At 41.9% G+C, this 72,089-nt stretch overlaps 1 protein-coding gene and 2 long non-coding RNA genes across 3 annotated transcripts; 1 reads left to right on the top strand and 2 right to left on the bottom strand.

Annotated features, from left to right (window-relative positions):
• Nucleotides 1–8,228: 8,228 nt before the first annotated feature.
• Nucleotides 8,229–9,809, bottom strand: LOC144586106 (uncharacterized). Its single transcript, XR_013540843.1, has 2 exons — nucleotides 9,227–9,809; nucleotides 8,229–8,395 (listed from the first exon to the last, which is right to left on the bottom strand). It is a non-coding gene; the product is annotated as an uncharacterized LOC144586106 (long non-coding RNA).
• Nucleotides 9,810–33,505: 23,696 nt separating this feature from the next.
• TNFAIP2 (TNF alpha induced protein 2) lies at nucleotides 33,506–64,585 on the bottom strand. The gene is made up of 12 exons (XM_072986703.2): nucleotides 64,460–64,585; nucleotides 54,350–54,737; nucleotides 52,110–52,749; nucleotides 49,076–49,190; nucleotides 46,563–46,685; nucleotides 45,131–45,231; nucleotides 44,932–45,030; nucleotides 44,263–44,389; nucleotides 43,069–43,191; nucleotides 39,362–39,517; nucleotides 37,299–37,420; nucleotides 33,506–35,895 (listed from the first exon to the last, which is right to left on the bottom strand). Exons 2-12 carry the CDS (start codon nucleotides 54,720–54,722, stop codon nucleotides 35,754–35,756), a joined length of 2,121 nt encoding a protein of 706 aa, XP_072842804.2. The 5' UTR covers nucleotides 54,723–54,737; nucleotides 64,460–64,585; the 3' UTR covers nucleotides 33,506–35,753.
• LOC140703257 (uncharacterized) lies at nucleotides 63,716–71,514 on the top strand. The gene is made up of 3 exons (XR_012082683.2): nucleotides 63,716–63,831; nucleotides 68,722–68,885; nucleotides 70,937–71,514. It is a non-coding gene; the product is annotated as an uncharacterized LOC140703257 (long non-coding RNA).
• The last annotated feature ends 575 nt before the right edge of the window (nucleotides 71,515–72,089 follow it).

Below are 72,089 nucleotides of genomic sequence, written 5' to 3'. Positions count from 1 at the left end.
CACATCATTGTCTATTTCAGAGAATCTTATCATGTGCCCAAAGTAGGACGGTCTCCGTTTCAACATTGTTGCCTCCAGAAATATTCTCTGCCTTCGTTTTGCAATGAGCATACTTGTAGCCCACGGTGGGTTTGGTGGCACTGCATCTCCCCCAACTGCCTTAAAAGGTTAAAAGGTAAGCAGTGCTAGATTCAGAGCAACATCTGTCCAAACCTTTGTAAAACCAATACCAACACAGCCGATTATCTTTCTCTGCTGCCAGACACGGTGACAAAAACCACAGTCTACCTTCCAGGCTTAGTTCCAAACTGAGGTAATAGTTGCTTATATAGACTGTCTGCTGCTATTTGTATTCCTAAGTGTTGTTACTTTATTTAGGTATTTTGTTCTGTAAATTTTAATTTCAGATTAAAAAAAAAAAAGATTTCCAGTCCTTTAGATTCTATTTGTTTTTTAAAAAGAAACCTGATATATGAATATGTCGAATTCTAAAACAAAACCATTTTACATCTGTACCAGCCAAATGAAGTACCGCATTTTTCCGTGTATAAGATTATACTTTTGTCTAAAATATTTAGACTAAAAATTGAGGATCGTCTTATACACGGAAGTAGGCTGAGGAGAGAACAAAAACAAGTGGAGGGGAAAGCAGGGATCAATGCGATCCTGCAGGGCTTTGATCCCTTTCCCCCTACACTTGCTAAGCCCCACTTATTTATTTATTTTATTTATTTACAATATTTTTTAGCCGCACCATTGCCAGTGGCTTCTGGGCGGCGTACAACATTAAAACCTAAAAACATTAAAAACATTTTAAAAAACAGTATAAAATACCATATATTAAAATATTTCTTAAAACAATTAAAACATTAAAAGTAATTAATTAAAATGCTGGGTGAACAGAAAGGTCTTTGCCTGGCGCCGAAAGGCCAAGAGTGTCGGAGCCAGGCGGATCTCTCTAGGGAGGGTGTTCCAAAGTTGGGGGGCAACAACCGAGAAGGCCCTATTCCGACATGCCATCCCCTTTACCTCTTTCAGGGATGGCACCTTCAGAAGGGCCTCCTGGCCTGATCTTAGAGGACAGGCAGGCACATATGGAAGAAGGCGGTCCTTTAGATTTCTTAAGTTTGGATTAGAAAAGTGGGCGGCATCTTATACATGGGGGCGTCTTATACATGGAAAAATAGGTAGGTTCCATTGAATTCTTATCATAGACAGCCATATATATGTTTAAAATGAAGAGCACTTCCATTTTAAAAGGTGGCAACCTTAATTTAGCACTAACAAAGTGCTAACTCAGGGACTGAAATGCATAGATTTGAAAGAAAAGCATTCAAATTCCTGGGCCTGGATGCACTTACTATATATATTCATTTGTTTCATATTTCAGTGTTTGAAATATCCCCATCATAAATAAAGAGAAATGTACAAATTCTGGTAAATTCTTATCAAAAACAGGCTAAAATAAATTTCACAGTTCATAATAAATTATATAAAGTAATATTATTTATATTATTATATTTATTTATCCACTTCCCAGAGTGCTTTAGTTTGTACTACCCAGAAATAGACCTGCATTTAATACATTTTTTATTCTGAAATTTCAAAACTTATGGCCAATAAAATGTGTGTACAGTATTTCAAAAGCTTGCACAGGAAGTGTTAACATTTCAAACGTCTGCATGGATGTGATTTCATCATTGAATGGATGCAAATAAGCATGTTTGCAACTATGTAAAATGTACGTAGAAATTTATGCATTTAAAAATGCTTCCAACAAAGCACAAATGGATCCCCCCCAACCAAACAATGCCACATGAAGAAACACCACAAATTGGACATAAAAGAGGAAGCCTGTCTAAATGGACTTGCTAGATGCCCCTATGATTCGTAGTAAACTGGAGGAAAGTGTGCATTGATTTTTCAAGGGTTGGTTTCTAGATTTTATAAGACCTACTAATGGATCCAATGTATTCGTATCGCCCATGATTGCGTGGGTGTGAGAGGCATCACAGCGGTATGTTCTTCATCCAACCTCTTCACATTCATTGGATAAGATGAGCATAACACACACACACACACACACACACACACACACACACACACACACACACACACACACACACACACTCATTTCAGCAGCTCACACACACACACACACACACACACACACACACACACACACACACACACACACACACACACACACACACACACACACACACACTCATTTCAGCAGCTCCCCTGCTGCTGATCTGATCTGTTTCTGGGCTGAATTTAACATGTTGCTTTTAACCTATAAAGCGCTAAGCTTGGGCACAAGCTATCTCAGGGACCACGTCTCCATTTGCCTGTTCCAGTGTTAAGATGATCAGGAGAGGCCTTTCCCTTGGTCCCATCACCACAAGTGTATTTGGTGGGCACACAGGAGAGGGACGCCTCTGTTGCTGCTTTCTAGACTGTGGAACTCCCTGCCACTGGAGGCCAGGCTGGCCCCATCTTTGCTGTCCTTCCGCAAGCAGGCAAAGACCTTTCTCTTCACACAGGCTTTTCCTGAATGACTGGCTGCCTGAGTGGGGTTTGAAATGGATGGCTGTTGTAGCGTTCACCCCTTGTCATGCAAAATAAGTCATGTATTATTCATGTCTAGGCAAATATGGTGGAGAGGCGGAGCCAAGAGAGAGGTTAAAAGGCGGAGCCTGAGAGTCAGTCAGGAGAGAGAGTGTGAGTTAGTCAGAGGCAGAAGAGATCGAGATTGAGTTAGAGACTGGTTAAGATAAATAGATAGAGAAGGTGGTAATTAATTATATGGCATGAAGAAAGTATGTATAGAGAGACCTGTGAATGATTTGCTTGTGTACAATGAACATCTGAAGAACATCTGTGATTATTATTAACTTTGCTACACTTCAATAAATAAGAGTGGTATAGATTTACCAGATGAGCGGGATATAAATCAAATAAATAAATAAATAAAATAAATAAGTTCTGTTTGCATTTACCAGACAAGTGTTTGGACAAACTTTTTTTTATATTGTGGATAGAGGTAATCCACTGGTGGCAGTGAGGGAAACAAGGACTGGAACTTTTGTGAGGGCACAAAAAGCAGATGCTTCATAGAGGTGATCGTCACAGTTGTATCTTACTGCTTTGAATGTGTTTTGGTATTGCCTTTGTTTTTTTAGTACTGTATACTAATTGTTTGACCATTTTTAGCATATATATACTCACTCTTGCTTGCTTTCATACTATATTTTGATGATGTAAGCCACTTTGGTTCCTTATTAAGGAAAAAAGTGGGGTAAAAATATTTGAAAGCCAAGCAAGCAAGCAAGCTGTACAATTTGTGGAGGCTCTGAACAGGCAGACATGTTTTCAGAAAGAAAGAAAAAGCAACGTCCTGCTTGGGGCACAGACAATCCTATGTGTGTATATTCTGTATTTCTCTGAAGCCTGTTTTGGGACCTTACAGAACAAACATAAGATGGGCATTACTGTCACAGTCCTGCTTCCTCTCTCGTGCAGCTTCAATGCACGCACATGGGGTTTTACAAGAATTTGGACTTCAAGGAAAATAAATACCGTAGCCATTGAAAGCACATAGGCGACATCTAGCGGGGACCAAAAGTCAAAGAAACTGCACAAGGAGAACTTTCACCTCTTCATTCTTAAGGCCAAGTTGAATTTCAGACACATTCTTAGAGGCTGCCTTTTGTCGGCGGGAAGTGTGGTAATTGGTGAATCTGCAGTATGCTATCTCGGCCCAAAGAGTACAAGGGTAGTTATAGTGCTTCATGCAGAGTACAATATCTGAGTCACCGTGCAGCCCTGTACAATATTCACTTGAAAGTCAATGCCTCTGAGTTTAACTGGGCTTATGTCCAGATGTGTGGATATAACTCAGGTGTTCCTGGACTGCAACTCCCAGAAACCCTGGCCAGCACAGCTGCTGGTAAAGGTTTCTGGGAATTGCAGTCCTAGAACACCCAAGTCACCCAAGTTTGGAACTACTGATATAAAGAATTAATGCTTTTAATTGCAGCTGTAACATTTGGAAATGCTTGTTTGTTTCTCAATATGGCCTGTATTTTGCTTCTGTTTTCTCAGAATGGGATCTGGGGTTGCAACTTAGGGATGGTACATGTTTTACTTTTCCTCTTTTGGGTCTCTGAAACATTTATATTTCTTGCCAACTTTCCAGCTTTGCCCAATGGGTAATCTTATTTCCCAAACGCATAAACTATCAGTTTAAAGGAAGTTATAAGCTCTATCTCCAAAAGCAATGGCATTCAGAGTACAGCCTTGCTCTCCATCCTTATTCAAAATACATATGTACCCTTATTGTACAGTACCTTAACTCCCACACCAAGTAAACACTACAGCTTAATATCATTAGTCATTCCACTTCCTGTAGGGGGCATCACTCATGGTGTACAAGTGCTAAAATGAAATGTAGATTTTATAATGCCAATATCAATGAGCAAGAGGTATGTTCCTCATCCTTTTATGTCCAGACCAATTGCTCTGGAGAAGGCATTTTCATTTTGTTTAAGGCAATGTTTCCCAAACTTTTTACAAGTCATGAGCCCCTTTTATAATAGCCAAGTAGCTCGCGTCCCTCCACCACATTTTCATAAAAAATATTTTAATTGGGTAAAGAAAATACATTCAAATAGATATTTCAGGATATAATTTTAACCAGGAGGTGGAGGTAATGAAGATCCGAAACTCCATAGGCCTAGGGAGCAGGCAAGACCGGGGTGGCTGTGCTGTTGTCCCTTGTGTCACAAAGAAACAAAACAAAACAGTTGACAGAGCATAACCACTAGGGCTCACTATACAAAATGAACCAACTTGTACTAATTACCTCTACCTGCACTTCTACCTAACCACATGCACAAAGCAAAGGAAATTACTATTTTAGCCTGTTTCTTAAAGAGATTGGCCCTGCATGTTCACTCGTAAATCTACCTCCACAGGATGTTGTGTTGTTGTTGTTTTGACTCATATACTGTCTCATAGGGCTAAAGCATTCTCTGAGCAGCTTGCAACACGATTATGCAAACAACACTTTGCTCCCAGGTACTTATTTTACTGACCTCGGAAGGATGGAAAGCTGAGTCAGCCTTGAGCCGGCTACCTCAGTCCTTCTGGATCGAACTCAGTCATGAGCAGAGACTTGACCTCAGTATTGCACTTTAACCATTGTGCCACGGGGCTAATAAAAAAAATTGGAGTGCTAGCCTACATTCTATCCAAATCAGACCTATTCCATAAAATTTTCCACTCCTTATCAAAGCACAACTACAATTTGTTACCCCATAATGACTACTCTACATTGCCCGCTTGATAAAAAGTGCAGTAACTTCAAGCTTTCAGAAGATGGCAGCATGAAGAGGTAGAGCTGTCACCCTAGAGATGGGCACGGACCTTGGTTTGGAGGTTTGTGCCAGATTGTACGTGCAGCATGTTCTCTTCCTCTGCCTCCTCGGCTGGATCCCCCACTGGTGCGTGCTCCTCTCCTCCTTCTCTTCAGCTGTTCAGCCAGTCTCTGGCAGGAGCATGGGCTTCCCTGTCCCATCTCCTTGGGTTGATTGCCCACTCAGACGAGGAGGCAGGACGGGCAAAGTCACGCTTCTGCTGGGGACCGGCTGAACAGCCAACGTGGAGGGGAAGAGGACTGCTGGTGAGTGGGCCATTGGCCAGGGACGCAAGGAAGGGAATGTCCAGCACCTGTGGTGCCATGCGTATGAACTGGCACAAAGCTCCAAACCAAAGTTTGTGCCCATCTCTATTCAACACCAGTAAACAGTAGCCATTACAAAAGGATTCCCAAAAGGAAACAAACAAACAAACAAACAAAAACACAGCACAGACTCAGCCATTTATTTCCATGGGAGAGACAACATGGAATCCTGTCAGCAGAAAGAACTATACATTGAACAGAGGCACTGTACAAATAAACAGAAATAATAAGCAAGACTTAAACATCCCTCTGTTCTAAAGAGCATACAAAAGGCACGACTCCATTTGTTTTACAAAAAAGCTATTAAGGTATGCTGATGATCTCTCTAAATCTATACAGGTATTACAAGGCTTGTTTTATGCTGCTTTGAAAAGTAAACACACCAAGTGCTTTTAAAATGCACAGATTTTATTTGTGTGTAATTGAAACTTAGATGTAATAAGGAATATGGAAATATGAGGGCCAGAATCCTAGGGATTAGTGACACCAGCGCAAGTGCAATGACCTAAACTGCTGCAGTGAATTGCTGCTAGTTAATTAGTACCCTTGTACCCTTCATCATGCACAAACCCATGTGGCCAACAGATAAGCAGCCGCTTGTTAACTAGCAGCCAGTCATTGATGTCTACGTTGGCTCAGGCATGTTGTGAGAATGACTGACGGCTGGATTCCAAAAGATCTCCCGTATGGAGAATTAGAGCAGGGAAATCGCCCCAGAGGGAGACCACAGCTGCGATACAAAGATATTTGTAAGCTGGATCTGAAGGTCTTAGGAATGGGCCTCAACAGATGGGAAACCTTGACATCTGAGCGTTCAGCCTGGAGGCAGGCGGTGCATCACGGCCTCTCCCAATTTGAAGAGACCCTTGTCCAGCAGGCCGAGGCAAAGATGCAGTCCCCAAACCAACAAAACCAGGGAGCTGGACAGAGGACAGATTGTATTTCTCTTCCGTGTCGAAGGGATTGTCACTCTTGAATTCTCAGCCACACTAGATGCTGTTCCAAGTCCTCTATTCAGAGCACATGACCATAGTCTCCCAAGACTGAAGGATGCCTACAATGCAGTCATTGCTGTGGTTTATGCTATTGTGTTTAGGTGGAATAAATGGCTAATAGGATTCTGACTCATCTCCTCCAAGTTAAAAATATATCAGTACAGCTCTATATTGCCTTATTGCCTATAGTGACAGGTAGCAATGTTCACCACAGTGTTGAGCGGAACTGCTTAACCAGAGCAGTGCTAAGTCTGGACATCCAGGTGCTCACCATGATAGTCACCATAGCCAGCACCCTCCAAGAAAAGTCCAACCATCATCAATCCATATTAACAGATGAGGAGCAGATCATTTGTATACCAAATGGCTCTTAATTATTCATTGAAGGCTATATTAAATATTTTGCATGACACCAGGGAAAGCGAGTAGCAATATTCTGTTAAGGGAATCCATTTCTCTCCCACCTTAGCTGAGGGTTGCAGCTAAGCTTGGAGGGAACAAGGAAGCGTGGCAGGTCACGGATGATGGCATAGTTCCTGTTTCTCAAAAAGTGTCTGGACTTCCACCCTTTGAATCTTGGCCCCACTGTACTATTCTGTTTAACCAACCATTTACCTGGATCTTTTGAGAATCAGACTATAAGTTCTGTTGCAGACCAAAAAAAAAAAATCTTCAGTTATGTTAAACTACAGTCTCACTTAAGAACTGTAAATGGAGTGTCACATTCAAGAACAAACCAGAAAATCAAGATGGACAACCTCTGCTCTTGTGATACAAGTAGTCCTTAGCCTCATTTCAAAAGACCTGACTGCAGATGATAATTCTGGACTTCCGTCAGAGTTTGGAAAAGTTAAGTTTCTCTTAAGGAAAGACACTTCCATTCAATTTGTTCACTAAAGTAAACTCTTAGTAAAGTGTTGTTCGTAGAATTCCAGCCATTCCTGATTAGTTAGACTACAACTTTCATTCTGTCTCCAACAGAAATGTGTACGGGGGGGGGGGGGAGTTGCATTTCAAAGCATCTAGGAAGAAAATGCCAAGGGAAGCTGTGCTTTGTGTTTATTACACTGGTTTCAATGTGCAACAAATAGAATTGGCCACTTGAGGGAACCAGTGAGCTTTTTAAATACATGTACTGTATATTTTTCAGAAGCCTCATAACTAAGGTGAGGATTTCTATGACCTAAAAAGGTCAGAACAATGCAAGCATTTATGACCTTAACATTCGTTGTTGTTGTTTAGTTGTTTAGTCGTGTCCTACTCTTTGTGACCCCATGGACCAGAGCACGCCAGGCCCTCCTATCTTCCACTGCCTGCCGGAGTTGTGTCAAATTCATGTTGGTTGGTTCGATGACACTGTCCATCGTTCTCATCCTCTGTCATCTCCTTCTCCTCTTGCCTTCACACCTTCCCAACATCAAGGTCTTTTCCAAGGAGTCATCTCTTCTCATGAGATGGCCAAAGTACTGGAGCCTCAGCTTCAGGATCTGTCCTTCCAGTGAACACTCCAGGTTGATTTGCTTTAGAATTGATAGGTTTGTTCTCCTTGCAGTCCAGGGGACTCTCAAGAGTCTCCTCCAGCACCACAATTCAAAGGCATCAATTCTTTGGCGGTCAGCCTTCTTTATGGTCCAGCTCTCACTTCCATATGTCACTACAGGAAAAAACCCATAGCTTTGACTATTTGGACTTAACATTAAAGATGACCAATTAAACAAAAAAAAATTGACTTCACAATATTTCTGAAATTAGCACCCATTTTTTTAAAAAAATCTGTGCTTATATACACATATAAAAATTAAAAGATTAATTCTTCTTCACTTCCAGTCCAAGAAGTGCTAGTATAGAAGGAATAAAACAAACATTTCGAGAGTAAATGGGTCGTACCTGGATTAGTTTTCATCTACAGCCAGGATTGGATTGGACGATCACGTGCATCTTGAGGTTATCAAACTCAGCACTCCTTAAATTGTCCGTCAGTATGTTTTGTATTTGGAAAAACTCTTTTTGACATCACAAGAGGTTGTAGGAACATAGCCAACTCGTCTGGGGAAAATCCTGGCTTGAAATAATCAAATTTTGCTTCAAGTCTATTTATAATGTTACCTATTTTGCAGTGCTGAATAACCCAGATTAGTTTGCAGTTTATCACTTTTTTTCCAGCCACTTTCACCTTTGCTCACTTTAAATCGCCCTTAGTTTGTTTCAGTTTTCACTAAATTCCATTTGTACAGTTTCAAGGCAGGTGATTGTTCAGTGATAATTCACTGTACAGTAGTGTGACAAGGTCCGTCTTCGGCCGGGGGGGGGGTTGGGTAGTGAAGGCGGGAAAAAGGCACGGAGGAGAGTCCATTTCTTCCAAAGTAACAACTTTATTTGAATGTACACTTAACTCTACAGGATCAAACGGATCCTTCAACACTTCATCAGATAACAAGGTATATCTTTTTGCTTTTACAACGGCTGGGTTCAACTCTTCCCTTACCAGGGGGCCGGGCCGAATCGTTCGCGATCCGTTAGCGGTCGTAGTGGGGCACTCCGCACGGCACATATGGTCCCACAACAGGGATGTCGGGCCCAATCCCCCTCTGGGGGCTTCTGTTGGAACTCTGGGCCCGGGCAGATAACTCTCCGGCCCTCACCAGGGTAGCTCACCGGGAAAACTGAGACCCTCCATTCTAAGGGCTCGTATGCACGACCGCGTCCGCTGGGTAGAGAAGGCTCTGGTAACAGTCCTCCCTCTTTCTTTATATTCGGGAAGCCTTGGGCCAAGTCTGCTTGGCTCCTCACGTCCGTTAACCAGTCAGTCTGCACCCCCCCTGTTCGTGCATCTTCCCAGCTCGCCTTCCCCCAACCAACTAAACTCCCGTGCATTTGTTCCTTCCCCTTTCACCTCCTCCCACATGATCAAGTCCAGTTCAGCTCCTCCCTCATCAACCAAGCACACTTCCGTCGGTCTCCTTTGTAATTCTTCCTCGCGTTCTATCTCCACTAAAATCCCTTCTGCACAATCACTCTCTTCCTTCGGGTCTTTCTCTTCTGAGGACGGCACACCCTGACCTACACCTTCACAAGTAGTTCAATTTTATATATGCCAAGTTTCCAGCCAAGGTTTCAGAAAAGGAATCTTGTACAACCTTGATGGAGGAAGATTAACAATAGTCAAGTTTTCAACTATCTGTTGTAAGGAATCATACAGAGCTACATCCTGCCAAGTCTCCCTACTCATCACAACAGGTTGGGGAAGCAGAGCCAAATTTTATTTGAAATTTTGTACTCCAAGTAGAGCTTTAATGATTTTTTCCAATTTCCAATTATCTTATTTACATTAGGATAGTTATTTTGAATCTCTTTGGGCACTCTGTGTAAACATGCTGCAAGACATGCGATATGGATCATTTTTGGATAAAGAAGTTTAAGCCTCATGGCTGCCTTAATAATGTATGGAGTGGTGTCTGTTACAAAGAGGAGGATGTTGTGGGTGGTGGTTGGAGTTTTTGTGTAGGTACCGGTCTGTGTGGGTGGGTTTTCTGTAAACCTTGTGTCCCAATAGGAGGTCAGGTTTGCATATGACCATGACATCTAAGAAAGGGAATTGGCCCTCTATTGATATGGTTTAGAAATTCTTCCAGTTTTTCTTCACCATGGTCCCAAATTGCGAAGGTCTCATCCACATATCGGAACCAGACTGTGGGCGCAAAGGGTGCCGAAGCCAGGACCTGTTTTTCGAAATGTCCCATGTAGACGTTCGGTATAACCAGGCTGAGGGGCTCCCCATGGCCACTCCATCTGTCTGTTCATAGAAATCATTATCCCATTGAAAGTAGCCGGTTGTTAGGCATTGTTGGAAAAGAGCCTTGATGTCTTCTGGAACGATTGGCTGGTTGAGTGTCAGGGTGTCCTTTATCGGTACCTTGGTGAATAGGGATACAATGTCAAAGCTGATCAGTCTGTCCCTGGGGTTGAGTTTTAGGGTGCTGATCTTGCTTATGAAATGTCCTGAGTCTTTGATGTAGGATGACATTTGTCCAATGTGGGTCTGTGGAAGGGTGGCTAGGTTTTAGATGAACCTACAGTTGAAGAAGAAGCTTTCTCTAAAAGGAGACACTGCCTGTTCTGAACAAAGGTAAAATTTGCTAAACAACTCTTCTGTTTAGTGATATCTCAATGTTGTTGAATATTAAAACACTTATGGGCCAACACCTTAACTTAATGCAATTTATAAAACAAAATATCACCATCACAACTGAAAATCCACTCCCCAAACTCTTGAACAAAATGCCGTAATTTTACACTTGCCAAACATCCATTTTTAGGTACATATGTTTATTACAAAATTAAGCAGACATATGATGTGACATTTTTGTTTTTGTTGTTGTTTAGTCGTTAAGTCATGTCCGACTCTTCGTGACCCCATGGACCGGAGCATGCAGGCCTTCCTGTCTTTCGCTGCCTCCCGGAGATACGACAAATTCACGTTGGTAGCTTCAATGACACTGTCCAACCATCTCGTCCTCTGTCATCCCCTTCTCCTCCTGCCTTCACACTTTCCCAACATCAGCATCTTTTCCAGGGAGTCTTCTCTTTTCATGAGATGGCCAAAGTACTAGAGCCTCAGCTTCAGGATCTGTCCTTCCAGTGAGCACTCACAGTTGATTTCCTTCAGAATGGATAGGTTTGATCTCCTTGCAGTCCAGGGGATTCTCAAGAGTCTCCTCCAGAACCACAATTCAAAAGGATCAATTCTTTGGTGGTCAGCCTTCTTTATGGTCCAGCTCTCACTTCCATACATCACTACTGGAAAAACCATTGCTTTGTGACATTTTAACAAGGTCAAAATATGACTTCCTAGACAATGTTTTAACTTACTTGTAAGTTCAAATAAAAGGTGCAGAAAAAATATGATATGTCATGGAAATTCTCATCCTATTCATAAGTAATGATAACAACCATCCATTAGTAATTAATCATGATGGATGGTTAGCAAAATGTCTTTCCTGCTAGAGTGCATGTATCCCAGGCAGCCTCATCTATAGCACACAAGCCATATAGGGGATTTCCCAGGCCCTGCAATGGTGCCAGAGATTTTGTGGAACAAGAAGCATCATCAGTCATGATCCTGGTGCTCCACTTGCATTTTCCTCCCAAACAGCACATGCACCGGCTCTCTCTCCATAGCCCTGATCCCTCACACATGGCTTTTTGGTGTGATGACACTCACAAGCACAATGCACCATTGCGTACCTTTGCAATGACCCCTGATGTCATTTGAAAAATGAGTGTCCAGGATTAAAAACTACCTCATGTACAACAATGATCTTCCCTTCCTGTCCACTGTTCACTTTGAGATTGTTCTTTCTGCTTGGGGACCCCGTCAAACCTAACAGTGCCCTGGGACTTCAGCCAGTGACCCTGAGAACTCCAAATCCTTTTCTCATTGACTCCAAAACAACCAGATGCAGGTGTGCCTCCTACATTCGGTCAAAGCAGACTTTTTCAAAACATCCTGTTCAGTGTCATCTGCCAGGCACATCTGAAACCAAAACCATGGAAAAAGCTTGGCCAAGTCCATGAGCAATTGTAAAATCTCATCACTATTGCTGGCGCCAGAAATAGAAGGGCTTCAGGACAGCACTTGACAGATTTATATGTGTTTATACAGTATTGATGTTGCAACATGGTTTACACAGACGTGCAAGGAGACAGGACTGCGGTTCAGGGTCCTTTCCTGCTGCTGCACACAGAGCTTCTTTGTGGTTCTGGTATGCAAGACAAGCATCTGTTCCGTCTCTATTTTTCCAAATTAGGAGGGAGTGATGTCAGTGCGTTTTGTAGCCAACTTAGTTTCAGTTTCGGTTTCCCAGAAATGAGGTGGTGTATATGAAACGGGGCTTAGTTTGGCGGTTTTAGAAAGGCATGGTAATTCCACATTCTTGGAGCAATCATCATAATAAATGCTTATCCCAGTTTGCCTGAATCACAGTCCTTATGCTGCTGAAACATCACCATACACAAAAGGGAGGCATTAATACACTTGGGGGGTCGGAAAATCCAAAGTTTTGCAGAAGAAAGCGTTGTTACCAGCCCCATCCCAAAATGGTGTTGGAAAGGGAAGAAGTAGAAACTGTAAAAAAAAAAGAGTCAGTACTGTATACAAATCTCTGGCCATGACTGAAAAAGAACCAGTACTGTAGTTACATGTCTTAACTCCTAAAGCTGGAGGGTTCAGGAGCACAGGATGATGAGTTTAGCAGTATAGACAGGATCTTGCATAAGATGTCTGCCAGATTTTCAGATGGTTCTATGCAGGAGGGCTTTCTAGATCAAAGCAAAACTTTCTGGAGGAAATTCTCAGTTGGGTAACGCTTACAAGAAGCTTTAGGAAAAACATTCAGCTTGAAGACCAGGTGTGTCCACCTCATCTACCTTGTTCTAAAAATGCACTTTAGTGTTTTTGGCTTCTGCAGCATCATCAGAAACTTTTAGGGGATGGCTAGTTTCTTGGTATTGTACCTATGTTAGAATCAGCCCAAGTGTCATGAAACAGCAAGCAGATCTTCAAGTTGATCAGCACTCCGCATCAGACAAAATGGAACAAAAATCAAGAAATGGTGGGAAAATACATTTGCCTTAATTTTTGGGCTTCCATATAATTTTTGGACTTCCCTGTTTCTCTCCCCTAATTGGCGGATCTTTGTACAACCTAGCCTGATGAGATGTTCGGAGCAACCATAAATGTGTAAATTTTTCATTTACACATGTCACCTTATTGGGGATTATGGACTTCTTACTTTCCTCTCCCTGTGTTGATTATTTAGGCCAAAATCCCATTGATAGTCCTAACCACAAAATACCATTAAATCAGTGGACTTTACATACTGTGTTACCACTGACATTAATACTAATCAATTGGAACGGCGAACCATCCACCAGGTGGCACTCCATGACACCTATAAAATTTTGGCTTCACTTTTAGCATCATCATCTAGCTTTGCAGCTTCGGACCCCACCCCACCCCATTTATAAGAAGGTGGCTAAATTCCTGGCAACACTCCTAGAATTATCTTTCTACAGCTGACAATGTTCATGCTAGTTAGAAAAACGTTAATACTTCCCACCACCCCAACGTCAATGCATATCATGCATGGCATCAACAGAAATTACTAACTTTCTTAACTAGAAATCTCAAAATCTGACATCCTTCCCCCATCAAAAAAGCAAAATAAAGTTTGTTCATTCATTACTACAGCTGTATAACTCACATATCAAATCAAAGTCCTAGAGTGTGTGTGTTGATTATCATTCTATGCGCGGACTACAAAATAGGTAGTGGATACCTATTTTGGATACCAAATTTTGGGGTTTGGAGTAAACACAGCTGTTGTGAGTGATGTCAGTGTTTTATGGCAGATATGTAGGACCTGATTTTTAAATGTTTTCTCTGAAACCCTAATCCCTAAGCTACATTTTGGGATGTAGAAAAAGCGAGGCGAAGGCAAAAGGCCACCAGTTAAGAACCATGCAGAGATGGGAACATTTACCAGTATTTGAAATGTAGCTTCCAGCGTCCTCTTGATCATGGGTCTCCAAACTATGGCCTGCGGGCCACATCCAGCCTGCCTTGCTGTTTTATCTGGCCTGTTCCCTTCAGCCTGTGCATGTGTGGGGGTGTAACAGCCTCCTTATACCTCACAAAGGGGCCGTTACGTCACACTCAATCACTCTTCGTTTCCACTGCCACCAACCATTCCCTCAAATGAAGCTTCAGGCCAATGGATGATTATAAAATAAAAATAAGGTTTATTGTGTACAAACAAAAGGAATGGTAAATGACTTGTATGTAAATAATACTTTAATCACTATAATATTATAACTATCACACACACACTATCACAGACTCTCACAATATAGCACAGTTCTTATCTCTCAGTATCTCCAAGCCCTAACCATCCCTAACTCTAATCCCTAACCATCCCTATCTGAATCTCTCACACCATTCACTCCCCTTATATACAACAGCTCCACCCCTTATGTCCCACCCTCCGTCACGCCATTGGTAGATGACTCACAGCTTCAGCAGTGACGGGCAGGTGATGTCATAGCTGTATGTAACAGGGGGTGGGCAGATGTGGGGGGTGCATGTGTGTGGACGTTCATCTGTGCAGGCGGGCAGACATCCTTGTGAGGTGTGTGTGGCCACACGTGTGTGCACTTTCCTTTGGCCCTCAGAAATGTTGAAAATATACAATGTGTCCCTCACACTCAAAAGTTTGGAGACCCCTGCTCTAGACCAATGGTTCTCAAACCTGGGACTTCAAATGTTCTCAGATTACTACTCCCAGAAATCCTGGCCAGCACTGCAAGTGGTGAAGGCTTCTGGGAATTGAAGTCCAAGAACATCTGGGGACCCCAGTTTGAGAACCACTACTGTAGACAGCATAGCCAGGGTCTCACCAAACCTTTGGAGAGCCCAGAGCTGAATAAAGGACCAAGGAATGGAACACCTAGTTCTTGTGCATTTTTGAGTATGCTGGTCAATTGGAAATCTATAATGTAGGGCACGTCCAGCTGGGCATACAGCTCACTATTTGGATCACCTTTGGTGCAGTTGGGTTGGAATCATATTGTGATGTCTACACGTTTGGGGATGCTCCTAGATTCTCCCCTGAACTCGGATGCCCAGGTTTAGTACTACTTGTGTTTTCCATTTTTTGTGTTTTCCATTTCTCAGAGTGGCTTTTTTAAAAAAATGGTATAATTATTGATCTTTGCCTTAATATTGCCTGCTAATGATGTAAGATGCCACCTTATTCGTTGTAGTTTTAATTCTTGTCTTTAATCTTTTAATCTTGTTAGCCATCATTGGTTATTAATTATTTTCAAATATTATATTATATTTCATAGCAGCTTAGCCGCCTTGAGTCCTTTTCAAGGAGAAAGGCGGGATAAAAAAATATTTTAAACAAATAAAAATAATGTGACTGAAAGCAACAGTCATTTTAGTGTTCAAGGGATGGGACAGAATAAATCTTTCGTATCTGATAGGCCAGACTTAACCGCAGATGTGAACTATACAGTTACAGCAATCTGTTACTTCTTTTAAGTTTTATGGCTCCATCTGACAGGAATTTAGTTTTCCTTCTGGGCTAATTCAGGGGAGTGTACTGGGACTCTCTAGTAGAAAATTTTATCTCAGCAAACTATGTATTCCAGGATTTCCTGCGACTGAACCATGACAAACGAAGTAGCCTTGAATGGCTACAGCTTTGCAGTTGAGACATATTCTTACGAAGGGGCCAATGAAAACCAAACACAAAATAAAGCAATTTAACTTTCAAATTGCAGGCAGTGAGGGAAATGTCCTGCTCAGAGAATTAACACAATGAGCGCTTAAAGAACTGTATTTTGTAGTGATGGGTGGCCTGTACTGTATGATCGATCGGGTGCTGAGTGTTTCAAGGAGAGGACGAGAGTGCTTGAGGGGCAGGGAGAGCGAAAGGTTTGGGGTTACCAAGGGGATAGAAAAATGAGTCACATTTCACATCACATTTAAGAAAACATGCTGGGAAGTCATGTGCTTTCTTGAAATCTGTTGACCTTCTTAGTCTTGAGGCAAACTACAAATTAGTGCTTACAAACACACACTCAAACACAGACAGTAAAGGACTTTCATGTGGTTTTTTTTCTTTCCCCTTTGAGAATATTTGCACTTTTATTGCTGTCCCTTGTTCTTCAGGCTTTTCAACATAAGCTAAATTCTTATACGTATTATGATGAGCTGCCAGTGGGGGGAAAACAGTTTCTTATTCATACTTTGACCTGGGATCAGCGGATAAAGTGGGGATTGGGAATATTTTAGTAAGTAAGTAAGTAAGTAAGTAAGTAAGTAAGTAAGTAAGTAAGTAAGTAAGTAAGTAAGTAAGTAAGTAAGTGTGGGTTCCCGTGCTTGTGTGTTTAATATCTGCACTTGTCACTATATTTATTTTATTTGTCTCATTCTTGTGCTTTTTAATAGAATCCTGAAGTTTGCCTGTCAGTAAAGTTTATGGAGTTAAATGACCCATAACATTTTTATATGCCTGGAACTTGGAAAAATTGCTTTCTGGACATAATTTGGAGGATTCACAAAAGTTAAAAATGTAATTTCCTAAGTTGTGCTTTAATAAATTAGATCACAATAAATCAGTGTACCTTGAATAGGAATTTTAGAATTCCATTGCGTGCAGCCTGTGTAATTTGAAGAGAAATCTGAGTTCTGCCTTTGTCTCCTAAAGCTCTCTGCAGCCCATGTCATAAGCTTCATGGTTATTTGAGACTGGTCTGCATAATAAACTTTCCTCCCAACTGAACCCCTCATAATAATAAAAAAAACAAATTATGCACCATGAAGTCCATTCTGATTTATAGTGTCTCTTTGTAAGTTTAAAAAACTTAGAAATGTTGGTAAATCACTTTTGAGTACTTTATACCTTTCTAAGTTTAAAAAAACTTAGAAAGGTATAAAGTACTCAGAAGTGATTTACCAACCCCTCCTTCTGGTGGTACTCTAGGAACATGCAGCTTGCCCAAGGCTGCTCAGGCTGCGTCTTCTGATGGGAGGCAGAGTCAGCACCCGTCTCCTTTCTCCTTAGCCACATGCTCCAACCCACTGAGCTATCCAACCAGCTCTCTTTCACTTGCTCCTTTCTGTTTTGTGTTCTGATGTTCTGTAGGTGCTACATCTATACAAACACTTCTGCAGTGAGGCACTGAGCCTTAATCCCACCTTGGAGTGAGGAAAGATGGCCACCCAGGCTTTAAATTCAGATGCCCCACCCTCCCCAAATCTTTCTCCACCTGGCAACCTAAGGAGGCATATGCAATTCCATGAGATTACAGGTAGAGCGACACATTTTATTTCATTCTGCTCAGGGTTGTGGCTTCTCATGGCAACCCACGCAATGCATCCTTCTTCCTAGCCCGGCTGTGTATTGCCCTTTCAGCCTGCATTTAGTGTTCCTGGTCAAATTTGGCATCTTCACAGAAAATAAAGCCTGGATTTCCAAAGTGTGCTGTTTTTCCATTTTCACTGCTCTGTTTTGATCTGCTGATAAAAATACAACCCTAACCCAGACCTAGTCCACTTCCTGTTTCTCCTCCCTGCCCTATCATTTCCCCATAGCCTTCCTCTAAATTGCCCAGAAATACTTCCTGTTTATGTGGGGTGGGTCTCCCTGCTGTCATTTTCTTTGTGTCAGCATTGCAGTCTTCTCACGCTTGCATCTTTAAGAAAAGAAACGGAAGCCCTGTGTTTATCCTCCATGCCAAGGCAAGTGTGGGATGATCCAGAATGGATGGTGATGATGACTAATACAAGGAGTGTGCTTTATTCCACCCATCTAATGGAATCGGATGCCTGTAAGTACGGTAAGTTAGGTGGACATCAGCAATCTGGATTTTAAAAAAAGGGAAATCCCGAGATTACACATCATGTTTGTAAGTGAGGTTGTCAATGCAGGAAGAACATAACACTCCTTTAATTGGAAATAAAGCAAACTGTAAATCCATCCTTTAACTTGTGTTCTGAGACCTGTCAACCCTAAACATGCTTGCGACATCCAATAGAACCGACTTATTTCTCCTCCTTTGTCATTCATCAAGAATTAGCTGCATTTATCTGCGTTGATTAGTCCCTTCTGGATTTGGCACGGACCATTTGTGATTTCGGGGGCATGAATAACCTGCAAACACATCTAGCTTTCCAACTCGCTGTTGTTGGAACAAGTACCCTGTTTCCCCCAAAATAAGACCTAACCTGAAAATAAGCCCTAGTATGATATTTCAAGATGCTCGTAATATAAGCCCTACCTCAAAAATAAACCCCACTTAAGTGAAACCCCACCCTCCACCATTGTGTAGCAACCAGAATATGACATGTCTGTAAAATAAAACATCCCCTGAAAATAAGCCCTAATGTGTTTTTTAGAGCAAAAATTTATATAAGACCCTGTCTTATTTTCAGGGAAACATGGTAGATAGGAATAAGTAAAATAATTGCTATAAGAAGTGATGCAGGTTGCAAACAAAACAAAACAAACCTATTTGCTTTCAATGACTAGTCGGCAAACGTTTCCTACCACTGCTGCATAGGTAGGTCCTGTTCTTTTTCGCTTAGAGCCCTTAAACTTACTATCTTAATTCCATTAGACTTTCTAGTTTGAAATCTGGATTTTATTTTGCATGAATCTTAGTGGACATGATGGGGGGGGGGGTATCTGGGAGATGTAGTCCCCAAATCCTAGCATTTCTAAGCTCTGAGAGGGAATTCTGGTACACGGATCATTTTGATTCATGACACATCAGAACATTCTTCCAAACATTCCAGTAACGTTCAAGAGTCTGCATCTCAAGCAAAAGCTTCTTGTGGTGCCTGGTAGCCTCTTAGTTTGAGCTCTCTAAACCTGTTAGGGTGCTGGCTGTCTTTCAGTTTAGATGTGGAAGGAAAGGACTTTTAGATTCTGGAGAATGGAGTGGAAAAATGAAACTTTCCCCAAACCAGTGCCTAAGAGTAGAATGGCTCCCCAGTCCACCTGCAGATGAACCAGGAAAGAAACAGGAACAATGAATGCCACAGATCTGCATAATAATAGCATATCCTAATGTAAAGAGGAGCACAATGTATTACACAAAGGTTGGGCGGACACCGCCCAGCAATCTGGGAGTGTTACTTAATGTGCTTCTCAAGCAGAGCTAGCCCAAGCCATTTTGCTGGCCAAAGGGGAGGGTAAGGCAGTGTCTTGACTTCCTAGCAGAAGAAGATCATCAGCTTGGCAGCTGAATCATACATCAACAATCATGAGGCAACAGCATGCTGCATCACACCCACTGATGTAGTGGGAGGTGGGATCCTCAGAGTCAAAGCCCTGAGACTTTCTAAATAGCAAGGATTATGTTATCATCCCCCATTCAGCTTCTCTTGTCTCTCTGACCCTAACAACAACCTTCCTAGTAACGTGGAGACAAATGCATTTCTCCAGAGACAGAATGTTGCTGCAAGCTTACCTTATCGTAATGCAAGCCGTTTGGGGGTAGGTTGGCCAGGAGTGGGCAATCTAGACACATTGACTTTACAAAAGACCTGCCCTTCACTTACTGATATTGACTGTTCCAGCTGCCCATGTATCTAGACTCTTTTGCCAGGAGGACAGCATCTAAAGGGCCTATCTTAATGATAGCCTATTTGCTGATTTACCAATAACCACTCCTGAAGGCATCAAACTAGTTTGGATGGACCATCAGGAACAGGTCGGTCCTCCAACATTGTACAGCATCTTCTGTGTGAAGTACTTGCTTCACTCTGATTAACGGTAGGGCCGGCCCTGTGACTAGGTACTAACTACTGATGTGCAACTTCAGGCCACCAGTTCTCCTTTCTTATTGTTACTGTCTTTTGATGAGACTTGTACTGGGAAAGCCCTTCCAGTAGAGGACTGTCCTGTGTAATGTAGGTCAGATGGAGACAACCCCCCCCCCCAGGAACACTTCAGATGGCCTTGGAATGATGAACCAAATAAGAATGAAAGGAGAAATCATATATTACAGATTGCTGTGTTAAATTTCAAGAGAGCTGAGTCCTTCACATCCAAGAAAGCAGACATGAAGATGGATAATATGTTTTTATTCTGAAGCCAAATAATAAAACACAGTAAGCCAATTCTCAAATCACACGAGGTGAGAAAAACTTCTGCTGTGACAATCACATACAAACAGCACTCTTCTGATGATGGGTTGGTTATAATGGATTGTTCAGCTCCTAAAGCAGGCTTGTCCAACCCACGGCCCGAGGGCCGCATGCGGCCCAGTTCAGCTCGTAATGCGGCTCAGTGCAATTTTTTTATTTTTAAAGAAATTCCCAAGTTTCAAGTTACACTGCCAGCACTTGCGGCAGGAATGTGGCCGGGGCATCCCACAACAGTAAAGGGGGCGAGAGGGTAGGAAGGAAGGAGTGGGAGGGGAGGGGACAGGGGAGCTGCGTGACTGCATTGCACCATCCCTGTCAATAGGTGGACCCCCTCCCGGCTTTATGCTGCCGGAGTCGAAGTTGGCAGCCTCTGCTGTCTGAGATCACAGCTGCCGGTAAGCGCGCTTGGAGCGGGGCTGCGGAGGACAGCTAGGGCTGCCCCCCCATGTGGCCCAAACCAAATGTATGTGCGGCCCAAACCAAATTTTCATCTTCTAATGTGGTGAAAGGTTGGACACCCCTGCCCTAAAGCATTGTACAGTATGGTGTTTCCACCTGTTGTTCTATGTGCTGGCTCTTGGAGGCACTGTCTGCTGAAAAGCATAATATTGATATTCAAAATCCAAAGAAACTAATCAGCTACAGTACTTTTCTCAAGTGTTAAACCCAAGGGCATCCTGGGCATATTCTGAGTATATGAACAAAGCATCTTGGGTTAACAAGGATCTGCCCCACAACTTCTGTCACACAACAATTCAATCCACTTTGGAGTGAAACAACTTCATTTCTCTCTCTCTCTCGTTCTCTCTCTCTCTCTCTCTTTTTCTCTCCTTGTTTGCTGTAAGGTAACCTTTCCCTTGCTGGTGAATAAGGACCCTGGGCTTTTATTGTTTCCCCTCTATTTCCCCTCCTTCTCTTGGCAGAGGGGAGAAAGGATCTTCGTCATTCAATGGCATTCAAAAGCCTGAACGCATTAGAGGCTCTTGACCTCCATAAAAAGATGTTCCAAAGAAATGTCGCTGCTGGCAGAATCCCATTCTGCCTCCTCTTACGGGAACAAGTGAATAAATCTGAGTTTTTCATACTGTATTCTGAAAAAAAGCTATCCGAAGGATGAACAGGGGCTTAGACACATGCATCGCTCTGTGAGGGCAGCTTTTGCTCTCACTGGTGGCTGTAGCATGGGTGTGATTACCACAGCGATAATAAACACATGTATGGCTTTCTGCCCTTGCTTTCTCTCTCTCTCTTTCGTCCTGTGAGAGGAAAGGGGAAAGTTCATTTTTGAATGTTGCTCCAGTGAAGTGAAAGTAACTTTCCTGTGCTCTGGGGGAAAAAAAAAGCTTTGTGTTTCGTCCCAACTAGACAGGGGGGCTTCGTGTATGGAGACAGGGCGGCCGGGTGAAGCAGGGAGATGGGGGGCTGCAGTCGCCAGGCTGCTGCTGCGATTGGTGCGCTGGCAATGACGACAGTCAGATGCACCATGCAGCATGCTGTAAGTGGACTGGTGGGATCAAGGGGCGGGAGGTCATCGGGCCGGCCACCTGTGCTGGGGGCCTTCCTATTCATCTATGGATAGGAAGCCCCAACTCTAACCCACCAGTTGCCACACTAGGTGTGAATATGTACGTGGTTAGTCCATACTGCTTCTATAGAAACACAGAAACTGATGAGTCAGCCAACAAGAGCTCAGAATGTTTAGGATAATAATCCTAGAACTGTCAAACTGGAAAGGACCATCGAGTTCAGCCCCTATCAAGGAGGCACAGTGAGAAATCGAACTCCTAACCTCCGGATTTGCAGCTAGAGACCTAAACCACAGAGTTATATTTTAACAGAAAACCATTGTGTTACCCATTAGGTCTCAATTCCCATTATTGTTATATTAGCTCTGGCTGATGTTTTCTCTGTTGTTTTTACATTTGTCTAATATTTTTCCTCTAGTGGCAAATTCTGATATTGCAACTTAGAAATATCTGAAATATTCTTGCTGTGTGCCATTAAGTCATACCTTGTGATGGCCCTATGAATAAGGGGCTTCCAGAAGGTTCTATAATTAATAGCCCTGTTTAGCTCTTGCAGAACTAAAAGGCTGTGGCTTACTTTGGTAAATCCATATCTTGTTAACTCCTCTTTTCCTGCAGTCTTCAGTTTGCCTACCATTATTGTCTTTTCTAGTGAGTTTTGTTTAAGGGTTGGACTTTTGTATTCTAAGGACTTCTACTCTCATAATTCAGTGAGAAACACACATACACAGAGCCAAATTATGGAGTGGACATCTTCAAACTGGCTGGAGGAACAGCAGCCCTCCAACCTTCCTGCCATTCCTGCATGGCTTCTCTGGAAAGTGGGAAGAGAATGGCCCCGGTGCTCCACGTCACTTCCATTGGAACTCATTCTGTCAGGCACCATTGTGAGTTGCAGGGAATCCTAACACATCTCACAGTGCAGTGGGGCACTCACACACCCCTGCTTGGCGGAAAAGCAGCATGAGAACGTCAGGGAGGTGAGACAGCTGCTCTGCTTCCTGCAGGTTTAAGAGCTTTAGCCACGGGACTCTTCAAATGGTAGTGCAGGGGGGTAATGTTTCCATGCTGTGGGCCCAGTACATACTTGTGACTAGTTACTTTTTGAGTAAGGAGGATATAATGAAGTTACAACTAAACAGTAGTGTAGGACTCGAGGCACAGTTACCTTGTTTGTCTAACAAATAATATATTCTAGTCATTTTCAACAGTGATTTTTAAAGGCATTTTAAAAAAATTAACATTAATTTTAAAAGATTTTATGCATTTCCCTTACCTACCCAAACTTCCCCCCAAAATAGTGCGACTAAATTAAAAGGTAAGAAGCACCACAACAGGTAATGTAATTACTTACATTTCTCAAAATTGTAACAAGTGATGAAATAAGTTGTTTTTCCAACATCATAGCAAGGAACAGGAACAAATTACATTTAAAAATCAGATAATCATAGAATAATTGAGTTGGAAGGGGCCTATAAGGCCATTGAGTCCAACCCCCTGCTCAAGACAGGAATCCCAATCAAAGCAGATCTGACAAATGGTTCCCCAATGTTCTCTTGAATGCCTCCAGCACTGGCGCGCTCACCACCTGCTGAAGTAAATTCCATTGTTGTACCGCTCTAACAGTTAAGAAATTATTCCTGATATTCAGTCTAAATCTGGCTTCCTGTATCTTGAGCCCATTATTATATGTCCTGCACTCTGGGCCGGTCAAGAACAGTTCCTGCCCCTCCTCTGTATGACTACCTTTCAAGTATTTGAAAAGCGCTATCATATCTCTCCTCATTCTTCTTTCCTCAAGGCTTAAAACCCCTAGTTCTTTCAGTATTTCCACAGAGGGCTTGGTTTCCAGTCCTCTGATCATCCTTGTTGCTCTCCTCTGCTCTTGCTCTAGTTGGAAGCCCTCTGCGGAAATACTGGAGTCCTTCTGAACGTGCGGGGTCCAGAACTGGACACTGTACTCTAGAGGAGGCTTAACCAGTGCTGAATAGAGGGGGACTAGCACCTCATGGGATTTGGAGACTATACTTCTGTTAATGCAAAGTACTCACTCCAGAGCCTGCAAAAATTGATTTTCATTGGATTACAAGTAGAGATGGGGGTATTCGTATACGAATACGAATATCCCCACACAGGTAGCAATAACGAGGGTCCAGCCTCATGGGGCTGGATGGTCCACTCTCCGACCCGCTGCTGCCACGGATGCCATGCTTCTTCCAATGGCTCCGCAGATCGCGATCTGCAAGCCACTCTTCAACCTTGCAATGAGGTTTGTCCTTCCGCCTCCTGCCATTGGAAGAATCATGGCATCCGCAGCAGCGGAGGATCAGTGAGTAGACCATCCGGCCCAATGGGGCTGGACCCTTGTTATAGCCACCTGTGCGGGGATATTCGTATACGAATACCCCCCATCACTAATTACAAGTTCTAAAACGTTCTCATTCAAGAAATCAACTTTTCCGTGTTCCATCCTTTCCTGGACAGGAGGACGATGAGAAGTTAGCCAGTATAAAGATGCTCAGAATTTTTCCCCATAGGTTCTTCTCTCTGTAATGTGCCACCTCCCCCCTCCTACAGAGGACTCACATGAAAGTAAGACTATTTGATTACCTCTGTCCCCCTCTCCAGTATGTGTCGCTCCTCATGTTTTTTCAAACGGTGGCCTCTGCGTGTTTACTGAAATGTGTGCAATCTGCTTCTGTTATTGCTAAGCTGTGCCATTTCGTGCCAAGCTGAATCATTTATCAGGGTCCACTGGGTCTTGATAGAAAAGACTTCTCAAAACATGGATTTTACTCTAGGGAAAAAAACATTTTGTCTGGTTTCGTAATTCTTGACTGTTGACCTTTTAACTACGTCTTAAGGAATCCTTAGCCCTCCAGGTATTTGACATGGTCAAAGTTGAGACATTACCAAGAGTTGAATTCCAACACATCTGGAGGCTTCACAGTCATCTGCCCTGTTCAAGCAGCAATGGAAAAATCTCTTTTAGACATAAAATCTTTCAGTGTTAAGGGTATGTGATTCTCTCCAAATGTCCTGTGGGGAAAAACCTCGAAATTCCAAAACATCAGAGAAGAGTGGACTGGCCAAATGGTCATTGGGTTTTAAGCGTTGTGCTAAATAAACAACGTGAGCTGACTCTGTCCAAGAGAGTGTGTGAGGAATTCTTGCTTTCTTAAGTAGGTGGCTTTATTTCACCTCTGTTAGAGAGCATGGAATTTTCATTGCTATTCACGTTTTTGCTGTCAACGTCTCAACAAGAACCTGTCATTTTGGAGGGTTATCAAAAGCTCACTTCAATGCACCAAGTACTTTTCTTGCCCAAAGTTTCCAAGCCAGAAGCCCCAGGCAATCCTTCCAACCTGAAAGGCCCCTTCAGCAAAATAAAGATTTAACGTTCTTGGCAGAGAAAAAAATAATGGTTTCAAATTCCTGTTGCGACACACAAAAGTTGTTGTGCATCTGGTCTCTTGCTAAGAGACTGGCCTCTTGCTTTTGAGACATTTTCTCCAGGCCAAAAGGCAAGACACAGTGGTGCCTCAACTTACGAACTTAATTGGCTCCGGAACTCCGGTCGTACCTCGAAATGGTAATACAGTGGACCCTCTACTTACGGAATTAATCCGTATTGGAATGGTGGCTGCAGGTCAAAAAGTCTGTAGGTCGAGTCTCCATTGACCTACAATGCATTGAAAAACGATTAATCCCGTAACCGGCCGTTTTTGTTCCATTTTTGTTCCATTTTGGTTTTTTTCTGGTCTGTAGGTCGATTCTCTGGCTGCAAGTTGAACCTAAATTCTGCGGCCAGAGAAGTCTGTAACTCGAAATGTCTGTAAATCGAGCCGTCTGTAAGTCGAAGGTCCACTGTAAGTCGAAGCACCATTTCTCATGGGAATGCATTAAAATGCAATTAATCCGTTCCGGCCAATGAAAAAATTTTTAAACACACACAAAAACCACAACAACAAAACCACTGCAAGACCCATTAGACACGCAATTAATCCACTCCAGCCGAAGGAAAGGAAGGAAAAATAAAGCAAACAAACCGTGCAAGACCCTTTGGAAATGGAAAAAATGCAAAGCAAAAAGCAAACAAACAATTGGAAACTTGATTAATCCATCCCAGCCGAAGAAAAAAAGAAAAGAAAAGCTAACAAACCATGCAAGACCCTTCGGAAATGAAAAAAAAAGCAGAAAGCAAAAAAACTGCGCAAGACCCTTTGGAAATGGGGAAAAAAAACAAAGCAGAAAGCAAGTGAACTGTGCAAGACCCTTCGGAAGTGCAAAAAACAAACAAACCAAAAAGCAAAGCAGAAAGCAAACAAACTGTGCAAGTCCCTTCAGAAATGCAAAGAAAGCAAAGCAGAAAGCAAACAAACCCTGCAAGACCTTGGAAATGGAAAAGCAAAAAACCCTGCAAGACCCATTGGAAATGGGGAGAAAACACCCCCCCAAAAAACCTGCAAGACCCATAGGAAATGGAGGGGAAAACCCAAAAAACAAACAAACCCTGCAAGACCCATCACAGCATAGAAACATAATCCCACCACCTAGCCCAAAACCACGCTGCCAAACCCACCCAGAACAGTTTTTAGAAAGCAGAAAGCAGCACCTTACCTTACCAGCCAGCCCGAAACCTCCTCTGATCGCACACTCTCTAACCGCAGGGGCGAAAGAGCTACAAAGAAGCAGCCTCTTCGCCACCAGAGGTTAACAGTTTGAATTCCCCGCCTTTCCCCCCTGCCTTTTTCTGATTGTAACTCGAAGCTCCGGCCGCAAGTCGAAGCAAAATTGTGCAGCCAGAGCTGGTCGTAACTCGAAATGGTCATATGTCGGGATGTTCCTAAGTCGAGGCACCACTGTAGTTGTGACCTCTATGGTTTATGGGGTGGAAGGCACAGTAACTAATGAGGGGCAGAGCTAGGATGTAGGTGAGTATAGAAATAAACATATGTACCCACAGAGAAGAGCAAGTGTTCGCCTCCCCAAACCCAGATCAGTGATCAGATTATATATACAGTAATTGCTAGAGTGAACCAGATCATTCCAGAGTGTTCATACCTGCACCTTTCTGGATCCCTTACAAAAGCTACTCTTTTTTAGATACAGGTAAGATCATTCAATTTTTGTTCATATCCAGCATGCGTTACCATTGGGATCAAACAAAAACAGGGCTTTCTGGTTTGAATTTTCCAGCTGGTTTTAATTATAGCATTCTAATATAAATCTCCATTTTGATCACAGCTGTTCTAGGATTAATTTTTTTATTTAAGATGTTGCAAATACAGCTAACTCAAGAGGAGATTAAAGATTGGCAAAATATGATCAATACCTTTTGTAATGGTGATAAAAACACAAGGATTAAAAGATGGCATAAAGCTCAAAAGGTAGGAGGGTTCACACTCTTTAATTTGAGAAAATATTACATTGGCAACCAATTAAGATATATAGGGGATGTTATTTCACACTCTAATAAATATGGAAGGATATGGAATCCTTAGAATTAGACTTAAATTTTGAGAATATTCTTTTCAAACCATTTAACAAGACTAGAAGTAAAAGAATTGGAAACCCTATTGAACTTAGCTGTAACCCCAGAACAGGTGTCTTCTTGCTGGTTGACTTGGCAGTTGTCAGTATGTGAGAGAACACTTCTCTCAACAGAACACGTAGGTCTTCACCATTGTAAGAAATGATCTTTTATTAAAACTGAAATAAAAATACATGTGTAGATTACTGTATGTTACCAGTTTCTCTATACGGTAAAAACCACAGAGAATGCCTTCCCCAAGAGTCACCTTAAATGTAGAACGCACTGGGAAGTGCATCTACCTAAGATAGAAATTCTCAAAATATCAAAGTAAAGAAAATATCATGATTGTATCTACCCAGATAGCTTAAGCTGTTTATACAACACTTGCCACCATGCAACACCATCTATTGTTGGATATTTTTTTAATGGAATATGCTGGTGTGGAGAAGTGAACTGCCTATATGAATGCAATCTGAGCTCCTTGAAAGAATTTCCAAGGGTTACAGAAGGAAGCAAAAATCTTAAATTCTTCATCATGGCCTCTGTGAATGCACACAATAGGGTTTTGACAGCGCCTGCGCTGGTCCTCTCGAAATCTTCCAGAGCTTTTGTAGAAAAGTATCACAGTTTAGAGTTACCCCTATCGCGCATGCTCCACCCGCCTCAGCCTTCAGTTCCATTTTACCGCCTTTAGGCTTGGAACCTCTCAGTCTTAGAGCTTTCTAATTTGACACATTTTTCTGGATTACGGCTTTTGACGCGGATTCCCTTTGACTATTCAATCTCTCTGTTGCCCCTTGATAGCGGACTGCTTGACTATTCTTCGCTTCGCAATGTGGATTTGTTTTTTTCGGTTTGTTTCACTTTCCCGCTCTTTTTCTGATTTACTGCTACCACTGCTTCTTCATACCATCTCTCTGACATTCCTCAGAGGACTGAATAATTCTGGACTGTCACCACCATCTTAATCGTTGAACTGCCTATATAAATGCAATCTGAGCTCCTTGAAAGAATTTCCAGGGGTTGCAGAAGGAAGCAAAAAATCTTAAGATCAGCATCTGAAGGGGGTGGGGAACCCACTGAGTCTGCATGTTCCTTACATTCCCTAACATTAATTTAGTCCTAGTGCTGATTTAACTTAAATGGAGGACTAAATGGTTGTTCATAGGGCAGCTGAACAAAGTCCTGCAAAATATTTGAACATTAAACAAAAAAGTCACATTTCGAAGGCATTTGTTCCAGAGATGTTGTATCTTTTTACAGAGGTCTGTTTCTGTAGGCGGATTGCTATGTTTTCCATTCTGGCTTAGAGTTCACACCAAGTGCTGGCTGCTTCATGGTTATTGCCAGTTGTGTGTTTCGCCATGGTTTCCTTTAAACTTAAAGGTACTGTTATTGAAGGGGAAGCATTTATGCCACCTCTGATCAAGAATTGTTTCTGGTCTTAGACACACCGATTGACATATGAACCCTTGATATTCTCATGCCATTGCCTCACCTCTGCTTTTATCTCTGGTTTGGTATAATAAAGGTAAAGGTAAAGGTTCCCCTTGACATTTTTAATCCAGTCATGTCCGACTCTAGGGGGTGGTGCTCATCCCCTTTTTCAAGCCGTAGAGCCAGCGCTTGTCCGAAGACAGTTTCCATTGCCACGGGGCCAGTGTGACTAGGGAACGCCGTTTTGCCTTCCCACCGAGGTGGTACCTATTTATTTACTCGCATTTGCATGCTTTCGAACTGCTAGGTTGGCGAGGAGCTGGGACAAAGCGACGGGAGCTCACTCCGTCGCGTGGATTCGATCTTACAACTGCTGGTCTTCTGACCCTGCAGCACAGGCTTCTGCGGTTTAGATCCTTCAAATAATGTTGGACTTCACCTCCAAGAAGGTTCAACCAATGTGGCCAATGTTAAAAGATTTTGGGAAACTGAAGGTCTCCAATTCACATTGAAGATGCCCACTTTTTGTCTTAATTGGTGCCCTGAATAATTATATAAAATCATAGAATTGTTGTAGGGTTGGAAGGGACCTTGGAGGTATTCTCGTCCAACCACCTGCCAAAGGCCGGAGATCTCAGCAACTGAGAGTTTAAATGATGGGCCTAACACTTATGGGATGTACCGAGGTGGCACTGCACTGCAGGATTTTCTGAAGGCAACAGGTTTGCCAAGTAGAGATGTGCAGAATTTGTGTTATTGGACTACAATTCCCACAATTCCCCAAGCATAGAATTTCACCCCCTTTATTGCTGTATATTTATTGTCTGTCCACCTGGGTTTTTGCTTCCTGGAAATTTATTTATTTAAAATATTTTTACCTCACCTTTCTCTTTAAAAAGGACCCAAGGTGGCTTGCATCATTAAAAGACAACATTAAAGCTAACAACAGTGAGCATACAAATACTAAAAAAATCAAATAAATACCATTCTAAAAAAAGTAAAAACAACACCAAAACACATTGAAAGCAATAAGCTACAACAATCCATTTAAAAACTCCTCTTAGGCAACCAATCATTGAGGGAAAGCTTGCCTGAAGAGAAATGTCTTGGCCTGCTTGTGGAAAGATAGCAAAGATGTGTGGGAGGGAGTTCCAAAGTCTGAGAGCAGCAGCGAAGATCCTCTGCCATGTCCCCAGTAAATACACCTGTGAAGGTGGTGGGACTGAGAGAAAGGCCTCTTCTGGTGATCTTAACACCTGAGCAGGCTCATAAAGGGAGATGTAGTCCTTGAGATAACTTGGACCCAAGCCATTTAGGGCTTTATAGGTTAGAACCAGCACTTTAAATTGTGCGCAGAAATGGGCTGGCAGCCAATGGAGCTGTTGTAAATCCTCTTGGAAATATGGTGTGGGTGGGTGGACGGACGGTGGAGGCCACCAACGATGTGTGTATTTGTTAAAATATGACTTGCATTGGTAGACTGTATTGGCAGATGAATCAGTGGACCTTTTGAATCTGTGAGACAAACTACCGTAGCCCTGCCTTCTCTAACCTGATTGCCTGGCTTGGGTTACAGTTCTCTTCATCACCAGCCATTAGCCATGCTGGAAGGAGATGATGGGGGTTTGTGACCCAAGATATATAGGGTGGCCAACATGGTGAGGAAAGTTGGACTAATGAGATAGTACAGCAACCATCCTGGCAAAATGTCATTTTGACATCCAAAATGACAACATCTTTTCCTTCTTAGAAACATCTCCTTATCTCACCTCAAGCCAGACGTGGCTGTCCACTGTAGCTGCTTTCACCAGCAGCAAGAGATAGCTGGTATTCTTCTCTGTAGAACCTTTCCAATTACAGTGGCCTTAATAAAGTCTGGATTGAACTTTCCTGACCTCGTCTTCTGAAAGGCCTGTGGCTTCTCTGTATTCCTGGGGTTTGCACACAGTATTCGAAACTGGGCCAAGGCATCTAGAGACTGTCCAGAATCAATATTTTTCCACCTTTTGTTTTGGATTCATTAGGTGTCCCCCTCCCTTTGTCACCAAACACTGCAGACAGGCACATAAGCTGTATTTTTTGAAAGCTCAGCTCTTCTACAGGAAGTTGGATTTCTTCTCACAGAAGGCTGGTTGCCATGTTTGACTCTGGAAAGACATCTACCTCTGCCTCTGTTACACAAATATTATCTGACCTAGAAGTATGTGTTCTCCTTACAGCTCTGTTATTCAGTCCTTGATGCGACTACGTTATTTCCATCAGAACCGCAACGGATAATTGTAAGGGGGCAGTAGGAAAGCCAGAAGAGAGGAAAGGACAGGACTTTTTCACAAAGGGGTGTCCATTTTAAACATTTGGTGTCAAGACAAGGCAGACTTTATGACCTTCTAAATTCAAAAAAGTTGATGCCATGACACTGAACACTGGCAGGGCCCATTGACATGATCTGTCACAGATAATGGTGGACAAACAAGTAAGGGTGGCACAGAGTTATGTCAAGTTTGGTAGTATTGGATAATTGGTCATGACCCCACCTCAGCTGGAAACCTGCTTCTTAAAATTCTATCCCATGACCACCTGCCCCTCCTACTGCTCTTCCTCCTCACTCTGGCTGCATCTCTTCATCTGGACCCTCCACGCAAGTGATGAGTGATAGGAACAAGGAGAAGACATGACAGTCTTACACAGTGGCATAGAGGCAAATGTGGAACTGCATGTGCTCATTGTGAGAGTCCCCATTGCCATCCTTCCCCATAGGGAAAGTCCAAAACTACAAGCAGCTGGATCTGTCTCTAACAACCCATTCAAGACCAAACTGCTCTCAAAGCTTGCATTAGAATAGAATCAGAAAATAATTGAGTTGCAAGGGGCCTAAAAGGCCATTGAATCCAACCCCCTGTTCAATGCAGGAATACAAATCAAAGGATACCTGCCAGATGGTTATTCTAATTTTTTTCTTGAATGCCTCCAGTGTTGGAGCACTCACCACCTCTTGAGGTCATTGGTTCCATTGTCCTATGGCTCTAACCGCTGAGAGGTTTTTTCCTGATATTCAGCCTAAATCTGGCTTTCTGTAGCTGGAGCCCATTATCTCAAAAGGAGTAGCTTGCAACAATATGGTGTTCCTGGGGAAATTGATTTCCCTCCCAGATACTGCAGGATTGTACCTATGGTTAGAAGGAACAGGAAACCTGAGGGTGTGGCAGATGTTGTCGTAGCCCCTGCTACTAAGAAAGTCCTGAGGTATTGACTTTGCAAGGCCAAGATCCACGTCACCACTAGTCTTAGGTCCCCTTGCCTCAGCCTCTAGGTGGCTGTATGGAGTGAGCCCAACAGAAGAGCACAAGTGTCTGGGTGAAGACAAGAGATGGACATTTGGAGGAGCTGACTGTAGAATGACTTTAGTGGCAAAAATAGGCAGGGAAATAATGGAAGGACGTAGCTCAGGGTGGAAAGACCTTATCCATACACCAGGCCTACCTACTGATACACAACAGGTCTATCTTTTGGGAAGCCATGGAGGGATACAGCAGTTGTGTATGTTTGTTTGTTGGGGTAGTGTTGACCGAGACCGACCTGGTGCTCCAGCCTTTCAGTTCCTCTGTCACCAGCTCTGCCGGTAGTGGTGGAGGTACAACAGTCTACCCCTTAAGAAGCAATGTCCATGAAACAGCTATTCCTCCTGAGCCATTGGCCAGTCTTCTTTTTTAGACAGGGGGCATTGGAGCACATCTAACATTACTCCATTGATCTCCTCACAGCAACTCTGTGAGGTAAGTTAGGTTCGGAGTACAATTCCAATTCCTTTATTACAATCAACAGATCAGACAAAAACCAGTAACAGAACTACGCAACATTGGGAATTACTAAAAATAAATTCAATATGCATTGCATGTGATTAACTCTTAAAAATAGAGATTTCATAAAATAGTCATTATCGATTTTTAATGGCAACAGGGAGAATGTTGCCGATCAGGAATTTGAACCCAGGTCCAAGTCCAGCACCTTAACCACTATACCATTTCTAGCTGTCCTTTTATTTGCACAGCCTATCAGGAAGTTACTAAGTAAAACACAGGATTTTACTCTAGATCAGAGTGGGAAAAACACGCCCCTCTGCTTTCTGTTGGATTTCCACTCCCAGATTGGCAATGCTGAGGAACCAGCTGGGGGTTGCAGTCCGAACAACATTTTCAGGGCTACTCAGAACAGATTGAACAAAAAATACAAAACCGTTTTAAATTTGTTTTTAACATAGTTCCTCTAGAATCCAAGAGGACTTAGAAGTTGCAGGACCTGCGGGTCTGTGATGGTCCACTTCTTTTCTTTTTCCAACTCAAAGGATTCTTTTTTATTATTATTATTAACCGTCCAAAGAAAATTATATGCAAAGTGTAACACATCCTCTGGTAAGTGCTTTAATGAACAATAGGAAGTGAAGCAGTCTTTCATCATCCTACCAGTGCTTCTGCTACCCACAGGAAGCAGTTGGTGGGAATTTTTTTCCCCAGCTTCTAGATGGGAAGACCAAGAAATCAAAGGATATTTTTTAAAAAATAAAAATTTATTTACAAATATACATAGTATACATAGTAATACACAGACAAGCCAAATCACAATACTGTATTGCCATATATTTATCGGGGGGGGGGGGGAGAGATGGGACGACTCCACTCACACACAAGTTTGACTTAAAAACTTTTAAAACTTTAAAAGTTTAACTCTGAAACTTCACCTCATTAGTATTATTATTTAAATTCTAATATCAATTTTTATTTCATCAGCCTTAATCTTTCACCTTTGTGTTGGTACTCCTATCTACAAACAGAATAAAAGCAATCAACTTATTTATAAACTCTTAAGTGTCTGCTGGATTACTCTTACTTCATGTGTTAACTTCTCAGCAAGAGCTAACCTCCATACACTTTCGTACCAAGTGTTGTTAGATCAGGTTGCATTAACCTTCTATCTTTTAATTATTTCCATTCTAGTAACTATTAATAAGAGAAAAAAAATCAAATCCTTATATGGAACAGTCTTGTTTTCATTTGTAAAAATATTTAAAAGTGCTAATTCTGGTGTCAAAATTAATTAAATGTTATTATTTGAAATTCTCATATAACTGCTTCCCAAGATTTTGCTATTTAAGAGCAAAACCCCCATGCATGTATATATGAGTCTCTTTCTCCACATCCTTTCCAATATTCTATATTAGTTGTTTTTTTCAATGCAAGTCAATTTTATAGGAATTAAATACCACTGTTGGGTTTCTTCCTACTGGAAACAGTAATATCTGGATATTTAATATGCTTACAATAAATCCAAAGTCCATTGCTAATTTTTGTTGTATCTTTTCATCGAGAAACATGTTTCAGATTATTTGGTGCTCATTTTTAGACCTGCCATTGGTCCATATTTCTAAAGTTCAGACTGCAACTCTAGAATTGTCTCTTTAGGGTTCAGAAGAAATGGAGCCAAGTCATCTCCAAATAAACTAATTATATAGTCTGTTGGTCCTTTTTAAATTCCCTTGATCACTGGATTTAAATATATCGCAGTTGCTAAGGCAATGGCAAATAAAAGGAGTGGCAATGGGTATCCCTGCCTCATTTTTCCCTCCAGTTATCTTTGTTTTATATTTCTTTATTCTAATAGAGGCAAGTGAGTCTCTGTATAATTGGCTAATTACTTGGTGAAACACAGCACCAATGTTCATATTAATCAATAATTATTCTGAGTAAGACCATTCTAACCTGTCGAAAGCTTTACATGCATTTAAAGAAAGCATGGTCAAGAATATTTTCTTAGTTTTACACTAGCGGACAACATGTAGCATGCATCAAATTGCATCTGCTATTTGTCTGTTGAGCGTAACTTTGAATTAACTTTGAATCTTGATTGACTACAGTTATAGGATGGTACCGTTGGCATCTTTTATATCCTGGGATTAAATATTATATATGTTATTCCCAGAGACATAAATCATATTCAAGATTGGATCACAGTTTGGTTATACTTATGAGTGCTCAAAATACTGTAGGGGCTAAGATGGAGAGGATCTTAATTTCAGTGCAAATAATGCTGCAGGTTCATCAGTCCCATTCATTAATTATTCTGTGGGGTCTAAATGAATGACTGCTGCAATCACAACTATGTATAAGGAAAATTGAATATGAAACTGAACTTTTCTACTAAACAATACATTGACAGGATTATCTCTAGCATTTCTTTGGAACACTTTCAAAGCAATATTGAGAGCGGTGTGCATTAGTCTAACAGCTGATGCTAGCAAACTAAGCAAATTAACACAAAATGCCTTATTGAAAGATATCACTAAGTCAGAAAAAGAACAAAAAAATCAAGTGAGGCTAAGAATTATAGGATCTTACTTCAGAAAAGAGAAGAGCGGGATGCGTTGGAAACATACAAAATTTCAGTTAATTTACTTTCTGTACAGCAAAAATGTTATGAGATTGGAAATAAAGCCTCACGTTTTTAACCTCTAGATGGGAAAAAAATAAAAAGATAACAAAGCAAAGGAAATGTTGAAGAACTCATAGGATCCCATACTGGATGGAATCTCTACTGTGTGTTTTGTAAATAACTACCATTTCACACCCAATGTTCTTGTAGTGGCATAAAAAATAAGCCACTTTCCCCACTGCACGTTGGAAAACTACATATTTTGGGGTTAGTTTTTGAAATGAATGATGCCACCTAAGAGTATGGTTTTTGTGAAACACTGTTCCTCGAGGATGGCAGTAGTTTTCTTCAACTGAACTGCAGTCAAAGTCTATGATGCCCTGATTTTTGAAAACAATGGTGTAGAGGAAAGAGTGTCATTTACGCCAATGTCCAGCACACTCAAGATGCTTCTCAATTCGCTGCTGGATAAGGTGCCCTTGATGTACAAGAGAGCAGACAGATGTTTCTTGCTGTAAAAGAGGAAAACACCTCATGTCAGGAATATTACAAAAACACGAAGAAAGAGATGACGAAATAAGATGACAGAAAGCAAATTTGGTCATCACAAGCCTTAAATTATTCCCTTTGATTTTGCTTGAATGGAGGATCAACACAGTCAGCAAGTATACAAAAGCAGTAGAGGGGACTAGTAGGATGAAGGGATTCCCTCTGTTCTGTTTCTAAACCTACACATACATTGTTCTCTTAGGCTTTTTTCCTCCAACCCTCTCCCAAAGTTACTTCCTGTCAGCAAACAGACAAACAAGCAGGGAAACCCACTCCAGGAGCTTAGGTAAATAAGTTTAGTGATTCTTTTCTTTCCATGCTATCCTAAAAGGAATTTCCTAAATAACAAGCAGGAGGTTTTCCTTTTGCCTTCCATTTCCCATAGTACAGTGGTGCCTCGCATTACAACAAAACCGCTTAACGACGATCTTTTTGCGATCGCAAAATGATGGTCTGAATGGGAACCAATTCTCCATCAAAATGGCCACCGGGTAATTAAAATGCCTCCCTGCTGTGTTTAGGGACGGATTCCTCACTATACAGGCAGCGAAAATCGCCGCCGTATGGGGGATCTTCGTTGGACGGTGAGTTTTTACCCCATTGGAATGCATTGAACGGGTTTCAATGCATTTCAATGGGGTTTTTATTTTCGCTTTACGATGTTTTTGCTTAATGGCGATTTTCCTGGAACGGATTATCGTCGTTAAGCAAGGCACCACTGTAGTTATGGCTACAGAGATGTGCAAGAAATGCCCAAAGCAAGTACAGATGTACATTGAAAAGTGTTGTTACACGGCTCTCTGACTGCAATACTTGCAGAGAGCTCAAGGATAAAGGAAACAGGTACTTCTTGTTGAGGGAGTTTAGATCTAGCACCGCAATGTCGTCATGAAAGCACTTTTATTTCCCGTGACTAATGTTGCCAGTAATAACCTAGAGGACTCGCAGCAATCAGTACCTCTTAATGTCAGTTAAGGATGACTGGAATTGTAACTTACAATAGCAATTCTTGCAAAATGCTATGTGTGGCATGTTCTTTCCCATAAACAGAATCAGGTGATTAGAACTTCAGTCATGGCTGGGTTGTACCTCCACTTCCCACTCCAATGAAAGAACACAGTGTGTGCACAGAAAAGCTGGAAGTCTACAGTGGAGCACTACTCTTAATCAGACATTGTGTCAAACCCTATATAACAATTTTGTCTGCCTGGTGCCTTGATCTGCCAGCTGAGTTGCAGTGTTAGAGTGCGCCGTACTCTGTGTATCACATGGTATAGATAGTGGCACATTGACTTAAGGCTAGTGCACCACCAGCAGTAGCTTCATACTTTCTAGTCACCTGATGCTGATGGGTTTTTCCTCTTACCTAATGTCGGGATAGTTGTTAACAAGTACACCAACTTCAAACATAATTGCGCTCATATCTTGGAGCTTGATAATTTCGGCTAGGCTTGGGAGTGCAGAATTCAGCCAGGTAGCACTGGACCCCTACCAAGACAAAAACAATGACATTAAACCATTCAGCAGGCAAATCCATGAAAATTCTCCATCCCTCCACAAATCCACATGCTTTGTGTGTGCAGATGGTATTTCTAGGTAAAAGGCGCATATAGCAGATGGCAAGCAAGAACTTTGCCGTACATCACTGTAGATACCCTAGATGGACTACCATATTTTTCTGTGTATAAGACGCCCCCCTTTTCTAATCCGAAATTAAGAAATCTAAGTGGGGCTTAGCAAGTGTTGGGGGAAAGGGATAAAAGCGCTGCAGAATCGCTTTGATCCCTGCTTTCCCCTCTATTTGTTTTTGTTCTCTCCTCAGGTTATTCCGTGTATAAGATGACCCTCAATTTTTAGTCTAAAGATTTTAGACAAAAGTATAGTCTTATACACAGAAAAATATGGTAAATCATCTGATTCATTGCAAGGCAGATTTTGTAAACATTAATTTTCTGGACTGTATTCCAGGAATCTTCCTGCCTACTATGGCCATGTTCAGGAATTTTTGGGAGTTATAATTTAAATGTTTGTTATAAGCAGACTCAAAGTCAGATCACACAGGTAGGGAAAAATGTGTCGGTCTGTGCTAGCATGTCAGGCAAAAACAAAACAAAGCAAAAAAAAAATACAGAAGACAAAAACGTTGTGGCATCTGGAAGACTAACTGCTGTATTTAAATGTGAGCTTTCGTGAACAAGTCCACCCCTTCAGACTTGTCCACAAAAGCTCACATTAAAATATAAAGGTTAAATCCTTGAGGTGGCACAACATTTTTGATTTTTAATTATTTTTTATTTTTTTTATTTGGTTTTGCCTGATAAATTAGGGGAAAATGTATTTCTTCCTATTACAGTGTTATCCCTTCTGCCACACAAATGTTCTAGAGCTGCATGCCTCAGAAGTCAGGCATGAAAATAAAGCCTTGCTAACCTTCCAATGGCCAATTGCAAAACAAAAAAAGCAGGCTAACTCACCAAATAGAAATTGAGGCACATTCTAGTTGGAAGAAACAGGCATGCTTTTCCTCTTAAGGGAGTTCTGCTTCTAATGATATGTGGACTGTCTATTGTGGCCCTCACACCTCAGTGTCCCTCAATTAATTTTTAATTGCAAATGGTTTACAAAGCAGTGATTTGCATGCTATGTTTCAGAGCTTACTTAAGCTCTGCTAGAAGATTATAAAAACTTACACAATAGGAAAAATGAGTCATCATGACTGTTTGCCCAATTCACCCCTGAACTTGCCTCGAGGAATCTACGAAAGTTCCTTCTCATTTCAAGCAAGCAATGACAAAGCAACATAAACTTGACCAGCAGCCTTTTTGTGACAAATGTGCTTGCTAGGACAGGCCCCAGAATTGTCACGAACGTGTAAAGAGACACCCTTGTGGAAAGAGTTCTGTACAATAATTTTTTTAAAAAAAGTTGGGAAAGTACCATGTGAAAACAATTGTTCTTCTGAGAAAAATGTCATATGTAAGTGGGTTCCATAATATATGTAACGAAATGTTAGGGCCTAGCATGGTATTGGTGAAGATTTCAGCCGAGTCTTTAAAAACTATGGGTTTCTGCGCAGCTCGCTAGTATCTTCCTCTTGGGTGTAGGCAACACAGTTTAATCAGCAAGCTGTCAGTCTCTTTTGGGGAACTATTCAGAGTTCTGGCTATAACCTATGAAGGTCCATGAGACTTGGGATCTGGCTGTTTGAGAGAATGTGTTCCCCGACACGAGACTGCCCAGGTTTTGATATCTTAAAAGAAGGCCCCTCGCTCCGTCCTACCAGCCTCAGAAACACATTGGTTGGGAATGTGAGAGGGCCATCTATCCACGTATGAACTTCTCCCTGAGTAGGAACCCTTGGACTATATGCTACCCTTGCTACAGAATATTGCTTTGCAAGGCAGAAGCCATGTGAGCAAAGAGACTTACGTTCTGCATGCAGAAAGTCTGCAGAGTGGAGGCATTCTTCTGGATGAGCTCAGCCAAACTGTTCTGCAGTTTGGCAGCCTTCAAACTGACCTTCTTCTTCAGGAGCCTGGTGATATGTTCTTGGACCAAATGGAGGTGAATTTTCTCCATGATAGCCTGTAACAGAAGAAGCAAGCTCTTAATCCTCTGAGATCGGATGTGTGGCAGAAAACAAACTAACCACCTATATTGTCAAGAGCTGTAAAAATACCACATCCATTACTTTCTAAACACACTCTACAGGTTTCTCTTATGGCCAAGTGGTTTCTATAGCCTTTAGCGAGATAATCCAGACGAATGGGAGGAGACAGGAAGAGCATTTCTTTCTGTCCAGGGCTACAGATTCTCAGGAATAATCTGTGTGGAGCTTCATACTGGTTGTGAGAAGGGTCAGAATGCATGGCAGATGGAAAGAAGGGCAACTAAATAAGAATAGCTACAGCCCAAAGTGGCAGGATTTGGAAAACTCCTGGATCAGACAAATTTAAAAATAAATGAAAAAATAAATGTTGCAAATTTTAAAATTGGCCACTTTCAGTTTAAAAAAATCCATTCAGATGGAGTAATGGGACTCAGGAGTTGTTGGGGCACCCCAGGGTTCAGGAGGGGGCATGTACCACCCAAGGTATCTGGAAATTGCCCATCCATGATCTAGGCTTATTGGCAGTGGCTTTCTGGTATTTACTGGAAATGCCAAAGAGTGAATCTGGGACCTCTGCATGCAAAGGATGTGCTCTACTACAGAAATTATGTTTGCAGGTTATTCTTAATTAATAGAACATTCCAAATCTTCTACCTGGAGTGACTCATGTAGTTACGATGGCTTAGGTGTTTTGGGAATTTTCATACACAAAACTAATTTTCCACATATGTCTATAAGCAGGAATGAAATGAAACCAGTCTCAGCCTAGCTGTCTCAAATTAGGATAAAGTTGGGAAATTCAAATAACTACTGTAATTGGATTGTAAAACAGCTTATTGTAAGGTTGTTTGGGAAGTGACAGAAATAATATACATTAAGAAGATTAGGATGACTGTAATCGTAAATGGGAATAAATATTCAGTAGCAACAATAACTCGCCCTATGAGCAAGTTCCGGCTGCTCCACAGTTAGCTGAGACAAATAACTTCACGGATTATTTTAAGAACACAAAAGTAGGAAATCCAGAGCAATGGCTTTCTCTTGTGAGTTTACATTGGCTTTTTGGAACAGATATTAAATGTCAGAATACCAACAGGATGGGAAATTACTCCAGTGATGAAACTGGAAGGGGACTCAAGGAGGTTCAGCCTCATCCCTTGCTTAGATTTTTGAATATGAAAATGTCAAGAACACAAGATGGAATACAAATGAAATACAAATACAAATGAAAGGCAAACAGCTGACTGGGCTGAACCAAGGACACCTGGTTCATCCTCAATCAAAAAAGCTCATTCAGTCTTCTGATCCCTGCAATAGGACACATTACGTTTTGTTTCTATCTGTCTCAAGAGAGAATTTGCGCACTTGCAAACTGATCTTTGCAATGCACAAAATTTAAAACTTAGAAAACTGTTTCTTTATCGCATGGACTGTTAAAAAGCAGAAGCACGACAGATGGGTTGCCCACATCTTTGTGAGCCCGTCGTTTTGCACTTGCTCTGTGTGTGAACGTGCACACATGTGTGTGCTCTTCAGAAAGGGAAAAGATGCTAGAGGCATTTTGCACAAAACCACAAGAGAAGGGGGAAAAAGGGGGAGTTGGCTTTTTGATCTCACGTTGGAGGAGATATCTCTTATGGGAGCTTGAAAAGGCTTGACAGCTGACCACCCCTGGCTGAGACAATCTGCTTTGTCCCTAAAGCAGATATTGGTGTCAGTTCATCACATTCCTAGCTCAGGAAGGGACGGCTGAGGAGCTCTCTTTGAGCCACACAAAATTATCAGTAAAAATATCTATATCTGAGAATGGTGACTGCTGCTAACATAAAAAACAGATGATTGGAAGGTTGATTCAAAGTGGAGAAGCCGGATGATTGGAGGGGTGGTTTCCGTTCCCCTTTCCCAGCCTGCCAGCTTTTCTCTGAAATATGTTAGATGCACAAATTGTGGTGTGTGCCTGAAAGCCTCAAAGATCAAGCCTTTTAATCTCATGGCAGATATTAATAAGATGTCTTCTTTACGATCTTGGATACAAAGTTATTTACCTTAACCCCTTAATCAAAGGTGGATTCAGAAGAAAACTAGACATTTCCTCGTTCAGCATCCATGCACTACAAAGACAAGCTGATGCTCATCTGTGCAATTAATTAATCATTCTGTTTATGACCAGGATATAAGTAATCTGTACTTTTCAATGTTCATTACTTGCCATGATCACTTTGACATTTCTTTCTCTGTGCCTATATTAATCTTGTCTGTGTCCCCATCCCACAATATATACTTGTATATCATCATTATCATAATCATCATCAGCAGCAGCATATGTCATCAACTCAATTTTGACTTATGATAACCCCTTTTCAGGGTTTCCCAGGTAGAGAATACTCAGATGTGTATTACCATCCCCTTCTGGGGTACTCTGGGACTATACAGCTTGCCCAAGGCCACACAGGCTGGCTCTACTTGCAGAGGTTTTGCAGTCTGATTCTCCGCAATGCCCCTGGATGCCCCCAGAAAGAGGGAGTGATAAACCACCTCTAAGTACTCTATGCCTGGAAAATCCTGGAAAGGATTGCCATAATTCAGAATTGACTTGATGGCACATGATTAATTAAAGCATCTAATTTGGGTTGATTTTTTTATTATTAGGGTTTTTGTTGTTGTTTGATTTAAAATTTAACATCTTTACAAAGTTTATTGTGCTTCCAGTGTCCATTTAGAAAACCACCCTTCAGAACCAAGAAAGTGGTACCCTTGCACTAAGAACCTTATAAGCATTAAATTTCCTCAAAACAAAATGCCACCATTTGCTGCTGAAAGCAGTCTGCAGGGGCCATGACATGTAGGGTTTGTGACATTTGCATTTGACCCAACAAGGGAGAAAAGCAGTGGTTATTTCAGAGAGATCTAGGTGTACGGTATGTACACTTACCCTATCTCTCCCTCTGGTAAAGAAATTGTTTGCAGGCTTTTGCAGTGGTTCAGAAATAAGCTATTTATATATATATATATATATATTTATTTATTTATTTATTTATTTATTTATTTATTTTATTTCTATCCCGCCTATCTGGTTGTATTAGACCACTCTCTCTCTGACCTAGCTATATACCTCTCTGACCAGGGATGACAGAGAGAGAAAGAAAATGTGGCTCCATGCTATGGAAGGCAACAACTTTTTTCACCCAGCTTTCTTATCAACAACTGTCTCCATCTGCTGGCATTGATGCAAACAGAATCTGGGGTCAACCTAGAAGATACACTTAGCACATATTTGGAAGAATTGCTCCCTCAAACGGCAAGGGAGCTGTTTGCCACAGAATGTGATTTTCTTCACCCATGGATCTTGCATTTAACATGCTTTGGTTTTGTGACTGAGCCACTGGAAGGTAAACATTGGCTTAACTTCCCCATCTGCTTGCTGAGGCATCTTTTTCAGAGAAATAACGTCTAGTATGTCACAAAGTACTGGGTATGAAAAGCACAAATGCCTTTCTTTTTTTTACAATGTGCTGCATCAGCTTACCTGATATAGAGGCTCTTTGAGAAACTTGAATGTAGAAACATGGTGGCTAGTGACTGCAATGATTTCATCCATGATGCCAGAACAGGAGAGCCATTTCTTCTGGGTAAATGTTTTAAAAAGAGGCTAGGAAAGATCAATCAATCAATCAATCAATCAATCAATCAATCAATCAATCAATCAATCAATCAATCAATCAATCAATCAATCAATCAATCAAAGCTTTTGGAAAGCAAGTTCTCACATATCCCTCCCTCCCTAACATTCTTACTGTCGCATACATATCAAACTAAAGAATCCAAAGTAATAAAAAATATGATCTATATTGTATGATTCACAATTGGGGGGAGGAACCCCACAATGAATCAGCACAAACTTTTTTCTTGCCAGGCTCCGTCCATTACAGCATATGGCTGGCAGTAGAGAAGGGAAGACAAGGTTGATTTTCTACAGCCCCTTATTCATTATAATTTATACATATTTTATATCATTGTTCAATGACATTTTGAGGCAATTAGCGATGTTTTTAAAATCTTCCTTCCATTCACTTCTTTTATCTCACCAATCAGTGTCTTTTTGGAAGGCATAGTTTTGACATTTGTGAATTTTCATTAAGCATGACTTTGACCAAGTGGGGCAGCCACTTCAAGAAGCAGATGGTGAGAGCACTGGTGGCATCAGTTGCAAAAATTGCCACTTCCTAGCTACAGTGGTGCCTCGCAAGACGACTTTAATTCATTCTGTGAAAATCGTTGTCTTGTGAAAAAATCGTCTTGCGAGGTTCCCTATGCATCAGTTTAAAAAGAAAGTCTTGCGAAGCATCGGTCTAAAAAAAAAAAGTCTCACGAAGCATGGTCATAGAAAAAAAAGTCTTGTGAGGCACCATAGTGATCACAAAAAACAATCGTCTTGTGGTTTTTTTGTCCCGCAAGGCAATCATCTAGCGAGGCACCACTGTATTCCTTTTCAACCCCAAATCATTCCCTCATTCTCAGGAGATAAAGCTGCATCTCTTGTGTCTGCTAGTCTAGTCAGCTGTCCTAAGATGTGGTGGAAAATACGTTTTCATTATCAGCGCTGAACTTAGAGCAGACTCTCCACTTTCATAGGTGCGGTGAGGGGGCTTGTGTGCCATCCCATTTCTTTGTCTCAAGTAGCAAAATATCTTGCACAAATTTAGCCTATCATTAGAATTACCTGTATCTGCTGAAACAAGTCTTGAAGGAGCACATCAAATCCAGTTTTCTGGATTTCATCAAGTGTGGTAAAAATCTTCATTTTGGTATCATTTTGTTCTGATGTTGCGTTTTCTTCTGTGAAGATGCTGAAAGAGCAACAAGAAATACACAACGATTTTGTTTGTTCTTCAGTTCTTTTAACAACCAATCCCTGCTCTATGCAAAGCAAAAGCTAAAAGCAAAGCATGTTGCTTATATAGCTCCCCATAGCACTTAAAGCACTCTCTGGGCAGTATACAATTTAATTATGTAGGCTACATGTTGCGCGCGTGAACACATACACAGAGCAAGTTGGCTACTCACTGTACTGACTTTGGAAGGCTGGAAGACTGTGTGAACCTTCAGCCATCTACCTGGGATTGAACCCATGTCATAAGCAGAGTTTTGGTGCGGTACTGTAGTTTAATCACTCTGCCACGAGGCTCCACTGCTTCCAGCAGCTTCCAAAACACCATGGAACATCATCCCACAAAACTCCAAAACAATAAAGTAGAAAATAATACTATGACACTGACTACATGGGCTGTTCAGCCCACTCTTTAGAGGGCTGCAGGGAGGAGCTGGTCCACCCTCATGAAGCTTCCACATTATGTTTTGGGAAATCATCACGAATACCACTGGGCCTTACCGAAAACTCAAGCAACTGTTAAGGTTTGCAATGATTGTGGCCTCAAAATATCGACGCTGCTTGTTCTCCTTAATGAAAATGTCCAGTTCTTTCTTGTACCTAAAAATACGGTGCAAGTGAGAAATAACAATTAGCAAGACTGCATGGCCCAACACAATTTTCCAATTCATTTCTGGCATCCGCTTGTTCTCCTTCCTACCTTTGCAGAAAGGCTGAGAGTTCTATCAAAAGCAAGGCTGAAAGTTGTTTGCCCAGCTCCAGTGTAATGGCTTCAGCACGTTTTCGAGCACCGTAGATCACCTGAAACACAAAAAACACCAAAGAGTCAGCGCCTTTAGCCTTTCATACCCCAACACAACATTCTCTGAATGTTATTATCATCGCGTCTAATACTGAAGTCAAGTTCTTGATCTTGATCTACCCAGAAATAATGACTTCTGCATAATGACATCAGTTTAAAAAAAAGCAGGGCAGTGGAGAGAGTGAAGTAATTCCAAGGAAAAAGGTGTAAGATTTTTATGAAGAAAAGAAAAATGTTTTTAACATCTTAAATACCTGCAATAAATGGAGACATTTTAATTAACTTTTTTTTTGGTAAGAAAAAGGGTCTGTGCTTATTTTTAATTCAAAATATTTTTACTAAGTTTTTGTGCCACATTAAGTGACTTTCCATAGGTATTTAGAGAGCTTGTGAATTAAACAAGAATGAGCAGAATCTTATTAGCAAATGTGGAATGTAACTGCTCAGTGGACAAAGCAAGAGATCAGTCTACTGATAGTAATGGGGTTTCCCCCTGTGCAAGGAAATAGCAAATATCCTCTTCCATAAATACCCAAAACAAAAGAACAATGTATGCAGCTTGAAGGGACCCTATGGATGACTGAGAGTCCAGTTCCTGTCAAGGAGGCACGGCGGGGAATTGAACTCCCAACTTCTGGCTCTGCAGCCAGTTTATGCCCATGGCAAAAATGAATAGGATTCTGGCCAAAGTTTTTTTTTTAAGACTCAAACAGCTCCATATACCCACACACATGTGGCATATAAAGCAGGCAAACTGAGTCCGTATAACTAGTACAGTGGTGCCTCAACTTACGAACTTATTTGGTTCCAGAAGATGGTCGTAACTCGAAAGGGTCATAAGTTGGGATGTTTGTAAGTTGAGGCACCACTGGTATAAGCCTTCCTGGCCCTTAAGATCTTCAGAGGAGCCCTTATCTTAATGCCATTGCCATCACAGGCAGGTCTGATGGGGACAGGAGAGGAAGCCTTCTCTGTGGTCGCTCCCAGACTGCTGAATGCCCTCCCTCTGAAGGTTAGGTCGGCCCTCGCCTTTTTATCCTTTCACCAACAGCTGAACACCCACCTCGTTAGGCAGGCTTTTAATAATCATAACTCAGTCCCTGATGCTTTTTCCCTCTCTTTTTTTTTTGCTTTTCTAAGTTTGCTGTCAACATTTTAAATTCCTCAATTGATTTTTTAAAAATTATTTTTGTAGTTTAATTTAACTGCTTCTGTTTTTTTTTTTTTAGTATTACTTTTTTTTAACAATGTGAGCCCCCTTGGGTCGCATCCCTGGGGAAAAAGGTGGCCTGCAAATGATACTAAATAAATAAATAGTACATTTTGTTACCTGTATGACATCTATTGGCAGTTCACTGTGGAAATGACCATTGAGTTTCTCTGGTTCCGACCTTTGCATCCACTTTGCCGCTTCGACTTTGAGACACTCGGCCAGCCAATGTTTAACAGAATCCTTTTTAAGATAAGGAGAGAAAGCCCCACAATATAGATTAGTGGCTGTCCTGCATGCCAGAGGTCCCAGGTTTCAACTCCATGAACCAGATCATCCTAGTTTGTCCCAGTTTGTCCCAGTTCATCAAGGTGGCAGGCAGCACTAGGGCTACTGCTCCCCTTCCTGCCTCCTCTGGTTCAAACAGCCACTCACCAGGCCCAGCTTGCTTGCTTTTCCCAACTCCTCAGCTGATCTCCCAGTCATGGGCAAGAGCACAGACTTCTCTGCCCCGCCCTTTCATCTGAGTGGCAGATCAGCCAAGAGGGTGGGGCAGAGAAGCCTGAACTCTTGCCGGGATCTGAAGATCCGTCGAGGAGGTGCCGGAAGATAGCACCTGAGTGGCTGACTGAGCCAGAGGAGGCAGGAAGGAGCGCATCATCATCATCTGTGCTGCCACCTTTATGAACTGGGATGATGCAGTTCATGCTCTATACCTTTTAACTAGTTTCTATCACTTGCTGTCATATGAAACTGTCCCATTAGCAAGTTCAGCTTCAGAGTTTCTCCTCCAGATGCCCAAGTGCATTACAAAGCTTAGAAAAGTGGTAAACATGGATACGACATTTTACCAGTGGCGATGGTGCCCCTTTGAGGGAACATCCTTTTTCTCATCCAGCAGCTATTTTATTAAGTTTCAGTCATGAGGTCATTGCTAGGCCATGTTTTATTTGCTTATAGTTTCATATAAAAAGCAGCATAATTGTGGGTTTGAGACCTGTTTGCTTTTTTGCTGCTCATGCTTTTTTATCTGTTGTTTTAATTGGCTGAGCTTTGGTTTATCCTTCCTTCTGATTTTATTTTTCTTATCTCTTCTTTTCTTTATTGTTTGGTTTTATAGCTGTGGAAAATCTCAGATTGAAAGGAGGGGTAGAAAGATAGCAGGCCACAAGCCCTGTCCCCCAAGCTATTAACATCTATTTGTTATTGCTGAGAGAGAGAGAAAAATTAACAAAGAATGTTCTGAGATGCCCTTTGGACATCCTTATTTGGAAGACGTTCCTGTGTGGCTGCGAGAAAGTTGGCAAATCTCAAACACTTCTTCTGGAGCTGAAATGGGGGTTGTGCAAGATTTGTCCATAAACTTGCACAATCCTGGTACTTCCCAAAATCATTTCAGAGTCTTCTCCTTCCTTACATTTGGCATCTGTCAAAAGACTTTTGCTTTTAGAAGTACTGTAGAAACATTGGTTTCAAGAAGGAGAAGCAAAAGCCTATGAGAAAAATGGCAAATCAGGAGTCACTTCAATAGGATTGTGCGTGTTCTGTGCTGTCAAGTTGGAGCAGACTTAGCAACCCTAAGAGGGCTTAAAAGGTAAGTGAAATATTTAAGGAGTGGTTTTACCACTTCTGCACACACCGAGTTTCCATGGCTAAATGGGGATTTGAACCCTGTTCTCCAGAGTCCTAGTCTGTCATTCTAGCCACTACACCACACTGGGAATCCCCTCAGTAGGATTGCTTCTACATAAACATACAGGCTACAATCCTCAACACACTTACTGGTGCTTAAGCTTTGCCTAATACAGCAGAATCATGCTAAAAGAACACTGTGGGGATAATCTGCATTAAACATATGAAATTCATCTGTCTGGTCCACTATTGTCTGCTACAACAGGCATCAGTCCATCTGAAGCCCAGGAAGAGGATTTGCTGCTGGATACACTGTTTTTTTTAAAACATCACATGTGATTGGATTGGATCTGAGGCCTCCTGCATGTTGATCTCTGACCCTCAAACAGAACCTTCCATTAAGAATAAGCAAATGTTTCATCAGGGATATGAACACCCAGCTTCAGATCAAAATCAAAACCTCTCCATAAGAAGTAATGAGGAAGCCTATTGGCTCTAGACTAGCATTCTTCCCCCATAAGGTCCAACCAGGTGCCTTTGTGAGGTTCAGAAGGACATAAAGAAAATATTACCTACCTGTTTGTGTCCCACAAAATAAACAACCTTGAGAGGCATGCTGCCTCTGCTAGAGGTTATAATACATAGCTATCCTGACCAACAGCCACTATAGTGGTGTGTTTCATTGTTCCAGGGCATTCTGGGAAATTTAAATGGCAGTGTGCACTGAGGGGTTCCCTCATTTGCTCTAGGAGAGCAGATGATGAATCTGGGCCTCAAGTGAGAGAAATCCTCTTTCATGTACATTCCAAAATGTAAACTAGATTAAATTTGTGTTTAGCTTTCAACTAAGGACCACGAGACGTCTTTGTTCCATTACATTTACATGAATCTCTTATAAATATTGTGAAAAGTCACTTGATGGGACTAATAGGTAAACTCACATTTGAGAACGACGACAAAAATGGCAACACTGAGGTGCAAAAAACAAATAAGGCTCTTACCACTTCATTAGCCTGGTACGTGGCTTCAAGTTGTTTGATCTGTATGGATGGCAAGAGGCCTTCAAGAATGGTGCTGTCCAGTACTTTCTCTAAGACAGGGTGCTGTCTGATTTTGCTGAAATGGCCCAGAAGAAGATCACAATTTGGTTCAAGATTATCACCAACAACCACAATGTGTAATTGTGGCTTTACCCCTCACTGTTTGTCTATGTAGGGTAGAACATGATGGGAATTACAGGACAAAATGTTGTTCAGCTGAAGGAGAACTCTGGCATCCCACAGTTATTCACCCCTGCTTTATACTTCTTCGACATTCTTATTCCTGTTTCCCAAATCCCTAACCGAAAGCAGATGGGGAAGTAAGCTAACTGTAAAACCAGAAGAATATCCAATGCAAGAACCACCCAGATCTTATTTCCAGCATTTGACAGTACTGTTCACAGACTTAAAACAAATAGTTGACACTGGCAAATTCTTTCAAGGGAATTCAAACCCAGTGTTTTGCATTAGCTGTTAAAACTGTGGTGGGAAAAAGATTTAAAAGGAATTTTAAAAACAGCTAGATAGAATTGGTTTTCAATAGCAAGAAATCTGACAGAGGTCAGTTGAAGGAGATGGCAACCACAACTTTTCTAATGCCGTGTGTGTGTGTGTGTGTGTGTGTGTGTGTGTGTGTGTGTGTGTGTGTGTGTGTGTGTGTGTGTGTGTGTGTGTGTGTGTGTGTGTGTGTGTGTGAGAGAGAGAGAGAGAGAGAGAGAGAGAGAGAGAGAGAGAGAGAGAGAGAGAGAGAGAGAGAGAGAGAGAGAGAGAGAGAGAGAGAGAGAGAGAGAGAGAGAGAGAGATGGTTTTGAGTACCCATATCTTGCTGTTGTTCTGGTTGCTGAAACAGCCATTGAAGTGTGGCAAGCTTAAGTTTGCAAATTTTCAAATGTGCCATGAAACTGTCAGGCTTGGCATAATGACTCCCATTAGAATCAGAATAGTCAGAATCATTTTCATCCTCAATAATTCAAATGTACATCAACATAACACAGAATAATCACTGGAACACTCAAAACCTAATTCTCAGGCTTTCTGTCCATCCAGTTCAATGATATTTACCAAGGATGAAGGCATAACTCAGTGGCAGAGAACATGCTCTACAAGCAGAAGGTCCCATGTATAAGCCCTGTGGTGTCCCAGAAGGACTGGGAATGAAGGCTGCCTGAAATACTGGAGAGCGGCTACCACTCAGTGTCAATGATACTGGGCTAAATGGAGCAATGATCTGTTCAATACAAGGCGTCTACCTAATTTTTAAGAATGGGACCTCTTATATTATTTTTCCTTTTGGTGGAAAGAGCTGTAGGTCAGTAACTGAGAACATGCTTAAGAACCAGAAGGTCCCAATTTCAATTGTTGGCTTCTTCAGTTAAGGGGATAAAACTGTTTGCTATGTTGGAGAGTTGCTGCCAACGAGCAATAATGGGGCTAGATTAGGGTTGCCAGACGTCAGGCAAAAAAAGGACATGTCCTCCTTTTTAGCCTTAGGTCCTCCGTCTGGCAGGCAAAGATAAAAACCTTTAAAATGTCAGGCTTTTGTATATTTTTTGTTATAATTTTGGATGGGAGGGGCAGAGGTGGAAGGACCCCCTCCTTTCCCCTGTGTTTCCCTGCCCCCTGTTACCTGCCGCCAGCGCTGGAGCGCAGCCCTCGCCCCCTCCCGCCACTGCAGCGGCTGCTCGGTGATCCGCCATGCCCGCCCAGCCCATGTGGAGCCCAGAAAGGCAGTACGAGTGGAGCACTGCCCGCCAAGCCAGGCAGGAGCAAGCAGTGCCCGAGCACATTGATGGGAAGGCGAACGCCCGGACTGTGTGTGTTCAAAGTCCCTTTTGGGGACTCCAACTCCCACACTCCCCAGCCTTGAACTTATGACCCTCGGGGGAAGGGAAGCTGCCTCTTTTGGTTTTGCCCTGCGCCGCTTTCCCCCTGCCTGCGCCGGAGCCTTGTTTGGGCGTCCAGATTAGCAAGGTTGCCTCTGAGCCTGTGCAGAGTGCAAGCGGCCGGGGGATCCCACAGCCAGGCTGGGGTGGGTTCGGGTAAAATTGACTGTTTAAATAATGCTTTTTGGTGTATTTTGAAAAGAAGCCTCCATTGAATTTATTTTTATTTTTTAACATGACTGTTTCTTGGTCAGCTCACCAAGAGACATTTATTGTCAGCTATTGTAATAAAATTGTATTGATTTAATCCGGAACAATTCAAATGAAACATTCAATACGTCCTCCTCTGTCCTCTTTTTTGTCTTTCTATGATCTCTTTTTGGTACCCATTTATCTGGAGACCCTAGGCTAGATGGACGAACAGATTGAGATGATTTAACATAGGCTGTGCTCCTGTCAGGGACAGACAAATCTGTTCCACTTGGTTACAGCATTACACCTTAAAACATAGAAGAGCTATTGATTGTCAGCATAGGTCAGGGGTCAGGAACCTGTGGCTTTCCAGCAATTCCCACCACCCTGAACATGGACAGCTTGTTGTGAAAGCTGATGAAGTTGCAGTCTAATCATATCTGGAGGACCACCAATTACCGGTAAGATGAAATTAGGAGACCCATAACCAGCAGTACACCACCCCGACTCTCCTAGAAAGGAAGTTAAACAAGGAATCTCTAACAAGGCCGAGGGCACTTGAAAGACCTTATGTGGCAGGAGACCGCGGCCAGCTATTGCACCAGTGCAGTTCTTGGCCACTTTACTAGCACCTTGCCACGTGCTCTGGATGAAGACTAAACCTGCCTCTAGTCTGACTACTGTGTTTGTTTGAGGCAGATGTTTTGTGGTATTGTTGAAATGGGAGAGAGCCGATTATCACCTAGTTCAAAGAACTGAGCCATGCTATGTGTAGACTCACCCTTCTTAGCTGGCAAGATCTGCAGTAATACAAGAGCTTGGAAAAGTTACTTTTCCGGACTACAACTCCCAAAATCCCCCAGTCTGCTTAACTAAACTTTGAGCAAGACACAGAGGCAGGGCAAAAGACTTCTACTTACTTGGGATAAATATCCTGTACCCATGTGAGGAGGAGATAGGTGTCCTGGTTGCCCAGCTCAAACTGAGCAATCATCTCCAGCTGAGAGGAGAAGCAGTGGTGGTAGAACTTGGCGTAAGTGCTGCAAACTTGAAAATCATCAGGGTAATGAGGTTTAATGGATTGCACCACTGTGACCAGATCCTCTTTCATAGTCTTCCCCATGTGCAAGAAGCTGTGAGCTGCGGTAGAGATGCTCTCATTCCCAACAGATGGAAGCACTGTCATTCGCTTAGTTACAGATACTTCCACTGCAGTCCTCCAGGCCTCTTTCCAGTTTCTGGGGTGGGAACACACAGCTGTTTCGCATGTTTTTTCTTTCAATCCAAATCTCTCATCCTCCTCCACCTGCTCCGTAAGTGCTCTGATTGCATTCTGCAACAATTCCGGCTGAGATAGCGCTAAGGTGATAGAGGACTGTATGATGGCAAGGACCTCTTGCTTTAAAAGTCCAAAGAGATCTTCCATTTCATTCTGATCATCCATCTTTTTCTCTTCATTTTTGTCATCCGGGTCACAGTTATATACCTTTTCCATGAGAAGGAGATGCTGACTGGCTTCAGCAAATTTTTGATGCTTAATTAGTTCTCTGATTTGATCAGCTGTTAAAACAAAAGATATCGGTCCTCAATACAATAGCAATCAAAATAGTATTCATTCATTCATTCATTCATTCATTCATTCATTCATTCATTCATTCATTCATTCATATTATACCCCTCTGCTGCAGGGGGTATGGAAATGTTACTAAAATCACAAGTGAAACAGGAAGACAAGACTTACCCTAGCACATAAAAGTGTGTAATGATAGCAATAGACAAACGTCCTTGGTTAGGGAATTTTAGAACCAAGGAGTCACCACAAAGAAGGCCTTCTTCCAAGTCGTTATCTATCTTTGAAGGTGGAAGGACATGGACGAGTAACTGATAAGAGGATTGAGCAGTTGCTTAGGTTTGTCTCTAGAAATGCTCCCCCCCATTATATTGTTTCATATCCAGGCCATATCCAGGCTGTTATATTGTTTCATATCCAGGCCAAAGAACAACTCAAACTCTTTATTTGATGACATTTAAGCCAGTCCTAATAAAGATAATAGCTTGGGTTTATTTGTTTCTCTTAATCTTAATCTTAGAATTGCAGAGCTGGAAGAGACTCAATGGGTCATCAAGTCCAGCCCCTGTCAGTGAGGCACAGTAGAGAAATTGAGAATTTAGATACCCTGGACTACCAGAAAGACAAACAAATGGGTCCTGGATCAAATCAAGCCTGGATTATCTCTGGAGGCAAAAATGCTGAAACTGAGCCTGTCTTACTTTGGGCACATCATGAGAAGGCAGGATTCCCAAGAAGAGACAATAATGCTGGGAAAGACTGAAGGCAGCAGGAAAAGAAGAAGACCAAATACAGTATGAGATGGACGGACTTCCTAAAAGAGACCATGGGCTTGAGTCTGCAACAGCTGATCAGGGCAGCTGAGGACAGGACATTTTCGAGAATGCTCATTCATAGGGTTGCCATGAGTTGGAGGTACCTCGATGACACGTAACAACAGATTTCAGTTGGATACTAGAAGAAATGTCTTGATGGTAAAGACTTTGTCAATGGGACTAATTACTTAGAAGGAAATTGGATTCTCACTGGGTAGAGACCTAGAAGCAGAGGTTGGACTCGGTCACAGACTTCCTGGAAAGAACAAGGGATTAGATCAGATGGCCTACAAGATCTGCACCAACTCGATTCTATGATCTTAGTCAGAGGAGGACTTAGTCAGCAAGTTCACCCCATCAGATCTTGCGAGTAACGAGTTATACGTAAGTTACCCACAATGAGTTACTTCACCAGGTAAACAGAGTAGAAAGAAGTTCTACATGACCAGAAGAAACTAACTGGTGGACAGAGTAACATCTAGTTAATTTCAAAAATTGCTTCTAAGGCATTCTTAGAAACATTTGGCTCACCTTTTATATACCATTCACATCAATTTTACAGTTTTTACTGCAGAAAGCTAATGGAAAACTAAAAAGTCATGGAATGATAAAGAACAAGGGATCTGGACACCGCTGTAACAAATAACAACAATGGGTTACTTTTCAAACGCTGTAAAAAGTAGAAGTGAAAATCAGATGTTAACGTTGCTTTCAAAAAGTAATTTCCCAAATTCTGAACTGGGACAGGCTCTCCTTCTGTATCCTCCCACCGTACCTGTAACTGGCCGGCTCTCTTCCTTTAGAAGGTCCTTCTCTTTGTTTTTCTCTTTGCTCTTCACACCTGCCATGTCAAAGAGGGCGTGGGCAATTTTTTTCCCTAGCCATTTCTGCTTCTTTTCCTCCGGGCTGCAAGGAGAGCCTGTTCTGTCGGTTTCCAAAGGAGAGCCTGCAGGAGCCGAATCTCGTCGGCCCTCTCCGGTCTGCCGGTTGCCTTTGGTTTGAACCTCTTCTGTTGAGGATTCGAGCGACACAGAGTCCACGTCTGATTCAGAGGATGATGAGGACTTGACGGCCTTCTTGCCCTTTCCTTTGGGTTTTGGGGGAGCTTTTGGAGGGCTGCTGTAGAAGAAGGGCATTGCTTTTATCATCTTCGTTCTCTGAGCCTGCAAATCGTATTAAGAACATATCAAGCGCTGGGATCCATACTCAGTAAACAACAAGACAAATAATGCAGTAGAGGAACAGAGGAAAAATTAATTAAGGAAAGCAATACCACAAGTTGGCTCAATAATCTGCAAAAGGCTCCCCCCTCACATTAAGGCTTAAATAATGATATATAGCCACTTATAGATTCCATATTCTAACGGGGACTCACGGTTATACCGGTTTCCTCATCATCTTTAATCAGAGACAAGTTCTATGGAGTTCAGTGGGCATATTCTTTGGCAAAAACGCAACTAAGATTGCAGTCTGTGTTGACTGATCAGTTATATTAACTTTTTTTTTTTTTTAAAGGTGACCCAATTAATTAAAAAAAACAAAACAACCCTCAGGCCATGCTTTTTAATGCCGTTTTTAGTGGAAGTAAAACTGCCAGCCTTCCAAAATTCGGATCTATCCTGATCATTTTAAACTTCATATTCCATCATCTCCAGACAACAAGGCATTGTTCAGGGATAATGGGGACTGCATTGTTTTTATTTATTTTTAAATCTGACATAGTAATTCTCACATAAATGATACAGTAAAAATACATCTAAGACCAGGGTTCAGATCTGAACGTGTAGCTCATATTTTTTCACATGGATTTTTTTTCTTTTTGCACTGAAGGGTTAACTTTGACTACAACTTTTTCCTTTGGAAGCTGATAGATTTCTCAATAGCCCTCCCTGTTTATGTTGTTCAAAGGCTGCACAACACATACGTATGTGCATGACAACTAATCCTACCTGCTCAGTCACACTTAACCACATCATTCATATCACAAAGTTTATATGTCAACAAAAGCTACATGTTTCATTCATGGCATAAATCTTTCCAACATGAACCAAGTAGAAGAAGCGTAAACTATCAGGCTTTCTTTCTTTTCTGTGGAGTTTTCAAAAGTTACTTTTTCGAAAAACTACTTTTACAATCCTCCATGCTGGAGGAGTTTTAGAGGGAAAAACTCCATTGATTTCCCTTTATTTCCCCCCCCCGGGCTAATTTATGATACAGAATTATTAAGACTGCACATGTTCCACATAACTGTGATTTAATCTCCCTGGAGAAAAAAAATCTGAATTTTAAAAAAGAAATATTACATCTCACGAGCTGTTTCACACCTTTTTAAAAAATAGATATAAGGATTTCAGTTGTAAATTCAATTATTATCACAGCTATTTAGAGGCTAAGGCAGCTTAGGTCAAAATGAAATTGATAAAATAATAAGAAGAATTTATATGAACATAGAAAAATTAACAGGCTTTTCCCCGCAAATGGGCCTGGAAGCAGGAGAGGAGTCCACCTGAACAATCCTTGAGGTCATCTTCTCTGCTTCTGTATCTGCTGAAATCCAACACATCAACCTTTTCTAAGCTATTTGGATGTGTTTCACTACGTTTCCCATCCCCCTAGCCAGAAGATCAGAGGCAGCTGGGGACGATGACTTGGTAAGTCTAACATGTTGGTGGGCACTAGGCTAGGAAACACTGTCCCTGATTATGCCTCTCTCTAGCATTCTTCTTTGTAATCATTTCTCCATTTTATTTTTCTGTGACTGACATTTATAGATGTCTGAGGATGGCTCACGTCTTCTAGATCTTCACAAACACAAACAATAATTATAGAGAGAAGGGTTTGTTCTGCAGTTGAGAAAGAAACTCAACCAGGTCCTAAAAACAACCGTGAATTGAATTCAATTCTTCAGACAACCTCTGATTTATGAATGTGGGATGCTATATCCAAAATTAAAGAAAAATGGTCCAATATTGCTGCAAAATATTGTGCCCACATTGATAGTAGGAAAAAAAGGATGGCAAGCTTTACATAGCAAAGGACAGCCTGAATATTGACAACACCAGTGGCAGCAATCAAGATGGTTACGCATAGGCTCCCAAACTTTTTTGCCCCGTAGACCACTTGCCGACTTATTTGTTTTCCGTAGAAAACACATCCCCTGCCTATCGATGTGTGTGCCCTTATAGCTCAGTAATGAGAAATGACAAAACGTCGTTGATCCCATTTACAACACACCGACATTTGCCATAAAATTTTACCAATAATTTTACGAACTTACACATGAATGTAGCAGACCACAATACAGATAGTACATAGTACCTAATTAAATAATATTATGAAATATTATGTACACAGAATCTGTGTTTGGTGTAATTACGGATTGCCTAAATATTTATTATGATCTGCCTAATGGGATCTGCTCACATAGATACCCATTTACATCTCGTGCACCCCCATTTTTTTCTCCCTGCAAGTCAAAATAGACCCCTGGGGGTCCATATAGACTACTTTGGGAACCTATGGTCTACAGAATATCCTTTTGTGCTCATTGACATTCACAAACTGATATCAAGCAAGGGGAAATCCCAGAAACTAACTCCTTTTTTTCACCAGTTAAGCACTTTTCACCCAAACACAAAGCTATTGTCAGGACTGTTTTTTGATGTTTTAGGGTCACTTGTTTCTGCATGGGGGAGGGGGACCACTTTATTTTTAAAAAAATCAAACTTGGAAACCTTTTGCCCAAACTTCCCTAACTTCAACACAGAGCAAGAGCAGATTGCCTGCTATAACTGTGCATTAATCCAAAATCCAGTTTCAAAGTTATGATTTATTGGGTTGGCCTCATTTTTGGAATTGCCTCACAGAATATCAAATTGCTCTGCCAGCACAAGAACACTGCTGCACTCTCATGCAGCAATAATTCTGGTGACCATTTGTTATTCTCAATCCCATGCTGCACAAAGTGACAGGAAGATCTTTTGAGTTTTCTCTACAAACACGTGATGTCTCTGGGTGTAAATCCACACAAAAAACAACAATGAATGTCAAGCTGACTGCACTTATGCCAAAAGAACTTTTGCTACTAATTTTAGGTGAGATCCAGCTTTATTCTTTAGAGTATTCTGACTGAGGTGACGATATTATACAGTTCCATGAGCCAAAAGTATGAATCAGAAACACTGGTGTCACTTATGGTCAGAACTATCACCAGACGTGATTCAAAATAAGACTGAAGGGGCAGAAGGACAGCACTGTTTATTTTCATGGTGACAAGGAAATGGAAACCTTTGACAGTCATGCATCCCAAGAGAGGGATACATCTCTTAATTTGGCACTAATTACAGCCCAGAAACAATGGTTTTCTAATTGTGCCACTCCCGTGTTTAAAATGTACCCAAAGAAGTATGGGAAAGGGATGTATGATTTAAAGTGCTTCCTTTCTCAAAACTGCATTCTAGAATTTCCATACTGGTTACACTTTTTTGTTTGTAGGGAGAAGAGTCGCCTTGGTATGTATTTTAACTAGATTTTTTATTTATTTTATATTGATTTCTCCATGGACCCTTTTAAAGCAGGGTGGGCGGGTTTGTTTTAAATCAAGATCAACAGGTAAAAAAACACCTTGTTAGTTTACAAATAGTCATTGCTATCCTATAGCTAGACAATTATCCATGGCTAAGTCCAAATTGACACAATGGGTAGACATGTAGAATATTACAGGTCTACATGATATAAGAATGTGTATTCTTCAGAATGATTTGCCTTTCAATTTTATGGGTGTTTTCCTTTTGCCTGTAACACTCCTGCCTTATCTCCACTATCCCTCCCCCTCCAAAATTTCCCCTTATGCAATCCAAGTGGTTTTGTTCAGAGACAGAGAACAAAGTTTTTGCTAAGCCAAGCCTAGCAATAAATTTCCAGTGTACAGGATAGGGGTGGGAAGGGTAGCTGAACCAGACTATCGAAGCAAATATCCTAAAGATGAACAATTTTTTTTCCAGCAGAAAAATTTATGGATCACAGCCTTCTTCATCAGATGCACAGTACTGTATTGCCTTAATTTACAGATTATGATGCCTATGGCTGGCTGGGTGGAGAATGTCATTCACTGGGCCAGAGCAAGTTGGAATGTAAAAAGTGCAAAGGTGGATTCACTACCTTAATATTGGTCCCTAACCTACAAGGGTTGGGTGGTAACACAGACCTTTACGGATCAGCAAGCTTCTTAAGGGTATCAGCAGAAATTTAGGGAAGTGGACAAAGTCTATTAATTACGCCTACGGATTGCTGACTTGACTGTAATCCGTACTGACCAATCCTTCTAGTCAAACTGATGAGATGGTTTGAATCATCAGTGGGGAAAGAAGGTTATATATTAGTCCGAGTTGTGAAATGTTCTACATAGCTTTGCCCCTCTGGTTATAATTGTGAATAACAACTGGAGTGGCATTTATTTTCTGTCCTGTCCCCAAAGAAAACTATTCCATAGATAAACACATTTTAAAAACACATTAATATCAAAATAATAATAATTTCTTTTAAAGAAAGCAGGCATTTCAAGCATTTTATAAAAGATTTAAACCATTCACAGTTCTCCTAATGAGCCCCCTTGCCAGATTGTAAATATTTTGAAGCCTGGCTTCATTTGATGGAACTTATTGCATCTCCTTCCCAGTCCCTGAATTTTGGGGGTTACTTGGGGGGCCAATGTTGTAGGATCCTTCTTGGGGAAAGACAAGGTGGTAGTGGCCTGTAGATGTCTTTTGCATTAGAATTCTACAAAAACTGTACTTTGGTTCAGAGGGTTCTATACCTATATTCCTGAAGCTAGTGTCCTCCAGATGTGTTGGACTACATATCCCAATCACCAGTAGTACCCTGGCTTACCTGTAGTTTCAAAAAGAGCAGCTTTTCTAAGCTATGGCATATGCATAGGATGGTGCTGATATCATAGTAAAATGGATGTATAGTACTGTACAATTTATTGGTAGGAACCTGTGATCTTCCAAACACTGTAGGACTATAATTCCTATCATCCACCCCCATTAGTTGTGCTGACTAGGGATTATGGAAGTTGTAGTCGAATAACAGTTGCAGTCAGAAGTTGTTCAACCTGATTTGCAACAGTTAATTTACTATTTATTTATTTAAATTTTTTTATATGCTGCCTTTCTCTGCATAGAGGATCCAAGTTTTGTTAAGTTTTGCTTCTCAGGAAGATGCAGTCTGTCATACCTGAGTTTTGTCCATACTTTTATTACATTGTTAGAGTAGAAAATCCAGATCTTCCAAGAATTATTAGCTATGCTTCTCTTTTGAGGCTAAAAACTTCCAAGGCATCTGAAGCTTCTTGTATTGAACTGCCACTAGCAACGTGAGGATTCCCTATATGGTGTCGTGGATAGAGTGATGGACTAAGACTCTGGTAGACCAGGGTTCAAATCTCCACTTGGCCATGGAAACTCACTCACTAGGGGAGTGGAATTGGTAAAACCCATCCAGAAATTTCTCACTTACCTTAGAAGCACCACTAGGATCACTATAAACTGTTTTTGACTTGACGGCACAGAAGACACATATTTTCTAGCAATGTAACACGAGAAATGTTCAACTCTTTCCAGAATAATAAGAAACTACGATCTAACCTCTTCCTTACAATGTGGCTCCCCATGTCCCAACAGGTTTTACCAGTGCCAGACTTTTTAAATCTACCAGATTTTTGTTTCCCGGACTTGCAGCAAAGTGTAAGCACAGATTATAGCTTTCATGTTCTTTAGAATAACAGCAAATCCTCTTCCTGAGTCATTTCCTGAGTCACTGGAATGCAAGAGTATGGGATGGCTCTAAATGCAAAGACTAAAATCCAAGACAATGCAAGACAGAACTGGAGGGAGTTGTTTTTAAGTGATTCAGCATGTTGGGAGTTGTAGGGGGAGGGACATTTCCAAGCTCTGGAAAGGCCTGAAAAAATGTACACACACACACACCACACACTTTTATATGTAAAATATGTGTATATATAAATACCCTTGTTTTTATATACAGTACAAAGAAATATGTAACGTGACATGTGCAGTAGGAAGTAATAATTGTGTAACTACCCTTGTTTATATATATAAGTTTAAACAAAGAAAGAAATAAGTAAAGTGGACAAAAGGTAAAGGTAAAGGTTCCCCTTGACAATTTTTGTCCAGTTGTGTTCGACTCTAGGGGGCAGTGCTCATCCCTGTTTGCAAGCCAAAGAGCCAGCGTTTTGTCCGAAGACAATCTTCCGTGGTCACATGGCCAGTGCGACTTAGACACGGAACGCTGTTACCTTCCCACCGAGGTGGTCCCTATTTATCTACTCGCATTTGCATGCTTTCGAACCGCTAGGTTGGCGGGAGCTGGGACAAGTGACGGGCGCTCACTCCGTCACGTGGATTCGATCTTACGACTGCTTGGTCTTCTGACCCTGCAGCACAGGCTTCTGCGGTTTAGCCCACAGCGCCACCACGTCCCTAAAGTGGACAAGCCAACAACTATAATACCCAAAAGTTTGGGATACAAGTATTTGAGAAATTGACAGGGAATGAATTGAATTAATAAATAAAGAAAAGGAGAGGCTTCCCTGTGGTGGCACCTCGACTCTGAAATATCCAGCATGAAGGCATGCCGACATCACTTTTTCCCCCACTGCCACATTAAAACCTGTTTATTCGCCATGGCATTTGAAGAGCATTAGCTGTCCTCTGGGCTTCAATGTTCCAAACATATTTTATTGTCTACCATATTTTTCAGTGTATAAGACACCCCCATGTATAAGATGCCCCCACTTTTCTAACCCAAAATTAAGAAGTCTAAGTGGGGCTTAGCAAGTGGAGGGAAAAGCAGCAATCAAAGCCCTGCAGGATCACTTTGATTCCTGCTTTCCCCTCCACTTGTTTTTTGTTCTCTCCTCAGCTTACTTCCGTGTATAAGGGGACCCTCAATTTTAAGTCTAAAGATTTTAGACAAAAGTATAGTCTTATACATGGAAAAAATATGGTAGCTTTTCTGGTATTTTTCCATTTTATTCTGGTATGGCTTGTTTTGACATCATGCTCTGGTTTGTATATCTGTAAACTTCAAGACCTAATAAAATTTAAAACAACGACATGGAAGGAAAGCTTAGAAATAATACTTTTAAAAAACAACCACAACCTTCCAGAATCCATCATTGAGCATGACTATGGTCCCTCCTGGCTGGAAGGTTCTTGGCATTCCCATCCAAACAAATAACTTTCCCAGCTCTGCATAAATAATCGGCACATCTGTTGCTCGGTTGTGGCGTGCCATCAAGCCAATTCTGACTTCCAGGGAGCCTAACAGGGATTTTTGAGGTTTGTGAGATGACAAAACGGTTTACAATTCCCATCCACGAGTAAGTCTCCATGGCTAAGGAGACATTTGAACCCAGGTCTCTTGAGTCTAAGCCAGTCTATTTCCCAAACCAGCCTGTCTCTCAGCTGTTGCTCAGTTCTTAGTCCATTCATTCTCTTGTTCATTCTGATGAGGATAAACCTGCCAGGACTGTCTCGAGACATTTGGGGCCAAGACACCACACGTCTTCCCCCTTCACTCCAAGTACCAGAAGCCAGTTAAACTGGCACAACTTGAATGTCTATGATGATGAGATAATATCTACCATGTTTGAGGGAGAAGTCTAAATCTGAGGAGCAGGTTAGCTCGGTACAGGAGTGAACACAGCTCCTACTCTGATGGATGTGCAGAGGGGCGGCCCTAGGAGTAACAGCAGCCAGGGTGAATAAAGGTTGCCCTTGACATTTAGTCCAGTCGTGTCCGACTCTAGGGTGCAGTGCTCATGCCCGTTTCCAAGCCATAGAGCCAGCGTTTGTCCGTAGACAGTTTCCATGGTCACGTGGCCAGCGCAACTAGACACGGAACGCCGTTATCTTCTCACCGTGGGGGTACCTATTTATCTATTCGCATTTACATGCTTTCGAACTGCTAGGTTACCAGGAGCTGGGACAAGCAACAGGCGCTCACTCCATCATGTGGATTCGATCTTATGACGGCTGGTCTTCTGACCTTGCAGCACAGAGGCTTCTGCGGTTTAACCCCCAGCGCCACCACATAATATTGCCTCACAACAAAGCCTGTTTCGTAGCTAGAATAGGGTAGCTTCCCTATGAACCACTGGGTTGCATCCTACCCATTGCTGTGCTGTGCAATTGGCTTTGCCAGCAACCTACATTGTTGCTGTCATTATGGGCCACCAAGTCTGGCTTGACTGATGGCAACCCTATGAAGCAGTGATCTCCAGAAGGTCCTGCAAACTAAAGGCTGTGGTTTCCTGCACCCAGTCAAGCCATCTCATGTTCGGTCTTCCTCTTTTCCTACTGCCTTCCACTTTTCCTAGCATTCTTATATTTTCCAATTTTTTTTCTTGCAGTGGTATGCCCAAAGCAGGATAGCCACTGTACACATATGGTGCCCCTATTTATTAAAAGAGAAGAAATCTCAGGGTGGAATTATCCCACCCATAGTCTCCAACAAACTGGACATGGACTATAAAGTTAATTGACAGAAGTTTGTTTGTATAGTTAACATACATGGGGTGGGGAGAAGTCATTTCTTTGAAGATACTTAAAATATGCAATGCATAGACCAGAATACCCATTAGCATTACATATTTCTGCCACTTTCTCCCCCAAATGAACCATTTTTTTTCTTCCTTTGCTTGCGACTCTTAAATTGATTACTGCCTCGATAAAATAAATTAATGCCAATGTCCAAGGTTGGATACCTTGCACTCCTAAGCAAAACATATCTTGCACTCCTAAGCAAAACATATCTACTGAAGTCACAAGTTTATTGGTGTGTGTGTGTTCATCAGACTGTGCAAGGAACATTCAATTTCTCCTCTGTGTGGCACAAATGCAAACAGGAATAAGAGAAAATGAAGGCCAGAGGAAGACTGAAAGACATTAATTAGTGTCTTAAGCTCACAGACATTAAATAGCATTACAAATTACGGATTCAAAAGGAGCAAGCTTTTCACAGGACAACTGCAACCTATGCGGGATTATGCATTGAGCAGGAACTTCAGCGCTGAATCTGCTGATCGAATCCTGACCCGCTATTCACTGGATATCTGCTTGGATCTTGAATATATTCAGCCACCCTCTGCCAGATCAGGGTGCACCGCTATCTGGATTTGGGACTGCAGCAGTTAGCCCGTGAGCTGATCTACATATGCAGAACTCTCAACAGGTAAGGCGCACGTGTGAACGAGTCACCGTGGAACTAACTATATTTTGCATCTTGTCCACTCGTGTTGCCGCCGGCCCTTCAAACATGATATTCTCCAGGTTTGCCAATTCTCATATTCCACTGTTACAAACACGGCAGATACTAAACAGCAACACCCCCTCGTCCTGTATTTTTTACTGCCCACGACAGTGGAACTAACTCTATTTCTCGTAGAAAGTCTATACTTTCTCAGCCTCCCCATTCGTCTGACTACAACTCCCATCACTCTGGCTAGCCCAGCCAATCCTGACGGCGGGAACCGAGTTGGGGGACGGTAAGGGGGGGTCTGGCAACCTCCAGAAGCTCCCCTCCAGGTCTGGTTGGAGGGCACTGCTCATTACAGACCCCGAAAGACACGTTCCCCGAGTTCTGGATGAGGATGATGGGGCTTGTAGTGCCCAAAGGGAAAGGCGCACCGCGTTGGAGGAAGGCAAAAGGGCAGCGAGGGTCGGTGGAGGTGGGGAGCGGAGGTTACTCCGGAAGAGGGTCGTAACAGATCGCAAGCGGGACGGGCAAATAAGGGTCGATCACCGGGATCTTGCTGGCTGGCATGCGGGCAGAGGGACGGGGAGGGGTGAGGTGGACTTACGGAGGCCCGCGGACGGTGGATCGGGACCGGTAGGCTGCTTGTCTCGCCCTCTGGCCCCCGTTAGCTGGAGCGCGGTTTCTCTTACTCCTGTACACAGCGAGTTTAGGGATATAGCTATATATATATATCCCTATCTCGTTCCCTCACCCGAAGGAGGCGGCCGCCCATCCCTCGCACTCGGAGTGCCCCCTTTTGGAAACTCCGCCTCATTGACACGATAGAGGCGCTTAGAGGGGGAGGAGGGACCTTTCCACAAGGCGGAATTTCCAAAAGTCGAGACACGTGTTAAGCTGTAACGCAAGAGCTCTGGGGGGACTGTGAGAAAACAGGCAGAGGCGCCCCCCTTGGGAGTTTGGTGGGATGTTTTTTTCCGGATGTTTCCCCCCTCCCAGCGCCTCAGAAGAGCACTGTATCTTTGTCAAGGTAAAGAAACCCCTGGCAGCAGCCTTCCTCCAATCACATGCCCTCCATCTGTCTTGTACTACAATCCCCATCTTCTGACCTCAGGGGCAAACAGGTTTGGGGAGGCTGCGTCCCAGGAGACACCTCCCAAATGATTGGCCCGTACCCCAGTGATGTCACAGAATGTTCAGCGTTCCTCTTGATCGTTGATTGGCTATTAGAAGCCCAGGTATTCTTTCCAACCTTCTCCGCTCTTGTGCAGGGAGCAGTGGACGGAGCATCCCCACCTCTTTCTCCACCTGATACCTTATTATTATTTTAAATTTTTTTTAAATGTGTGTATTGTTTGTACATATCGCTGCCATTTGGGGGGACATTAAATTAAATGTCCAGTTATTTCTCAGTCACACACTTGAGAAAGGGCTACTTATGTGTAGTTTTTCTTGTGATTTGGAACCTTAAGAATATGGGTTTCTGAAGGGGGGGGGAGATTCTAAATTCACAACTACTGTCCAGTGCAAAAAACGGTCTGAAACTCAACATCAAAAAAAAACTAAGATCATGGCCACTGGCCCCATCACCTCCTGGGAAATAGAAGGGGAAGATATGGAGGCAGTGACAGATTTTACTTTCTTGGGCTCCATAATCACTGCAGATGGAGACAGCAGCCACGAAATTAAAAGACGCCTGCTTCTTGGGAGGAAAGCGATGAAAAACCTTGACAGCATCTTAAAAAGCAGAGATATCACCTTGCCAACAAAAGTCCGAATAGTCAAAGCTATGGTTTTCCCTGTAGTGATGTATGGAAGTGAGAGCTGGACCATAAAGAAAGCAGACTGCCGTAGAATTGATGCCTTTGAATTGTGGTGCTGGAGGAGACTCTTGAGAGTCCCCTGGACTGCAAAGAGAACAAACCTATCAATTCTAAAGGAAATCAACCCCGAGTGCTCACTGGAAGGACAGATCCTGAAGCTGAGGCTCCAATACTTTGGCCATCTCATGAGAAGAGAGGATTCCCTGGAAAAGACCTTGATGTTGGGAAAATGTGAAGGCAAGAGGAGAAGGGGACGACCGAGGATGAGATGGTTGGACAGTGTCATCGAGGCAACCAACTTGAATCTGACACAACTCTGGGAGGCAATGGAAGATAGAAGGGCCTGGCGTGCTCTGGTCCATGGGGTCACGAAGAGTCGGGCACGACTAAACGACTAAACGAACGAAACGACGTCCAGAAATGGATCAGGAGGCGGTGGAGCTGTTTGTAACAAGGGGATGATGTGATCCCTGTCTCCAGGTCCAGTTAACAATCTACAGTGTTTTGGACCAGCTCAAGTTTCCGAACACTTTCCAAAGGCAGCCCCATGTAGAACTTGTTCCAGTAATCCAGCCAGGATGTAACTAAGGCATGTGTCACCATGGTCAGATCAGACCTCTCCTGGCACACTAATTTTATTTGTGTGAATGCACTCGCTACTGCTGAAATCTGGGCATCCAGGCTCAGAGACGAATCCAGGAGGACCCCCAGATTGCACACCTGTGTTTTCAAAGGGAGTGTAAAACCATCCAGCAAAGACTGCATCCCTATTACCCGATCTAGCTATGTTTAGCTTAATGAGGAGAAGACTGAGGGGAATGGGTGGAAACTCGTTAGAGGGAGATTCAACCTGAAAATAAGGAGTAATTTCCTGATAGTGAGAACCATTAACCAGTGGAACAGCTTGCCGCCCTATGTTGTGGGTGCCCCATCGCTGAAGGTTTTCAAGAAAAGTTTGGGTAGCCAAACAAGTTTGGGTAGCCAAACTTTTCAGGATGGTATGAGGTTTCCTGCCTTGGGCAGGGGGTTGGGTTAGAAGACCTTTAAGGTCCCTTCCAACCCTATGATGGTTCTATGATCTTCCTTTCCACTGAACAGGAGCACCTCTGTCTTGTCTGGGTTAAATTTATTTGCCTTCATCGAGTCCATCGCTGACACCAGACACGGATCAAGAGCATACAATGAAACTGTGGAATTGCTGCCACAAGATGTTGTGATGGCTGCCAATTTCAATGGCTGTTGAAGGATATCAGATAAAGCGCCACTGTCAGAGGCAGTATTCAAAGTAATAAAGGCAAGGCGGGGGGGGATGCAGACTGCACTTGGGTTCTGCTTGTAGGTCTCCCATTGGCAGCTGGTTGATTAGTGGACAAACAGAATGCTGGACAAAGCAAATATTTGGTCTGATCTAGCAGGGCTCTCATGTTGTTATAAATATGTGGAGGCACAGGATGAGAAACATTCAATTCAATTCAATTTTATTTTATTTTATTTTTTGAAAGACAGTTTGAATTGTTTATTCACATTAGTTTTTGTTTGGCTATTTCTCCCTATTTCCCATTCCCTGTTAAACGAATCCTCCATATTGTTGTTGTTGTCGTCAATTTTGGGCTCTTCATTTTGAAATACACACACCCCGAATCTTAGTATTAATTGCAATGCATCTCAAGACCTACAGTATTGTTTTTCCCATTCTCAGCATTGGTGTTTGAGAAAGTAGAGCTACACTATAATTTCTTGCATTTATTTTATTCTTCTTTTAAAAGCTCCGGGAGTCCTTTTGTCTTTATGAAATGAGGCAGAGACAAAATTAAATTAATTAGTTGATTAATCAAGGGTTGTGTTTCTATTCCACTTTTCCCACTAATGAACCGAAGGGGACAAACTGGTCTTCTGTTTCCCCATTGTATTCTCATAGTACTCCTGTGGGAGTAGGAGAGGTTGAGAGAAGGTGGCTGCCACAGGTCATTTATTTAATTTTTTCCCCTTTAAAATATTTTTACTCTGCCTTTCTTCTTAAAAGGACCTGAGGTGGCATACAACAATTAAAAGACAATATTTAAAAGCTGAAAACAGTAAATACACAAATATTTTAAAAACAAGTAAACAAGTATTGTATCACTAACCGTCCATAAAATGAATCCTAAAAACATACAACAGAGCACAAAATAACAGGGCGCAATCCATTTACCGACCACACCCAGGCTACCAGTCACTAAGGAAAACCCTGCCTGAAGAGAAAGGTCTTTGCCTGCTTGCAGAAAGACAGCAAAGATGGGGCCAGCCAAGTTTCCTGTGGGAGGGAGTTCCTGAGTCTGGGAGCAGCGACATAGAAGGCCCTTCCCGTGTCCCTACCAAGCACATCCCTTCATCCTTCTTGTGATCCAAGGAATCTCCAAAGCTTGCCTCCAGCACCATATTTCAAATAAATATTTTTTTGCCCTCTGAGCACTGTCCAGCTGTCATACCTCTACATAGTAATTGGGAATGCTAAAGTATGGATGATCTCAATCTTGGTCTCCAGTGACCCTTCCTTACGCTTGAGGATCTATTCTAGTTCCTTCATAGCTGCCCCTTAAGTTCTGGAGTCCTGTATTTTAGAAAGCATTGAGAACTGGACAGAGTGAAGCACAGCCTTTACACTCCATTTAGAAGGGGGAAATGGCATGATAAAAGCTAACAAATAGGATCTGGCACAAACGTTTGTAGATTATAAATTCCTTTATCAGATGGGTGGACGTGATGAAGTAAGTCAAGCTTATGGCCAATAAATTTTGTTAGTCTTTGCACTACAGTATTACAATACTCCGGCGTTGTTTATTTGCTGCAACAGGTTATATAACTAGATGTTGGAAACCTTTGCAGAGTACTGGGAATAAAAAACATGCAAGGAAATATGACCAGCCAATAAATGTTTACCTTGGCTAGCGAGAGTGGAGGGCTCATAACTCCGGTTTGAGTTGGTGACTTATGTTGTTCGAAGTTGTGTATGTGTTTTTTTTTTTTTTTTAACTTGGAAAGTGTCATGGAGTTTTCTCTGATTTAGGAAGTCCGTTTCCTGATATGTCTGGAATTGTCAGTAATACTCATTAGGAAATGGGAAGGAAGGTGCTGTCCTCTGAAGATGCTGGCCACAGAGAATGGCGAAACGTTAGGAAGAAAAACCTTCAGAACACGGCCAAAGAGCCCGAAAAACCCACAACAACCAAGGTGAAACTGATTGAAACAATGTACTTAATTGGGTTGATGCACAATAAGCATGCATAAAATTGCATTCTGCATCCTAATGGAGATTTATAGGAGGTTTTGATATAGCTCAAGGCTCTCCCTAACTTGGTATGTTTCTGAGGTCTTGGACTACCACCCTGACATTCTGCTGTTTCCCCATTTGCTTACTGTATTCTCTCCTAGGTGGGGCATCCTGCTATTTCAAAGCCGCCCAGTTGACCCAGTAGAACACACACACCGCTGATATGACAGCTGTAATGGTTGCTTCTTCTCCCTCTGCATTTTCTTTCTTAATTGGAAGATGACTCTGAGGAACAGAATGCCTAGAATTTGTGGCAACACAGAATTATTAGAACTATTTGTTGAGTCATGTCATGCCTTCCAGATTATTTAAACTCTTGTTTTAATAATTAAGGAAGGATAGAAAGAAAGTATCCATGCTATTTGTGTATCCATGGATTTATCTTATCATTTGGATTTATATTCTGCCTTTCACCCAACAACAGGACTTAAGGAACCTTACAGTAATAATGAATAAAAAGTTGAGTTAAAACTTCAAACAAGATTGAAGATCAAAACAGAGTTAAAGACACCATTTAAAGCAAAACATTTAAAACACAACAGTTGATGATAAGACAGTGCCCAACTGCTAACAGTTCAACACCTAGCCAGTCCCTATTAGCCTGTGTGAATAACCAAGTCTTTCTCTGTTTTTGAGTGAGAGAGTGACCCCTTTTAGCTGTGCCTGATGAAAAAAAAAAAGGGAAATTCAAATGCTTTCATCTTCATGCACCAATAACCTACATAGGTCCAATTGAAGTCCTCATTACTTCAATTTTGTGTCTAGGTCAGCTCATTGACTTTTTGTGTAAGGCACTTCATTTAATAGAATGAAGTGCCTTACATACTAAGAATTGATAAAATGAGGCTCCTAAAGTGGCTTTTCTATTAAATGAAGTGCCTTTAATAGAAAAGCCACTTTAGGAGCCTCATTTTATCAATTCTTAGTGTGGTGTAGCTGCTTTGCCATTGGCAAAGCAACTACCATGTTCTCTAGACTCACAAAGAGAGTATGGCTCAATAAGAAGCTGTTGGCACATACCAAGATCCAGGTCTATAGAGCCTGTGTCCTGAGCACACTCCTGTACTGCTGTGAGTCCTGGACCCTTTGTGCACGGCAGGAGAGGAAGCTGAACACCTTCCATATACAGTACATTGTCTCTGATGCATTTTTGGTATTACCTGGCAGGACAAAGTTCCAAATAGAGTAGTCCTAGAATGAGCTGGAATTTTTAGCATGTCTACATTACTGAAATGGCGACGTCCACGTTGGCTTGGGCATGTTGTGAGAATGGCTGACAGTCGGATTTCAAGAGATCTTCTGTATGGAGAATTAGTGCAGGGAAATCGCCCCAGAGGGAGACTACAGCTGCAATACAAAGATATCTACAAGCGGGATCTGAAGGCTTTATGGTAACGTGCTCTGTATGGAGAACTTGGAACAATGTCTCATGTGGCTGAGAAAGCCAATTCGAGAGTGACAATCCCTTCCACACTGAAGACAAATCCAATCTGTCCCCTGTCCAGCTCCCTGATTTTGCTGCTTTTGGGACTGCCTCTTTGCCTCGGCCTGCTGGACAAGGGACTCTTCAAATTGGGAGAGGCTGTGATGCACCGCCTGCTTCAAGGCTAAACGCTCAGATGTCAAGGTTGCCCATCTGTTGAGATCCATTTGTAAAGTCTCTCGAGAATGATGGATGCCTAAACTAGTGTGGTGTGTGTGTACATGGGTATATGTGTGCATGAGCACACTTGTACTCATGAATGTTCTCAATGCACATTACTCAGGAAAGTAAAAAAAAATAATTGGATGAAAACTCCCAAACTTTTAGTCTTGAGGATTCAGGGAACTATAGTCCAAATAAGTTATTGTTAATCTCTCCATCTCTCTCTTTTTCTCTTTCTCCCTCCCTCCCTCCCTCCCTCCGTCTCTATCTCTCACGTGTTTGGTGTTTGTCAAACCTCTGGACAAGGTGTGGAATGCTGCTGTCCATATGACCTGCTTGTGGGATTTCCAGACTGTGGAAAACAGGATCCTGCCCTTAGTGTATTAGATGGGCAAGGATGACAGCACTCAGCAATGCTCTTTAATGATCCTACAGTGAAATTACGCGATTCCTCTTCTTCCTTTTTTTAATAGGCAAAATCACCACTGAAACTGTCACAAATTATTTCACTAATGATTTTACAGTTATCATTACAGGGTGTGCTAATGGAGTTCCACTTGTCAAACTGTCAGCGTGCTATTAGTTCTCTTTTTCCAACAAAGGGTAGTGCATCAAACTAACCATAAAATCCTAAGGGCTGTTGTAAAATCTGTCTTTCATTCGCATTGCTTGTTCCTTCACGAGATAAAATGAGTTGTGTTTTCAAAGCAAGTGCTGTATTTCCAGTAGGGTATTATTCTTCTACAGTATATCTGGATTTTCCCTTTAAAGACACCTGAACTTAAACATAGAGTAAATTTGTAAGATATTTTATTCCTGTTTAAATGGAGAAGTCTAAAATATGTTTGAAAAAGGAGAAAATAAATTTATCTACATAGATCAAATCTCTGAAGAGGCTCACAATTATATTAAGTATCCAGATTCCCTAATGTCTCACTGGAAAAATGTCAATTCATTGGCCTTTTTAAAGATTAACTCCACTTCATTTCAGCAATGAGACTGCAGAGTAACACTAATGATTTTTGTGTACTTGAGATATTTACAACTGTGATTTAGCATTTGCATAAACATTCTGTCCTGCCTTTGCTAAAAACTTTAATATCTAATAAAAATATAAAAATATATACAAGTACCATAAAAATACAGATGTGACGAGCAACCAAGAGTCTTGTGGCACAGTGGGTAAACAGCGGTATTACAGTCGGAACTATGCTCATGGTCAATGTTTGATCCCAGCAAATACTGGCAAGCCAGCTCAAGGTTCACTCAGCCTTCCATCCTTCTGAGGTTGGTAAAATGCTTTCGGGGAGAGGGTCAATGTGTAGCCTGTATAAGTTAAAAATTGTAAACTGCCCAGAGAGCGTTTGTATGGGGCGATGTATAAGCAGCACACTTTGCTTGCTCTTATTATTATTATTTTAAAGCAGTGGTTCCCAACCTTGGGTCCCCAGATGTTCTT

Source organism: Pogona vitticeps, chromosome 1 (assembly GCF_051106095.1).
Source record: "Pogona vitticeps strain Pit_001003342236 chromosome 1, PviZW2.1, whole genome shotgun sequence".
NCBI lineage: Eukaryota > Metazoa > Chordata > Lepidosauria > Squamata > Agamidae > Pogona > Pogona vitticeps.
This window is presented reverse-complemented; position numbering and strand designations above follow the sequence as displayed.

Bases quoted from the DNA above. Each gene is read 5' to 3' on its own strand.
- TNFAIP2 (XM_072986703.2), bottom strand. From the start codon at position 54,722: ATGATAAAAGCAATGCCCTTCTTCTACAGCAGCCCTCCAAAAGCTCCC. The intron at 52,750-54,349 runs GTACGGTGGGAG...TTGTTTTAACAG, and splicing joins AGAGAGCCGGCCAGTTACAG to CTGATCAAATCAGAGAACTA. The intron at 43,192-44,262 runs GTAATTCTAATG...GATCTTTCCTAG, and splicing joins ACTTGTTTCAGCAGATACAG to CCTCTTTTTAAAACATTTAC.